The sequence below is a fragment of the Delphinus delphis genome, chromosome 19, assembly GCF_949987515.2.
Source record: "Delphinus delphis chromosome 19, mDelDel1.2, whole genome shotgun sequence".
NCBI classification, from domain to species: Eukaryota; Metazoa; Chordata; class Mammalia; order Artiodactyla; family Delphinidae; genus Delphinus; species Delphinus delphis.
The window spans coordinates 39635436-39705668 of record NC_082701.1 but is presented as its reverse complement, the minus strand read 5'-3'; the positions used below and the strand labels follow the sequence as shown (position 1 = coordinate 39705668).

At 55.1% G+C, this 70233-nt stretch overlaps 1 protein-coding gene across 1 annotated transcript; it reads left to right on the top strand.

Moving 5' to 3' along the window:
• Nucleotides 1-15050: 15050 nt before the first annotated feature.
• TMEM132E (transmembrane protein 132E) lies at nucleotides 15051-66697 on the top strand. The gene is made up of 9 exons (XM_059998027.1): nucleotides 15051-15116; nucleotides 54011-54941; nucleotides 56427-56573; nucleotides 56835-57027; nucleotides 57686-57829; nucleotides 60297-60502; nucleotides 62322-62607; nucleotides 63556-63747; nucleotides 64622-66697. Exons 1-9 carry the CDS (start codon nucleotides 15062-15064, stop codon nucleotides 65675-65677), a joined length of 3210 nt encoding a protein of 1069 aa, XP_059854010.1. The 5' UTR covers nucleotides 15051-15061; the 3' UTR covers nucleotides 65678-66697.
• The last annotated feature ends 3536 nt before the right edge of the window (nucleotides 66698-70233 follow it).

Here is a 70233-nt window from a genome sequence, read left to right as displayed (position 1 = left end):
GGGAAGCAGGCCATTCCACCAGGCTGGCAGGTAAATATTTAGAGGGCTGTTTTCATGAGTATAAAAACTCAGCCCGTCTGCTAGGCTGTGCTTGCAGAGGCTGGGAGGGGAGAGCTGGATCTAGGCCAGCCAGGAAGCCTGTTTAAACCCTCAGACACACAGCTCCCCCAGCCCACGCTGCACCAGCCTTCTGGCTCTCAGAGACACACACAGGGCACTCAGCCCACTGGCACACACGCCTGCGCTCACCAGCACCCTGTGCACGGGTACACGATTACACACACGCACACAAACACACGCCAGCCACACTGTATCACATACACAACCAGACCACACAGCTCACATATCATTACAAATGCATCCACAGTGGCCCATACAACTCACACAATAACACATGCACACACTCAGTTCACGAGGCTTCACACCCACAAATGTACCTACGACTTAAACACACAGAGACCAGTCACCATAGATGAAACAATATCACAGGTGGACCAGCCACACACACAAAACGTATACATGAGCCCTCCCAGGGACCAAAGTAGACTTTAAAGAGCACACAAGTACAGGCGCACACACACAGACACTGAACACTTACAGACTCACATACTTTTGACAACATCACAAACGCAGTTTATTTATCAAAGGCCCTAGATACGTCCTGCAAAGTCACATGCTGTCTTACCCAGGCAACTCACCATCCTCTGGGAGGCTTTATATGGTAAGAGTAATGTTTATAAGGTAGTGGTTAAAAGACTTACTCTGGAATCAGACGGTGTGGGTTAGAATCCCACTTCTGCCATTTATGAGCTGCTCTTGGAGGGGGGCATGTAATAATTCAATGAATTCATGAACTTAGAATGGTACGAAACACATGGCGAACACTCAGCAAACTCCATCTATAATTATCACAGAGTTTACATATATAATTACTGTCCCTATTTCATAAGGAAGATGAGGCCCAGAGAGTGGAAATGACTTGTCCAAAGTCATAAGACTGATGACAAATATGGCGGTGGATATGACGGTGATGATGACGACATAACAGCAGATACTTATTTTGCACTTATGAGAGCCAGGTACTGTTCTAAGTACTTTCAACCTATATTATCCCAGTCAGTGCTCACAACAAGCATAGGAGAGAGGCCCTGTTATTATCTCCACTTTGCAGTTGCAGAAACTGAGGCACAAAATTGTTGAGTAACTTGCCCCAAGTTGCACAGTAAGGGTAAAGCAGGAGGTCGTTGCAGAGTTAAGTAAGCCCTGCCCTGCCATCTTGCCCACTTACTTCCCAGCCACCCTCCCATGAACTGCAGCACCTTTGAGTGGTACTGCGGTTTCTCTCTGTGACTCCTACTCTCTCCATCTGCAAGGGCCTTTCTTACCGACTGGCAAGACCTCTTCTCCGGTTTGCATTCTTTCCTAAGAATCTCAGCCTTACCCTTGGTCCAAGGTGTGGGAAACCCAAGGGGACTGGAGCCAAGGGCCTTGATTCCACTCCCTGGTCTGGGATTCAAATAACCCATGGCCTGGCCAAGTTCCTTAACCTCTCTGGCACCCAGTTTGCCATCTGTGAGATGGGAATGCTGTATCTCCCTCGGAGAGATTGATCACATTCGTGAGCATGAATAGTCTTTGCAAACTATAGAACCATCTATAGACATTGATGGCAGCGGCAGGGAGCTAGGAAGCTCCCAGAAATCTTGGCTCTCAGATTCAGACTCTCAATTTAACTTTGGTGGGAATGTCCACATATCCTGAGGTCTTTCTAAGAAGTGCTTAGGGAGCGACATCCCAGGACCAACAGGTGTCTTGGAAGCAAATTGGCCTACATGCCTTTTTACAGCCACGAGGAAAAGGTATGTCTCAGGCAGGATGGGTCACGTTACACCGTAGTAACAAATAGCCTTCAAACCTCACTGGTTGAAACCACATTATTTCTTGCTCACATTAATATCCATCACCAGTCAGCAGGGGGCTCTGCTCTTGGTCATCACTGGACAAGACTGATAGAGCAGCTACCATCTCTCCTGTTGCCAGTCACTCTACTTGAAGGAATAGAGAGCTCTAGGTCTCACTCTGGCAATTAAGTGCTTGGCCTGGAAGTGACAGGTGTCAATTCTGCTCACAAGTCAGGAGTCAGAACAAACACAGAGCCCCATGCAAGGGGACCAGGCAGTGCAATCCTACCATGTAGATGGGGACGCTGGAAATAACTGGATAGCAGTTCTGATGGTGATGACAGGAGGAAGGAGGCAGCAGCTGTGACAACGACAGGGTGGGCTGCGCCCTGCACCCACTGCTCCTGGGGGAGATCCAGCCTCTGTGGTAAGCAGGCCCAGTCCTGTGACTCATTCCCTCCCAGTGACTTTCCAGAAGGCCATGGACTATGGAGTCCCAGAGGCCTGGATTTGAATGCTGGCTCTGTGTGACTGCAGGACTGTTATATCAGTGATGCTCTGTGAGTATCAGTTTCCTCATCTGAAAAGCAGGGTAAACTCCCTGCCAGAAAGAATGGCATGAAGATAGTACCTATATCGTGCCTGCCACCCTGCCTGGAACATAGAGGGCACTTGACAAATGGTGGCTGATTCTCCCAAGGACTAAGGTTCTGGAAAGACCCATCCTCCACCCTGGCTCCAGCCTCTGAGCCTGGCTTTGCACCATCCCCCCACCCACGTATTCCTCCTGCTGTCATGGGTTTCCACAGCCCCATCATGCTTTGCAGTGAGGCTGACCCATTCCCCGCCAGTGGTACCAGACCCCATGCAAGGAGAAAGGGCGATGCCAGCTACCCGGCAGAGGGTGATCCAAAGGAAACCTCAGTGACTGGTCTGCTTGCTCATTAATGAGGAACAGTCATCACTGAAACCTGGGGACTGGAGAGGGAGAAAGACGTTCCAAGCAGCACAGATATCCGATCTTGAGCATTTTGACCTCCACAGAAGGACCTCCACAGAAGCTGGGAAACCCCCAGCTCAGGTAGCCAGAGAAGGAGGGAGTCTGTCCTCTGAAAGACCATCCCTGCTTAGCTTCCTTATCTTCTCTCTCTATGCTTTCTCCTGAGCTCCAGGCTCATATGCCCTTTTTGTCCTGGGCACCCCCATGTCTGAGTCCCCAGACAGCCCCAGTGAAACCTGCCAACCTCACTCACTGTCTGTTCCCAGCCCACCCCAACCTGGTCTTCCTCCCACATTCCCGCTGTCCATGCAGGAACTTTTGAAGCTATTCATTCGGTCAACACGGCTCTAATGCTGCCTGCATGCCAGGCCCCGTGCCAGGAGCTGGGGATGCTGAGATGAAAGACATGGTCTCCGCCCCTGGCAAGTTCTCAGTCTAAAGGGGAAGACAGACGGGGACCAAGCACCACAGGGCAATTGTAGGGTCACGCTGGGCAGGCAAAGGCGTGACCGACTTTGCGGGCAAGGCAGGGGATGGCCAGTAAAACTTCCCAGCAGAGACAGGCTGAGGGATGAGTGTCCTGGGAATATCTGGGAGGGGGTGCTCCAGGCAAAGGGGGTAGCGCAGCGTTAAACAGCATATGATGCATTCAAAGAACACAGTCGTCTGTGGCTACAGCATTAGGTGCAAAACTGGAGGCAAGGAGTGAGTGGGGGAAACGGGGGTGCAGACAAGCAGGGTCACTCACGTGTTGCCATGCTGGGTCCCTCCCTCCACCAACGGGGGCGTTGTTAGTAGGAAACACGTGAGACAGGTGGTCTCGCCTGGTAGCTGGAGTTCTCTGGGGATCCCCTAGCAGAGCCCAGGGCCACCCAAGCCTCCCACCTGCACTGCTGCTTCCTCCTAGCCTGTGCTTGCCGTGACCCCTTCACGCTCTGCTTCTGCCTCATGTTTCTGGCCCCTTTCACGCTCTCCAGTCCCCTGCAGCCTTGGGTGGCCTGCCCTTGAGTTAGGTCCACCCCAGCTACAGCTAGCTGAAACCTAGGGGGTCCTGTGGCTGCTCCTTCAGTGGGGCTTTGCAGAGACGAGACTGACATGTGCGGAGGCAGGAATAAGCAGCCCAGACACCTCCAAGTCTACTGCTGCAGCAAGTCCAAGCACTTGGACTCTGCGGGCCATGGGAAGCCGTAGAGAGATTCCGAAGAGGGAAGTGACAATGCTGGATTTGTGAATGAAACAGATGATGGGAAGATGTGAGTCATGGCCCCAGTGAGTACTTGGCTGTGTAGAGGCTGGGGGACCCTCAGCAGCATGTACACAAGCTGAGCTTGAGCCCAGCCTCCAGTCTAGGGTAGCAGAACCTCTGTGGCCGAGAACTGACATGGGAGCCTTACGGGAAGGAAGAAGCCATCCCCAACCCTCTGAGAGGACATGGGGAGCCCCTACAAGTCCCACCCCAGCTCCCTTATGAACGCAGCCTGAACCTGCCACCCCACTTCCGCTGCATCCCATTTTTCCGGACTTAATGTGACAAGGGCAGTGGTAGCCAAATCAGCATCCTTGGTGCTGCAAGGGCCGGGCTATAAAGAGGTACCAAGCCATGGTGGGAGTTCCGGCATCCTTCCTGGTATCCAAACAGAAGAATTCCACGACCTGAAACTCCACACGCAGGGACGTGCACACAGACACAGAAACACCCAGGAGCTGCCCTCACAGCCACAGCCTTTCAGAAGCACCTCGAGGTGGCACTGGCTGTCCCTTCTTTAGGCAGTTCTCACGCTGAAACAGGGCAGGGGCAGGCGGAGAGACCACCAGGCAGAGAAGTAGCCGTTCCATCCCGCTTTTCCTCCTGAGCTGTGGCCTCTTACATCTCCTCTGACATGTTCTTGGTTGCTTTCCTGCTTTCTGTCTCTGTCTCTATTTCCGTATATCCCTGGATCTTAATGAGTCTTTCAGCTAGGTCTTCCTTGGCCTCTCTGGGTCTCTGTCTTGGTCTATATGTGTCTATGTCTCCATTTCACTGTCTTTTTCTATCTCTTCCTCTGTTTTGATGACTTTTTTCTGCAGCACCATCACAGACTAGCAGGGTAGAAAGAGCCCATAGATTTCATCAGGCCCAAAAAGTACTTATGGAAATGAGGAAACTGGAGCCTGACAAGGGGAAGGGAGGTGCCCCTGGGCAGACACCTGGGCTTGTACTATTATGGCCAAAGCCTCTCTTGTTGTAACAAAGCTAGAGTCTTCCTCCCCAGTTCACGTGGATGGCAAGCAGCAAGAGGAAGCACAGGAGAGAGAGGACCACAATGATTCTACAGCAGCAAGGTGGGGGCAGGGAGACCCTGGGGCCAGTGGACAGAACCCAGTTCTAGGAATAGTCTGTCCATGAGCATGCTGTCACTTACCATCACTGAGCCTCAGTTTCCTCTGCTGTGAAATGGAGATAATCAGAGCAACCCTGTCTGCTTCACCAGCCTCTGATTAGTTTTTTATTAGAGGAAGGATATGGAAGTGCTTTGAAATAAACTGTAAAGCATCAGGCAGGAATGGAGGGCAGGACGAGGATAATGACTGATGATAATGATGGCCCTTGATGTGGATGGTGACAGTGGCGATGATGGTGATGGTGGTGGTGACAGTAATGCTGGTGAGAGTGGTGTTGGTGATGGTGCTGATTATATTGTGATGACGGTGACCGTAGTGATGGTGTTGATAATGGTGATGGTGAGAGTGGTGATGATAACGGTCATGAAAGTGGTGATGGTGGTAATGATGGTGACAATGGCGACGGTGGTGATGAGAGTGACTCTGGTGATCATGTTGACAGCAACCAAACGTAATGTCTTGGATTCAGCCTTCTGAGGCTGAGATGAAAAACAGCAGGTATTCTTTGGAGAGAGCAACGCCCTCCAATCCCACCTTCTCCTTTAAGTCACCCCAAACTGTAGATCCAGGCTCCTGCCTTCCCATCTCCTCCAGTCCCTCCCCGGCTGTTGCCACTCTAGCCCAAGCCTGTGTGTCACCTCTCTCTGCAGCGTTGGCTTCCCTTCCCCAGCCACCTCCCCAGACTGTTCTTTCCCTCGACTCACTCCTACGCACAGGCAAGGAGAGGGAGCACACTCACCGTAGCTCTTTATACCCGGGAACACCTCCCATTTCTCCTGCCTTGGCCTCCTTCCATTCCCCACCGGCCTGCAGTCAGCTTTCTAAGACGGGAGGTGAGATGGACAAGGCCCAGCCTGCTGCCCACCCCCAGCTCTCCCTCAACCCCTGGGACAGGACCATGTGGGGTAGAAAGGGATGTTCATGATTTGGCACCAAACCCAGCTCCCTGCCTCAGTTTCCCCACAAGGAAGTGACCTCAGTCTCTGGAAGCGATGAGATGAGTTCCCTGCCCAGCACAGGTGAGGGTCAATGGCTTCTAAACTCAGTCGCCACCCTGCCAGTCCTCAGCAGGCTGGAGCCAGTGGGGTGATGGGAGGCTGTAGGATGGACTGTGTCCTGTGTCCTGGGACAGCCATGCCCTCTCCCACGGCCCTCCTCTCAGCACAGGGAAGGGACCAGAAGGGATGGAGAGCAGGACGGAAACAGAGCTGTCAGCCAGAAATGAAGGCTGAGGTTTGAAGCTCCGGCATCTTCATCCCCATAATGCCTCCCACCATGTCACCCTCTCTCCTTGTGCCTCAGTTTCCCCTTTGCAGTAGGCAGAAGCCCATTGGGTGTCCTCCCTGAAGATATAGACAGGGGCTGGCAGCCTCCCACCACCCTGGCCTCCCCAGGGTCACTGGCAGACTCCCCCGCACCTCCTTCCCCGCCGTGGCTGCTCCTTTGACAAGCACCACCGGGAAATCAATCATCCCAGCAGAGCCAGGCCACGGCCCCTGACGTTCCAATTAAACACTTCACTCTGACCCTGGTTGCATCATCTCGGCTTGGAATAACGTCATCTATCTTCCCTAGATGGACAGAGCCTACAGGCCAGGCAGGGGGGGACCAGAAGTGCCCCACCCCCTGGAGACAGCCTCATCACGACAGGGACACATTTCAATCAAGAGGAACTGCGGCCCTTTCAGGAAGAAAAGGTGTCAGCCTTCCCAGGGACAAGCATTCATCTCCCCAGGAGGAGAAAAACAGCTTGGCCCCTGCCAAGGGGAGCCCCATGTTTATGCCTCTGCCCTTCCCATTTGTTGGGCTGTCACCAGCCAGCCGGCCAGCCGGGAACTCTGGAATCTCAGGGAAGTGGCAAGTGGGGGGATGGGAGACCAAGGACAGAGTCTGATGGGATTTAATTTGAGGAGGATGGGGTCCCTGGGTGGGGTGCTCTTGCCTCATGGGGCAGCTTCAGCCCTTCTATAAAGCAGCCCCCAATTCGAGAGGGGAAAGAGGGGTCCTGCCCCAGGGCCTCTCCCGGACTGATGACAGTCTTGTTGGGGCAAGTCCCAGACTAAGCAGGGAGGCCTGCCCTTGGGAACCTCCTTTCTGATGGGGGCGGGGGGACATACCCCTGCCTCGTGGAAAGCCCAGTCTGAGAGATACAGTCCCTGCCCAGGGGACCTGCCCTCCACCCCCCGACCCCTGCTCCCAGACTTAAAGGGCAGACACAGCACCTGCCTTGGGAAACTCATTCTAAAGGGCAAATGCAGTTTCTGTCACATGAACATCCCCCCGAGACCTCCACCTTGTGGGCCCTGGGGATGGAGAGCCCTCAATTCAGGGCTGCCCAAAGGATCTTTGGCATCAGGCAGACTTGATCTGAGTTCAAATTCTAACTCTATGCTTTCCTTCCTGTGCGTCCTTGAACCAGTGACTCAGCCTCTCTGAGCCTCCTTTCTTTACCTGGAAAACAGGACCTGCCTTGAGGAGGTGGGGAGGCTGTGTATGTAGAGCACCTAGCAGAGTGTCTGGCACACGGGGACCCACAGCGGAGGGCAGCGGCCTCCAGGGCAGGATAACTCACAGGACCAGGCAGAGAAGCAGCCCAGCGAGCTCAGGAAGCCTGGCCCTCGAGAGGGGAAAGGAGCCCAGGTCCCACAAGGTAGTAACCGAGCCAGCGGTGGGACCAGGACGGGGGCCCCAACCTACCGCAGCCCTCCTTAGGCACCAGCAGATGGCGCAAGGCCGGATGCCCAGGAAGTTTACTGAATATGACCTAGAGGCTTAGACTGCAGGGTCGGGGGCCAGGACCCACCACCCAAAGCAACTCCAGATTTAAAATTAGAATCTATTACCCCAGAAGCAACGGAAGAGTTTCCTTGGACGCCCCCATCTCCAAGGAACTGCTTCTGTGCTGGCACTGCTTCCTTTGGGGTTATTTTTAGCTTGTTTTCTCAGTAATGATTCTTTTGGGTGGATTTCAGGGTTGTAGCTGTGTGCTCTCTGGGAGACGGGGAGCGGTATTCGTACAAAAAAAAAAAGAGGGTTTTTATTCATAGTAATTCAACTGGATTTGTAAAGTTATTATTAAGCATTTGTCACCACAAAAGTCACTTTGATTTGGCTTTCCTTGGAGCTGTTCTCCCTGCCCAGTTTTGCTTGCTTATCTTACATAGGACCCCTAGGAAGTTTAGGGGGCCCATCAAGGACACACAGAAAAAACCAGAGACCACTCGTCACAGAAGGAGAAAGGAGAAGGCAAACCCTTTGGGGTTTGCCTCCCAGGGAGGAACATGATACTGATAATAATGATACAAAACACACACAGAGAACTCGCCAGTTACTGCTCCCAGGTACTTTGCAACACTGCCAGGTAGGTACTATCACTATCCTCATTTTAGAGCTGAGGAAGCGGACAGGAGACGTTAAGTAAGTTGCCCAAGTTCACATAGATAGTAGACAGCAGAGCTGGGATTTGAACTCAGGAAGTTTGGCTCCAGGAATTAGACTCCGAACCACCTATAGACAGCCCGTGGTACCTGTCCGTGAGATTCTGAGAGACAGATGGGGAGGTGGAAACAAAAATGCTTTCACTTAGCCTGAGGATGGGGTGGGGGGTGGAATCTCCAAGTGAGGAAAACACTGCGGTGGGCCCAGACTCTCTTTGAGTGTCCCCTGCTGTTGGATTCCAAGGTGGACTTAAGGAGTCCTCGGGATATCATCTTGAGAGGGCATTTTTAATCCTACGTGCTCTGAGCAGGTGAAACGAACACAGGCTTTACAGGCAGACAGAATCAAATCCCAGCTGTCTCACTTTCAAGCTGTGTGACTTTGAGCAAGTTGCTTTGCCTCTCTGAGCCTCAGCTTCCTCATCACTAAATGGAGATAATATTTACATACTGCTCAGGATTATAGTGAAGATTCAAAAAGGTAATGGATAGGGAGACACTGCAGGACACTGATGTCCAAACTATTGCCTTTTCTGCCCTTCATTCATTCATTCGTTCGTTCGTTTGTTCATTTGTTCGTTCATTCAGTAAACATTTATTAAACACTTAAGGTATGTATGGGACTGTGTTCAATGTTGTGGGAGACTGAAAGATGAATAAGACATAATCTTTGTCCTTAAGGATTTTATAAGGAGAAGCTAAGAGAGCGGGTGAATTCCAACTACAAGGCAGACAGTGATTAATTCCCTCTGGAGTGATGAATAAGGCTTTGCAGAAAAGGCTCCATAAGGAAGTGAGGAAGGAGGAACAGGTATTCCAAGTAGAGACAACCACAGGCAAAAGGCACCAAGGTAGAAAAATGTACAGCCTGTTTGGGGGAGAGTGGCCAAGGGGGGAAAAGGTATGCATCAAGCAATACATGCAAATCTGAAGAATTGGGGATTAATCCTATAGGCAGTGGGTAGCCATAGATGGTTTTATAGCAAGAGTGAGACAGGAGGAAACTGAGAATCAGATTTGGGAGGTGGGGTGGGAAATTAAAGCAAGGATTCCCATGTTAAGGGAGCAGGAAGGAGAACCTGGGTTTTGATCCCAGCTCTGAAATGAGTTCCCTCTGTGAAGTCAAGCAAATCACCCATTGCTCTGGTCTCATTCCCCCCTGTAACGCTCATGGATTTCCTGGATGGCCTCTGAAGATCATACAAATCTGTGGTGTAAGGGCTTCCTCCCCCTTCGTGGCTCCCCTCTCATCTTCCCCAGCAGCTTTGGGCAGTCTCTACCCAAAGCAAGAATCCTGGGCACTGCCAACCCCAGGAGCCAGGCGGAGCTGGCTCGAAGGCTCTGTGGCCTTGCAGGCGACAGCTGGGGAGGCTCTGGGGAGAAGTTGGGCCCCTGCTTCTTCCTCTTCCACCTGCACCTGGCAGCCAAGTTGGCTAATGAGAGAGGAGTTGAGTAAGTTGTAGGAACGTCATGAGTTGACTGCCATTTAGCTGCTGGGCTGTGGCAAAAAGCGCACGCTTGTTCACTTTGTATTTTTCTCTCTCTCTGGCTCTGGCTCTCTACTTCTCTGCTTCACATTTGATCAAAGCTCTGCCCTGGAATTAAGTGAAGCTCTGTTGGGGGTGGGGAGGAAAGGATGGGAGAGCACAGCACAGCCAGCATGGCCTGAGTCCAAATCCTCCCTTGGCTGCGTGCCCGGGGGTGGTCCTAGCTTACTGTCCCTGTGTGCCAGAGGGAGGAGGGATGGGGGACGCCTAGATCAGGGTTTGGCAGAGGGTGAGGGTTGGAGAGAACGTGCTGCCTGCCGAGGAACTCAAGGTGGAGTGCTCTAGGGAAATGAGAGTAGAAACCCTAAACAGTTCAGGGGCCAACTCATCTTGCAAAGAGTTTGTGTGCGTGTGTCTGTGCGCACGCATAAGCTGATAAGATGCTTTACAAGCATCTCCGAGTCTGCGACCATGTACTTGTGAAGTTGTGTGTAACTGAACATAATAGCCCTGGGAGTGCATGTCATCACAGGCATATACCTTTGTGGGCAGAGGCCATGTGCCCGCTTGCCTCTCCAGCATCCCTCCCCAGTGCCCCCCCTTCCCAGCTCTCCATGCTCCAGCCTTCCGTTTCCTGATCACACTGTATCCCCCCTGATGCCGCGCCCTTATAAAAGCTGCTCCCTCTTTCTGTAACAGCCTCCTCTCCTCTCTCTTCTCCCCTGGCCCACACCAACTGGTCTTTCCTTCAGCGCAGCTCAAAGCTCACCTCCTCCAGGAAGGCCTCCCTTTTCCTCTGCCAGGAACCTTAAGAATCTCTGAACCCCTCCCCAGCTGAGCCAGACTAGGATTCCAGGGGGATCCCAGGAGCACCCCACACACACACAAACAGTGAGCTCCCCTTAGTGAAGGCCCACATTGACCTGTCCTATCTTCTTCTGTGGGCAGGGGTCCTGAAAAACAGGGGCAGATGTCACCAGGTCCACCGTCGTGGCAGGTCAGGCAGTTTCTGTGTGGGTCCCTGATGGACATCCATGCAGGGAACAGGGCCCAACTTCTGCCCGGCTGCCTGGCAGAAGGCTGGGGTTGTTCTAGGGTCCATGAAGGTGGGTCCACATAGAAGGTACCGGAAGAATCTGAGGCTGAAATTACATATTCCCTAATGATAGCAGGCTGCCCCCACCCCCAACCCTTCCTGACTCTGGGTCTCAGTCTTCTCCATAAGATGAGCAAAAATGCATGCATTTTTATGCCACATACTTATCACAGCTTGTAATCAATCACAAGCTTAGTGTCTGTCTTCCCCTCTAGAATGGAAGTTCCACGAGGACAGGCTACGTCGGTCTTGTTCACGGTTGTGAGCAGTGGCTGTGATATCAGAAATATTCACCATATTGTGAAAGGGAGGGAGGGGGAAGAGAGGGAGGGAGGGAGGAGGGGAAACTGAGTGGGCAGAGGGAGATTGGATTCCTATTATCTAAGGGCTCTGGGTTACGGGGTAGGGCTAGAGAGAAGAACCGGAACACTGTGCCCAGTCTGCGGAGGAAGCTGGGAGAGTGGACTGAAATCTCTGACCCACATCACCGGAGCAGTGGGTCCTCAGCTCAGAAAAGCAAACTTGTGTCTGTCCTCTGGACTTACTCTTTACAAGCCCCGTGCCCCTTCCTGTGGGGAGGTGGGCAGAGGTAGGAGACCTCCCTGCTTCCGTCCTCCTCCTCCTGGACCCCCACCCCCACCCCAGGCCAGTCTCAGGAGGTGGTTTCTTTCCCCCTTTCTCCCACACAGAGGCTGGCTCGCCTCTCAGTGGGATGGTGAATAAGCCCTTGGGTGACGCTAGTTGCCATCAGGCATTAGGGGCCTAATGAGAATCATCTTCCTTGACGACTCCAGCACCTTCCATCCCCAGGGCCGCCAACAGCCCGGCCAGCCCTCCCCACACTGCACCTCCGAGCTCCAGACAGACGTGGGATATGGGGAGGGGCGAGAGCCGCTCTCCGCAGGCCCCTGTGCCAAGCTGAGGCGGCAACAGCCAGCAGCCCGGGAGGAGGGAGGCTTCCGGGAAGGCTCCAAGCCCATTTTCCAAAAAGAAAATGTCACTTTTCTAGATGAAAAGGAAACTCACAGTGTCGAGAGTTCTAGGACTGAGACAGGCAGATGAGGGACAGAGACGAAGCGCCCCAGCTGGCCTTGCTCTGACCTACCTCTTCCCACACTCTGTCTGGCTGAGTGAAGAGATATGGGGGGTGGGGGGGGTGACCCTGAAGATACACACACACCCCCGGCATACGAGCTATGTCCATAGGATTGAAGACCCTCTTCCTCCAGAGTAGAGTGGGATTGAGAGCCGGTCCTTGGGGGTTGGGGCATGATACCCAACGATGCTATAAAATCATTTCTATTGATCCAATGCCTGGCTGACAGTGGACGGTTGACTCGTCTGGTCTGATCTGGGTTGCGCTCGAATGGAACGGGCCTGACGGTGGGAAAGAACGCCACCCCCACCCCTCCCCCTCGGCAGCAGGTGCCTGGGTGAGTGTGCAAGAGGACAGTTCCCCACCCCCATCCCCATGTCCCTTTAAAGGCTGGCAAAACAACTTGTAGGAAGGCATGTCCCCTCCTCTTCGTGTCCCTCCACCCCCAGCAGCGGACAGGTTTTGCAGGAGCTGCGTCCCGGACCCATCCCCAAACGGAGCTGAGCCGGCGAGCTCCGGCGCGGCCCGAGAGGGGCTGGGCGCGACAGCGCGGCTGATTCCCACCCAGGGCTCCGAATAGCCACACGCAGACTCTGGGGGTGGGGATAGGGTACCCTCTATGCGCGCCTCTGTCCGAGAGGCCGTAAAACACCTCTGGCCACCAGCGAGGAGAGAGCATCCTTTGAAAAGGGACAACAGTGGCTGCGGTGGCGTCTTCCCCGGGGGAAATGTGGCCGCCGCAGCCGGCCGGCCCCACTGGGGCCCCAGCGCTAGCCTGCTCTGGGGAGGAAAAATAAAACATGAAACAGGGGTTAGCGGAATCGTGAGGTCGGCCCTTGCCCAAGTCTCATTAAGGAGACGCGCGCGCTCCCAGGCTGGGAATGCGGAATGGACACGTGGACAGGGGAGGGGAAGCTGGGGCGCGAGGCAGAGGTGGGGGGGGCGTCTCCGTGGTGCGCGAGTCGTGGGCCGCGCGCTCCGGGGCCACGTGACCACGGGGAATCGGGGAGGGGGGGGGAAGGGAGCGAGCGCGCCAGGCTCCGCACCCGCTACTGCCGGGGTGGGCGCTGAATCCCGGACGAGGGAGGAGGGAGGGCGAGCGCGAGTGTGTGTGTTTCTCTCGAGTCATTTACGGCGGAGCAGCCGGCGCGATCGCCGAGGAGGCGGCGGCAGGGGCGGCGGCGGCGGCGGCGGCTTCGTGCAACTGTGGCTCCCCCCACCTCCTCTTCCTTTTTGCTCCTTGATTCTTCTTCTCCCCTCACACTCGTCCATGGGGAGCCGGCCCCCCTGCTGGCACCTCCTCTCCACTCGGCCCCGTAGGCACCAGCTGCCGCCTCCCTGGCCACGGGCTGCGCGGGCGCCCGGTGCCCCGGCCCCTGGCGTGGCGCCGGGGTCTCGCCGCCCGCAGCACAGGCAGGCGCGGCGCTCCGCTCACCCAAAGTGACTCCGAGAGAAAGAGAGAGAGAGAGAGAGAGAGAGAGAGAGAGAGAGCAGATGCCCGGCTGCACCGAGACATCGGGCATCCGGGGGCAGGGCGGGGGCGGCGGGGAGGAGGAGACATCGGAGACTCTGAACCCCGGAAAAGTTCAAGGTTTGTGCAGGTTCCCCCGGGGAAGGCGGAGCAGCGTGGCCCTCTCCTGAGACAGCGAGACCAGGGAGGAGAGGGGGGCGACCCGGGGCTGCCGCGGGCTGGCCGAGCCCTCTCCATCCTACGACGCTCACGGCCAGGAGGCTGGAGTCGGCGCACGGGGCAGGAAGGTCTGGGGTCAGGCGCAATAGCCGGGTTTCCCGCTCACTCGCTTCTCCAAACCCCATCTCCATGGGGCAGCCCGTTCCAGCCGCGCCACCCTCGCGCCAGCCGCGGTGCCGCTGCCCAGGCAGGCGGCGCTGAGCCTGCCTGTGTGGAGCCCGGGCCCTGATCGAGACTGGAGATAGCGCGCTGGAGCCAAGCAGGGAGCTCGGCGAGGGGACAAGCCGCGGGCTGCCCATCTCGGGCATTCGGTCCGGGCGTTGCCTCGGGTCGTGGCGACCCGCGTCGCCGGTCTCATCACTGCACGGAAACTTTTCCTTCTCCAGATGGATTAAAGTTGCCTGGATTTTCTCTTTCTCTGCGAAAGAAATCATTCATTTGCACCTAACCTGGGATTTTTATGCTGGAGGTGCTGCTGCAGGGCGTTCAGAGGAAGGAAGCCGCGATATCCATGTGGGGTTACTACCGAAACCGAAGAAACTGAGGTTTGCATCGGAAATCTGCACCCTCGAACGAGTTCGGATTCGAGCGGGACCGCGGGGCTGTGGAAACCGACACTTGGCCCTAGGCAACCCGCGAGACGCCAGTGGCCACCCGGCCCCAGGAGCGCAAGTGCGGCTCCCCCCTAGCCGCACAGATCCTGCAGGGGGCACCAGCCGGGAGGTGGAGGCTCCTCCCGCCTGGTGCTGCGACCCCACCAGTTCCGAGGGTGTAGCCGGCGGCGCCCGGGACGCCCCCTCCCCTCAAAGTGTCCCCGAATTTCACTCCCTGGCCCCCAGAGCCTCAGCAGAGACAGCCGGGCGCCACGGCCACCAGAAGTTGGATGTGACCAAGCCCAGCCTGGGGCCAAGTCGTCGTCGACCGTTGCCCCCTCGGCCCCTTCCCGCTCCTTCCTCGGCCATGGCCCCAGGGATGCCGGGCCGCGGCGGCGCCGCCCTGCTCTGCCTCTCGGCGCTGCTCGCCCACGGTGAGTATCGCGGCGCGGACTCGGGAGTGAAGATGCGGCGGGAGCCGCTGGAGGGGGCAGAGAGGAGCCTGGAGAAGGAGAACCTCCACCCCCGGGCTCGCAGCCGCCGTTGCCAGCTTAGCATCTCGGGCGGCAGCTCGAGTTACCTCCAGCCCCCAAACCCTTTGGCGGGAGCGGAGGCTGCGAGGCCCGCCCTGTGGACCGAATCCGGCCCCGGAAAAGGACGAGAGGGGGTATCACTGCAACCTCCTCCTGGTTAGAGAGCAGAGTCCAAACCCGGGAGTCTGGGGGCGTGTCCGCCCACGGAAATCTAAAGGGACCCGAGGGATCCGCTGGATCGCGTCCGGGCCGCCCCTCCTGCCACTCCCAGCCCGGCAGCCGGCGGGGCTGAGGGCTGCTGGGACCGCGGTGATCGTGTCTACCCCCGCCCCTGGCGCGCAGGCCGGTGCGGGGTCGCGCCGCCCGCTGCCTCGCTTCCTGCGGCGGTCCTGGAGAAGGGAAGTGGACAGGGGCCCGGGGATCGCCTGCCCGCCGTCCTGTGAGCTGCATCTAAATGGCCGGCTTAGACGAGCCAGAGGGCGGGGGTCTGGGCGGCGGGCGGAGGGAACGGGCTCTACGCTCTTGCGTTCTGCAATCTGTTGCGTCTGCTCCCCAGGCTCGCCCCGGGCTCCGCGGTAAAGGGGGTGGGAGCCGGGGTTGGCGCTCTTTGGCAGTGGGACAGCAGAGGTATGGGTGGGGGACCTAGGGTCGCGGAACAGCCCCCCAGAGTGGGAACTCCGATCCGACGGGAGGAGGCTGCAGCGGGCCTTCCGCAAGCTGGAGGCTTTCCAGGAGGCGAGGGGCGCTGACCGACGGGGGAGAGAGAGAGCTGGGGGGGAGGGAGGGGAGAATGGAGAAAGAGAGGCTCTCTGCCCCCTCCCAACAGGAAACGAGCGGAGCGGGCACATAGTTCCCCAGCCAGCAAGGGATGGGGGACTTGGCTGCCCCACGCCGAGGGGTGAGCCTGGACAGCCTGGAGAGGGGCTAGGATGGAGGGGGCAGTGGGCTCTCCGCGTTGGCGGAGGACCTTCCATGTACGCTGCTCAGCTTTTGCCCACGTCTGCCTGGTCCCTAGGAGCCTGCCCAGGCGGGCCGTGAGCGCGCCCAAGGTCTCTAACCAGCGGCTTCTCTCACCCAGACCAAGGCTCCTTCTCAAGGTTGAAAGAATAAGGAGAAGAATGGGCTCTGGGAAGCTAGGGTCCTGAGGCTAGGATGGGGTGGGGAACAGGCTGACCTCCCTCTACGAGTAGATTGGTTCTCCCCGGCTTCAGCGAGGGGGTGGCTCGGGGTTGGGGGGCTGTTTTGCGTTCATTTCACCAGGCACAGTCAACCTCAGTTCTTTATCAGAAGAATGGGCAGGGGGAATGCTGCTGGGACCCAGAAATCTCGGCTCCGTGTGCAAGACTGAGGGTGGGGAGGAGGTGGGGAGAGGGGACTCTGGATGTCTGCACGCTGGAACTGCAGGGGCTAGGCTTGTGACCTGGACCCAGTGAGCAGGGAGTTTGGGGGCGCAGCAGGAGGAAACCCAGGTCAGGCCTGGGTCTAGGTGTGGTTCTGCCCCCATCCCCTGCGTCTTGCTCCCAGAGTTCCCTTCCAAAAGCCCAGCCATGGCCTCACCTCCAGGCAGCTCAGACACTCTTATTGGATTCCGACGGCCCACCTTTCTGACCCCTCAGCCTCCGATTAAGGATCCTTTCCCCTCCCTCACCTCCCAGAATCTTGTCGACGTCCTAAAACCCAGCCCCAGTAGGGCCTTGCTGTCCTTGCATTGCTTCTCTTGGAATAAATCTGCCTCCTCTTCTCCTTAGATATCGGTGTCTTCTCTGTACCCATTTAGTCCTGGAGTGGTGGAGGCAGGTGGTGGGCTTATTCTGCTCTGTCCCCCACACAGCCAGTGCTTAGCACAGTGCGCGGGACACCCAGGGCCCAGGATTGGCTGGCGATTAGAAGGAAGCTATTTGAGGAGGTGGAGCCTGGGTCCCCCACTGGGCAGGCATTTCCCCCCGCTGATTATCTGTCTCCCTTTCCAAGTTTCTTCCCTGAATCCCCAGCCCATGCCTCAGACTCCCCTTCCTTAGGGAAGGGTACCAGCAGATGCTCAAAGCTTGGGGACCCCCCCCCCAGATGGATAAGGCCAAAGAAGTTCCTCCCACAAAAATACATCTCGCCTGGGTTTCCCCTTCAGGAATACCAACACCCACCCACCCAAACGATGCCTTTATCAGGAAAAGGGTACATGGATTTAGTCTCATTTCAAGCTAACTCTTGGTAGGGTTTTCTGGGCTCTTCAGAGATGCTGGAGCGGGGGTACAGTTGCACTTTTTCATGCCTGGCAGGCTACCGAGGCCACAGGGCTCTGACCACACAGCCAGACGGGGAGCCAAATAGCCTGGGTTTCTGACTCTGGCGCCATCGGGCAGGGTGACCTCGGGCTGCCTCCCTCATGTTCCCCATCTTCCCCAACAGTGTGGCCCCTGGCCCATCCCTCCCCTTCTCACTCTCTGCCAGGACAACTGGGCAGATACCATGTGTGAACGGAGCCCCACTACCTTTCAGGGTCCAGCTCAGCCTCTGGGGTGGCAGCCCCTACACTGCTGTCAGTCTCAAGGCTTCTGTCAGAAACCATCTGAGAAGGCTACTTTCCTGCATCTGGTCTCTGGGGAGGTGTTCTGCTCCATTTTTAGTTTGGATAGGAGTTTAGCAAGGCATGGTGGTTGTTTAACCTGTTAGAGGACTGATTGTGTCAGCTTCCTACTCAGTATCCTTCACTGGCTCCCCACTGCCTGTAGGATCAAGGATATACTCTTTGCCCCCTCAACATACAAGGCCCTCTGTGATCTTGTCTCAATCTACATCTTCACTTCTGCGGTACTGCCCCCTCTCTATCCTCCGTGCATCTTATGAGATATCACTCTTTTCAACTTCCTGCCTTTCTGCTTTTGCACCCACCAACCCCTTCATCTGGATTACCTTGCCTCCGGAAATCCTTACCTTGCCTTCAAAGCGCAACTGAAACATCACCTCCTCCAGGGAGTCTGCCTAGATTACCCTTTGGCTGCTCATCAGCAGCTCCTAACCCCCAACAGAAGTAATTGGTCTTTTTCCTGTGCTGCCTTGGCCCTTCATGCTGCCTTCCCAGCACTCCTCAGGGACGGCAGTGTGTGTGTGAAGGGTATGTGTGGGCATATTTATGGGCATATCTATACATGTACCCCTCCTGATCCCCACACACTTGCATTTAGGGCAAGAGCCATGTCTTCTTCGGTTTTGCCCCACTCTCCAGTGCTTGGCACATAGTAGGCACTCAAAAGAAATGAATGGGGTGTGAAGATAACTCTGTTGGGGGCCCTCGCAGTGTCAGTTGAAAAGGGAGCTCTGGGGTGTGAGGCAGAAGAGGGGAGTGGGAGGAGACAGACAGAGACACCAGGAAGAGAGCATGGGGATGGGGCAGAGTTGTGCCATACCCCTTGAGTGGCCCGTATAGGATATACGTGTCTAGGGTGACGTGTTGTAACACGGATGTGAATGTAGTGTCCCATGATGCTCCGAATACGTGATCTCAAATGCACGTGTCCTCACCGTTGTGGTCACCAGCCTGACTTCTCTTCCGGGTTGTGTCCATGCTGTCCCCACCCCACCAATTACCCAAGTTCTGGGCTCCTTTGGAGATGGAGGGAGGACACAGCAGGAGGACAGGGTGAGTGCTGGCCTTGGGAGGCTCCCTCACTACTGGGAGTGAGGAATGCTGCTTCCCGCTCCCCCCTCTACACACACCCATTTTCCTGGCCACATGGAGCCTTATGCCACAACACAGCCTTGTTAATGTTTAAGACCAGTAGGTGGGGATGTGTTATAAACTTGGTGGCAGAAAATGAGCTGTATTGGAATCCATTCTGAGGATAGTGCTTGGCTGAAGGAGGGAAGGCCACTTTGCAACACCAGGACGGGACCCGGGCATCTCCTGGCCCTCCCTCGGGGCTTGTCTGAAAGTGATAGACCCCAGGCCTGAGATCGGTAGCGAGTGCTTGTGATGCTGCAGAATCTGAGAACCAGAGAGGCACCAACTCCAACCTGGGGCAGAGGGGATAGGGGGCGGGGTGGTCTCTCTTTGTTGCCCTACCCACAGTGATGGCCATTCACAACACCGAAACTAAAAGAGATCACAGAACCTCCAAATCCAACCTTTGTGCGGATGTGGAAATGGACACTCGGAGAAGGAAAGGGACAGGCCAAGGTCATCCTGCTAGTTCATTCTGGAACCAGGACCAGCACCAGAGCCCAAAGGGGTTTGCTAGATTGGCAGTCTGCCCCAGGCCCCTCAGCAGAGATTCCACCACCTCTGTCATCCCCTCTGTCTGAGGCTTCGGCTTCATACAAAGATCTCTGGCCTCAAACTAGCCTCGGGTCCCAAGCAGTCAAGGTAATCAATCACCAGTAGTGTTAATAAACCTTGCCAAGCACTACAGAGGGCACATGGAGGGGCTCAAGACCTGATCTTCGACTCCTTTTCATGAGCTTGAAGTCCAGTTGGGGAGATGAGAAAAAGGCCCGCATTCTGAAATTCCAGGCGGTCTGGATCCCTGGGATCCATCATTTAGAGGTTCAAATCCTGACTTTGTCATCAGCTTGCTGCGTAGCCACAGGATGGTCGCCTCCCTCTCCAAGTCTTGTTTTCCTCCTCTGCAGAGTGAGAGGAGGCGATGCCCGCCGAGCCCCCTTCCAGCTCACTTGTTCTGCCACAGAGAAGCCTCTTGTCGCCTCCCTTGTCTCTCCGCCCCACACCCATGCTCCTTCCACAGAGGCCAGCCACAGACGCTAGCAAATGGATATGATTCTTCCTCCCCGTTCCCTCCCCGGGGTCTTCCTTACTTCTTCCTTGACAGTGCTCAGCGCAGAATTTTAATAAGAGATTAATGAACCAGTTGTGGGGTGGCTTTTTTGTTTTTTTGAAAATAAATTAATTTTTCTATTTTCCTGCTCTGTCTTTTTAAATGAAAAGTGGACCTCCTTATCATCAATTCAGCTGGCGGTGCCATAATCCAGCAGTCCCCAAGGATGGGGCAGTGTATCCGGGAGCACCGACTCTCTGCCAACTACGGCATCAGTCTCTGGAGGACCAATGGGCTGCCGGGGAGGGGGCGGGGCACGCACTAAGACAGGTGAGGCCGGTGTGGTAACAGAGGGGACAAGCCACTCTTGGGAGATAGGCTGAGCGTCCAGAAGTCATTATCTCCTTTCCTCTGCCAAGTTTGCCCCTCTCTCCTCCCCCACCGCCTCCCCCCCAGGTCCCCCCCTCCACTCCACTGCCCCAGGCCCTGCTGGCTGCCAGACAACCCAGCAGGATGAAGTGGAAAATGGAAGCAATTACCTGGATTATTCAATGCTTGTTGCACAAATGAATGAACGCAAGAATGAATAATTCAGTGCAGAAGAAAAAAAGGGTAGAAAAGGTAATTGAATAAAACCCTTTTTGGTCCAAATTATCTAGATAATTATCTGCCTTTGGAAAGTTCTGCTTTTTATCAGACTTGAATCCTTCCTGCTGCATTCTCACCCACACCTTTTTTGGCCTATGAGAATGGGCAACTGGTTACTCTCTTCTCTTGTGTGACTTCCTGTTCAACTCAAACTGAAGGGCAGTGGGCAGGTCGTGTGCTAGAGGAATTTCTCAGCTTCTGTTTCCTGAGCCCATCTCTCAGGATCCTTAGAGCTGGGAGAGTGATGTGCCCGGGATCACCTGGATAAATGGATGACACTCAAACTGGTCCGGGTTCTCAGAGGCATCCCCATCCAAGGATCCAGGTCTGGACAGCATCAGACCTTACAGGGCTAGCCCTTAACCCTGGGAGAGAACAGGCAACCAGGACACCCTCAAGCCCAAACCCCTCCCCAGGAACACAGCCCCAGAGGTGGTCAGCCCTTAAACAGAATCAGCCAGAGTCACGTTGAGTGATAATCTCTCTGCTTTTCTGTGGGACAGAAAGGGTGGAGGGGAAATGGTTCCTGCCCTTGGGGATCATTATGACAAGGGAGACATTCCCATCTTCAGAGAGGCCCTAATCTGATGAGGGAGGCGCAGCCCCAGCCCTCCGAGGTGGCCTTTGTCCTCTTGCACATTGAGGGTCCGATGGTGAGAGACAAGATGACTGCCTTTGCCCAGAGGTTGTAGGACCCCACCTTGCAGGCCTCACCCACCCTCCCCCAGCCCCCAAGACTGACGGGGAGCCTGGCTCAGGGCCAGGAGCAAGTCTATTTTTGGTGGCTTGGTACAGATGATGCAGCAGACTTGTCACAGCAGGAGAAAGGTGTCGGTGGGAGCTGGTAGTGCAGCGCACTCAAATGCACACCCACACGGCCATGTGTACTCACCCGTACACCTGAGGGTCCCAGCAGTTCTTTGGAGTTTAGATCCATGATCTCATGTGGTCACTGGGAGACCAGTGACCGCCAGGTAAAGGCAGCAACTAGGATCCCATTTTACAGAGGGTAAAGCTGAGGCTCAGTGGAGACCTGGCCACACCAGCTCTTGAGGTCAGGTTTTCTGACCACAAATACAGAGGTCTTCTTGCCGTACCCCTCTGTCTCATGCACACAGGGAATAAGCACAGATGGGGACTGACAGCCACACGCCCACATACCTAAGCAAGGCCCACCCATCTGGCCGCACTCACCTCTCCAGTCCTTTACATGGGTCACGTGCTTTTCCATGTCAGAGCCTCTGTACATACTGTTCCCTCTGACCAGAACACTCTTCTGCCCCATCTCCTACTCAGCCTTTAGGCCCAAGTGGATCCACACTTCCTCCTGGAAGCCTGCCTTGATTCTGAGTTAAACAAAGACCCACCAACCCCTGCCACTCATTTCCAATTTGCCCTTTGTAAACTGCACTGCCTGGCCCCTTCACTGGCATTAAACTTGAATGGACCTGGAAGTTTTGTGCCCTCTTCCCGGTGCTGTATCCCCCGGTGTCTATTGGGATCTCTGGAATAAAGTAGGCATTTGACAATTTGTCAGACGAGTCGCTGAATGTACACTTGTGCACATACATGTACACATAGACTGCTTCCCGGTCTCTCAGTAAGTATTCAGTTGTTGCCTACTGTGGGCCAGGCACTGTTCCAGGCACTTGGTCTTAATCCATGAATACAGCAAAAAGCCCTGCACTCATGGAGCCTTTATTCTTGCGGGGGTGCAGAGAGGAGGCCACAGTAAATAATAAATACATACAATAAGTAAATTATATGTCAGAAGGCAACAAGAGCTGAGGAAAATAAAAGAAAGGTAGGGTATGGGAATTGGGAATTCCAGCGTGTGTGTGTGTGTGTGTGTGTGTTGGGAGGGGTTGTGCAGTATTAAAATGAATGTTCACTTGATTAAATGTCATTAAGCAGACTTGAAGGAGGCAAGGGAGCATACTAAGCGAATATCTGAATATCACATTGGGACCAGTCCTAGGGCAGGGGTGAGCTTGACCATTCAAGACAGCAAGGAGGCCAGAGGGGCTGGAGCACAGTGCAGGCTGGGAAGGGTGCAGAGAGATTAAGTAGGGAAGGGAGGCCCTAGAAGATTACCTGGTAAACTGAGTGAAATGGGCAGACATAGCAGGGTTTAGAGTGAGAGTGACCTGAGCTGCTGGCAGCTGCAGGCTTACAGAGCTCCAGACCTGTGGGGATAGGGACCCCAGCCCCCGTGCCACAGAGGGGATCTCTGTCTGCTCTCTAGCTCCTTGCCCCGCACAATCTTGCCTGTGGCTGTCTTTCCTGCCACCGCGCGGCCACCCCATCGGAGGCAGGACCAGGGTGTGCAGGGGACAGATTGCTGCAGAGACCACCCAAGGATTTGCAAGCCTGGCTTCCAGACCCGACCAGCCAAATTAGCTATGTGGCCACCCAGGCCTCTTCCATGGACTCGAGCTTCCTGTACGTAAAATGGGGCTGCAGCAAAAACCAAGTCTGCCTGGATCTCTGAGAAGTCCCACAGCGACTCCAGATTACCTGTTGCTTTGACCTCTCTGCCTGTCCCTGTTTTATGTCTGCAAGTGCTCAGCCGGTGGCCCCTTCCTCCCACGATTGGCCCCCTGCCACCGCAAGACCACTGCAGCCCATGCCTCTTAGCCAACGAGATGACCTGCCCCGAGCTGACCCACTGCCCTGTCCTGAGTCTCCCCGGGTCACCCCAGTCTCCCCTGCCCTGTCTCTTCTGGGGAGAGACAGGCATGTGGGGCCTTTGTCCAATAGGAAGGATCTCTTGGATTGGAAATACGAAAAATTGCCATTTTCTCAGCTGCCAACACAGCAGAGAAATGATCTCAGTTTTCTGTGGCTGCTCCCGACAGGAGAAAAACTGCCAACCGCCAGCCCCCGTGCATGAGAGGTCTGAGATGCTGAGGAAAGGGGGCTGCAGCTGGGGGAGGTGGCAGGGTAAGAAGCCGGGGTGGGAGTGGGGCTGGCTTGGTGCAGAGGGCTGAGCTCCCCACTTGGCTGCAGCGCTCCTGCCTGGGAAGCCCTTCTCCACCCAGCACCCGCCGACCACCCACCTGGGTCTGAGCGGCTGTTGAACTATCTAGTTATCTTTTTTTTTTTTAATTTATTTATTTTATTTATTTTTGGCTGTGTTGGGTCTTCATTGCTGTGAGCGGGCTTTCTCCAGTTGTGGCGAGCAGGGGCTACTCCTTGCTGCGGTGCATGGGCTTCTCACTGCTGTGGCCTCTCCTGCTGCGGAGCACGGACTCCAGGCACGTGGGCTTCAGTAGTTGCGGCACGCGGGCTCAGTAGTTGTGGCACACGGGCTTAGTTGCTCCGCGGCACGTGGGATTCCCCTGGACCAGCGCTCGAACCCATGTCCCCTGCATTGGCAGGCGGATTCTTAACCACTCTGCCACCAGGGAAGCCCTCTAGTTATCTTAATAATCACTTCTACTAACTGAGCACCTAATATGCCCTGTGCTGGGCACCTTTGGAGCCAGCAGACTGTTCGGTCTCTCCTGACGTTCATAGTTCTCCTCCACCCTCACCTTTTCCCTGCACTCGGCTCTAACACCAACCTGCCTGGCTTTGTCCATCCCCTTGTGATTTCTGGGCAAGTTACTTAACCACTGTGCATGTTTCCTCATCTGCAAATGATTATAAAAATACTCAACTTAGAGGGCTGTTGTGATGAGTTGAGTCGTTATTCCAAGTCAGATATTGAGAATAGTGCCTGGCACAGAGTGTCTGAAAATGATAGTTCTCAGTATTACTGTTATTAATATTATCAGCACATGCCAGGCACTGTGTTAAGTGTGAAAATGAAGAAGATACAGGGCCTGTCCCACGAGGAGCTTCTAAGGCATTGTCCTGGGGAGATGAGCTGTTTCTCCACAGATTGTGATAAAATTATGCCACAGACATGTTGGAAGGGATACAGAGTTGTGAAGGGAGAAATCTCGTATCTGCTAGAGAAATCAGGGGAGACTTCATGGAAGAAATACCACTGCAGAAGGCCTTAACCCAGGTTCAAGAATTCTGCCTCTTAAGACTAATCAGTCAGCATCCACTCTGTGTCCAAGACCCTGAGGAAGACAGAAACATAGGGCAAAAATTGTCCCTGGCCTACCAGCTCTGAGTCCAGCATGGGAAGAGCCACAGCTGCCTGTGAGGGAATAGCAGGCAAGGGGGCTAAATGCAGGGTTACCTGGATGATCTCTTAAGACCTCTCAGAACTTTGACCCTGTGCTCCCTGGAGCACTGGGGAGCTGTGGCGTATTGTGGAGCGAGGGAGTGGCTTGATCAAAGCAGGGATCTAGCAACAATGACTTGGCTGGGGGCAATTTGCAGATTGGAGCAATATTGAAGGAAGCTGTTCCAGCAGCTGATCTGGGAGTGAGGGCTCTTGGGATGGGGAATGACCATTAGAAATCGTCAGAGGTACCACCACATGGCAGACAACCAGGAAGACGAATCTGAACGCCAGCTCTGCCACTTAGCAGCAGCCTGACCTCTCATTTCTACTCCTTGGTTTATGCCTCTGTAAGATAGGATGGCAACTGAGGAGCCTGTAGCATATGGCTCAGTATTTGGAGCTTTTTTATTAATTTAGCAGCTAAAGCCCAGAGAGCAGAGGGACTTGCCTGTAGCTCACAGCCAGTTCTGACCCCCTTGGGTGGGGACAGGAATGTCTTTATTGTCTGGTCAGGAGTACTGGGGAAGGTGGCCCAGTGAGAACACTGAGACAGACAGGATCTCTCTCGCAATTTTTAATAGAGGTCCAAGGCCCAGCCTCCCTCCTCTTCCCTCACCCTGGCAGCCAGAAGCTCAGGGGTCCGATCCATCCAGGGTCACTGTCAGTGACTGAGGCTCCAGGAAAGCCTCAGAAGAAGCCAGTCACGTCAGACTGTGGTTTTCGAGTCGCCCAAAACCAAACATAGGTTGGAATCGTAGCCCTGCTGCTGTGTCTCTAGGTTACCCGGGAGCACTCGCCTGCCTCGTCTCCCTGAGCCTCAGCTTCCCCATCTGCAGAATGGGCATAATAGCATCACCTATCTCTGCTATGCTGCCACAAGGATAATAAACCAGTGTACATGGACGTGCCCAGAACAGAAGCTGTGTGCCTGCCCGAGGGGCTCAGGAAACAATCAGCAGGTTTGTTTCCTTCCTTTCTTGCCCGGTGCCAGGCCTCACTGCCAGGAAGCATGTTTAAGACAGTGCCAAAGAGTTCCCGGAGAGCTGTTTTCTGGTGGTTGGGTTTTTTGGTTTTGTTTTCTTTGGGGTCTTATTTTTTTTTTACCCTTGATGCCTCCTAGCAACATGCTGCTTGTTTTAAAAACAGCAGTGGCCAGCTGCTGGCCCCTCTTCCTCCCTCCCTGCCTCCCTCCTTCCCTTCCCAGGAAAACAGCTTCAAGCATCTCCCCCACTTTCCAGGGTCTCTCCACCCCAAGGTAGAGGAGGCCTTCCTGTGAATGCAGCTGGACCCAGAGCACACAATGCCAGGGTGGGTACCTGGCCCTTGAGTCCACGGCTTCCCAATATTTGCATCTCCTCTGTGGCAGCCCCCAAGGTGGGCATAAAGGCTACCTGTACACCATCAGGGCAGGCAGCCTGTGCCATTGCCAGAAATCAGGTCTAAGGATACAGGGAGATTCTGACGGAGCCCAGGCATCTCTGAAGCACTTCTGCTGCTGCAACCTGCAACCTGAAAGCTCGTGGACACCCTGGTCCCAGAGCTGATCCCTCCAGCTGCCCATCCTGTAGGGTTGTGGGGGCTGGGTAAGGAGAACAGGCAGAACTCAGTGTGTGGTCTCTGTAACCATTTATAATTCATCATGAGCCCTTAGGAGTCGCTCAGGTGTCCCATTCCACCCAGAGGGCCCTCATCTCCCCAGCCTCCCACCGGGTTCCTCTGTCCCGGGTGTTCTTTCAGCCAACTGCTTGCCTTCAGACAAATCTTTTCCTCCTGCTGCAGTTTAGTTTCCCTGCCCGTGAGAGCAGGGTTGCCGTGCTGGATCAGTGCTGTCCAACAGAAACGTACCACGAGCCACATGTGTAATTCCAATTTTTCTAGTTACCACGTGAGGAAAGTAAAAAGAAACAGGCGAAATGAATTTTACTACTATATTTCAACCAATATATTCAAAAGATGAACATTTCAACATGTAATCAGTGTAAAAACAGTTAATGAGATTTTTACATTCTTTTTTTTCCCTTTTGTGTTACATCTTCGAAATACCCCATGCAATTTACACTGTCAGCAGCACATCACAACTCTGTCACAACTCCATCACAACTGGCCCCATTTCAGCGGCTCAATAGCCACATGTGGCAAATGGCTGCCATCCTGGAAGGTGCAGGGCTAGGAGCTCCCCAAGGGCCCTACCACATTCTCCCCTTGGAGGTATTTTCGGGGCCCTGGAGTTAGTGCTCTGGGGACCGGTGAGCCTTGGGGACTCTCTGGGGTCCTTCTCGGAGATTCCCTGCCCAGCCTAGAGCCGGCTCAGCTCCTCCCCAGCCCTGGCATGGTTCATGCTGGCCTTGGGGACTCCCATTCATGCAGGCAGCAGCTCCCAGATGCCTCCCAGAGGCCACGCTCCTTCCCCTTCTTCCAGGAGATGCTACAGACCATAGGCCTGATCAAGTCACCTTGAACTCACTGAGAGTGAAAGCCAGAGTCCTTCAGGGGCTGACAGGCCACACGAGTGTCCTTTTTCCTGACAATACCTCTCTGACCATATCTTTCCTCTCACCCACTCAGCTCCGACCACACCGTCCCTTTTGCTGTCCTCACCCATGCCAGGTGCCGAGCCTCAGGTCCTTCCTACCCCTCTGCCTGGTCTTTTCCTCCAAATAAGCATGACTCATCGCCCCCCTGCCTCCTTCAGGTCCGCGCTCAAATGCATCTTACCCGGGTGGCCCTCCCAGCCACGCCCTACTTAAAACAGCCCTGCCTGCCCCTCACTCTGCCCCGACCCTGCTCCATTTTTCTCCCCCTGACATACTGTATAGTTATGTTTCTTCTTGTTCATAGACTGACACCTCCCCCCCCCTTGGAATGGAAGCCCCACGAGCAGGGCCACATCTCTTCTGTTCACAGCTGTATTCCCAACACCTGAACCGGTGCCTCGCCAGAGAAGATGCTCAGTACCTATTGTGTGAAATGAATGAATAGAAACGTTGCTCCTTCCCCTCCCCTCACCCTTTCCACCTGGGGCACCACCCAGAAGAAACATCTGGGCACTCAATGAGTGACAGAGACCAGAGAGGGGGATGTTTATTCCTTCCCACCTGCCTGCCTTCAGTCACAATCAGCTGCCATAACCTTGCTTTGCAGTCTTGGAAAAATTACATCACTGCCCTGTGGCTCAGTTTCCACATCTATAAAATGGGATAATAAGAGTACCCTCCTCACAGGATTGTGGTAGTGAATAAATAATAAAGGCATGGAGTGTGCTTGGAGCAGAGCCTGGCTTGTAGTAAGTGCTCAGTAAAGAGTAGCTACAGGTTGATTCGGCTCGTGTTTTTGAACCCCTGCTCCACACCAAGCACTGTGGCAAACACTGATCATGCGGCAGGAAGACACGGTTGCCAGCCAGTGTGGGTCAAGGATGCAAACGATTTCAGTGCAGGGGGCAGAGGGGAAGGCAAACAGAGGCTGGCTCACCTGGATTTCGGAAAGCGGCAACCACTGCCAAAATCTCTGTGACCTGGTGTGTTGAGCTCCACATGGGGTGACCTTTGTCCATCCGCTACAGCAGTGGAAAGACTACAGCACTGCAGCCAGGGAACCTCTACTCTGTCACCGACCTGGAGGGAGTCACTTCTGTTCCCTAAGCCTCAGGCTTCTTATCTGTAAAGTGGGATAATAACAAACAGCACCTGCATCTCAGATCATGGGGATTCAATGAGCTGATGTGTAAAGTACTCAGCACTGCCCAGAGGCTGGATGGACAGGAGATGCTATCAGTACCCTCCCTGCTAAAGAACTGGCCAAAGGGAAGAGAGAAAGTGTGAACCTCCTTGAGTGGTGCCCTGTGTGCAGCTAGCCCTCCATCAGCGCCTGTTGGTTTGCACTCTGAAATTCTCCCTGGACTGTGGTGCAGAGGGGCCGCTCAGTGGGGGGAGATACTTAAAGTTAGGGGAGGTAGATGGGAACTTCAGGCCCCTCTCATCCTGGAACCATCCTTATCTGAAAGATGGGGAGATTAAAGTCCAGACAGGGGAACAATCTTAGCCCAGCACACAGCAGTCAGGTGTGGCAGAGCCGGACCTGAGACTCAGGTCCCTGTTCCCAGGCCAGTGGGCTTGCTGTTGTGTCTGCAGAGGTTTCTCGTGAGGGTGTTGGAGGTTGGGGGAAGCGTGGCCAACTATTGCTGGAGGAAGCTGGTTGGTCACAGATTGGGGCTCCCCCCAACACCTAGTTAGCTTCCCCAGGGGCGTATCCAGGGGAAGAGCCCAGCAGGCATGATCTTTACATGGAGTAACCAGATTCCATCTCCAATAATCACATCACAAACAGCATGAAATGTGACATGTGGGGAAGACTTTGCTAAATGTATGACTGTTTTTCTCATTTTCCCTCCGTTCCCCTCCCTAGGACCCCCTCTCCTCTTCCACATCATGCACACATGTACACATACACCCCTGCATTCCCCATGCATCCCATTCGGGCCTCTGATACCAGCCCAATGAAGGCCACTTTTGTCCTTGTCCAGCCCTACAAGTGTGACTTCTCTGTCTGGGTGGTAGGCAGGAGATGTGAGTATTTGAAGGTCAGGTTCTCAACCTTGAAGTGTCCTACTGTTCCCCACCATGACCGAGGCAACTGGAGCCATTGGCAGTTGAAAAATGGCTACACTTTATGACTTTATTACAGGTAATCCTCACTGCGAAGTTGATAATCATGATGCCCATCATGTGGATGAGGAAACTGAGGCTTAGAGAGAAGTGATTGGCTCAGGTAACAGGAGAAGAAGAGGCAGAGAGACTATGTCCTCCACTCCTCCGGGGCCCTAATCTCCTGACTCTGGAGCTCTGGGTCCCAAAGCCCCTCCTCCAGGCCCCAATATCATAGAAGAAGTGACACACTCAATCAGCTTGGTCCCGGTATGGTCAACTCACCCATGCAGGTGCCCTGATCACAGAAGGGGAAACCAAGGCAGGGCGGCTGGCTCACCCCCCCGTGCCCCTTCCCTCTTCCTCATGTGTCTCAGCCGTCTCTGCCCAAGATACACCGCCCCCCCACTCCAGCCATCCCTTTTCCTCGGTCCCTGGCTGCTGCCTGGGGGGCTCCCAGGCAGATATGTCAGACCAGAACCCTCCCCCAACCCACAACCTTCAGAATCCAGAACCTCCTTCTTTCTCCGTAGCCCTGCAAAGCCGATCTGCATAAAACCATCCCTGGGCCCTGCCTTTAAAACTCTTCATCTTTTCTCTTCCCTAAACGGCCCCTAAATGATTTCTGTAAATTGCTCTAAGTAGCTCAAAAAAAAAGAAATAATAATAACTCAGCGACTGGCTGCCTGACCGGAATGTTGATGGCTCTCCTCCTGCCTGGCCGCAGCTCCCAGGTCCTTGCTGCTGGGCACCCAGACGCGTGCCCCTCTGCTCCACACCCAGGAAGGGGTGCATTGTCTCTGAGACCCAGCCTTGCCTCCTCCCTCAAGCAAGAGGCTGCCCAGGTCAAGTGCATCCCCCATGAGACAGGGAGCTCCCCCGGGTAGCAACATCCTTCCCTTCCTTTCCCTAGCCCCAAGACTGCAGACTCTCCCAGGAGAAGCTGGGCCTCCCTCATCGCTCTGGGGCTCCTCCAGAGAAGACTGTGCCTCTCTCATCAGACTATGGGCTTCCCCAGGAGAGACTGTGCCTGCCCCATCAGTCAGGGGATTCTCTCTGGGCAGGGCTGCGGGGGACACTCAGCAGCCCGCTCTGATTCTAACTTTCCTTGTTCTGCAACCAGTTCCCTTACAGGCCTCATCTCATTCACCCCGGATTAGAAATCTTGGTCCTGATTCCTAAACTGAGATCTGTTTTATTGATTGATTGATTGATTCATTCATTCTACACAGCTTTCCTCAATACCTACTGTGTTCCAGATGCTGACCAGACATGTGTGTCCTTCTATAGATTTGGCCCCTTTGAGGCACTCATCCCGTGACCAGAGCCCCAGACATGGCCTGGTTCTCCATGGGATAGGGCATCCAACCAAAGGGCCCTGTGGACATGAACCCAGCCTCAGCCCCTGGTCACCATCATGACCTCCTGGCCTCTTTTCAGTGTGGACCAGAGAGGGGTCCCTCTTGGGGAGCAGAGGCCAGAGGTGGGAGGGAGGTGCTTCCTACGAGACCCCAGCCTGGCTCACCCTTCCATCCAGCCCCCTCCTCACTTCCTGCCCATGGAGCTCCACCATCTCCCTGGCCACTGGGGGCTGGGATCAGGGCCAGGAGACCTTGATCCAAGCAACTTAGTCCCCAAAATGGTGGTGTGGCCTTGAGCAAGTCCCTTACCCCTTCTGGGTCTCAGTTTCCCTTTCTGAGATGTGATAAGATTGGACTCAATCACTGATTTTCTGGGTTTTTTCTTTTTTGGCCAGAGAAATACATAATATATATGTAATATATAATATATTACAGCATACAAAATGTTATATAGAATCCAGATGATATATAATGCAGATCAAAGCAGAGCTGCTGCTGATTGAATGGAGAGCAGCGGTGTCTCACTGAGTTATCTGTCCCACCCTCTCACCCCATGGCAGCCCTGGAGACCCCCAGTGAGCCTAGCTGGCAAGCTCTGGGTTCACTTAGCCCATCCCTGAGGCCCTGCCACTCTGCCATTGGGGGAATCTGGGTGGTGCTGTTGATGGGGGGTGGTCCCTTCACTTCTGCCACCGATTCCCTGGGATCCCACTCTGTTTCCCAGTTGCGGGGGAATACCGTGAAAAGAACTGGCTCTTGCCAGCACCCCCTAGGACCTTTGAATGAGTCCAGCCCCCAAGTAGAAAGGCAGGCATGGGAGCTGCTGGCAGCAGGTGAGGCCCAGCCCAGTACAGGAGGCGGGATTGTTGCAGATCCACAAAGCCCTTTGTCATCCTCCCTGCACTCTCTTTGATGTGCAGAAGAAGGAAGGAGGGGAACAAACACAGACACCGCCCTCCACTTCATCCCGATTTAATTGGAACCCAGTTAAGTGAATAATTGTTACAAATGTGAAATCACCTTCCACCAACTTGGGGATGGGAGCCTGCACTCAGCGGTGAGCCTATGAGACCCAGGGTGAGACCTGGCCCTGGCCCAGCAGTTTAGGGTTTCCTTGGGGTGGGGAAGTGGTGACCTGCAGAGCTCCTAACCCCACAGTGGGAAGAGCTGCAGGGCGGTCCAGTCCAGCCCCTTTTGCAGGAGCACAGCCTCGGGCCCCCAGCCTCCGATATTCATGTTCAGCCAAACTGTATTGACCCAAGATGTGGACTCGCCATCCCAGGTCCCACAGACCCTTGCAGATGGAAATGAGTGTCACCGTGGAGGCATGAGCGTGGGTCCCAAGGAGAAACAGAGACGGGGAGGGGAGTGGGGAGAGAGGGCAGGTATGAGTTTGGTCATCTGTGGGTGCAGGGGCAGGGAAGGAAAAACTTTGTGAGAAATAGAACAACCCAGGCAGTGGTTCTCAATCTTGGCTACACATTCAGGATCTTTTCTTGAATAAATGCTGATGCCTTGGGTCCCAGCCTCAGAGATTCTGGATTCACTAGCCTGGGGTGTGGTCTGGGCTCCCAGGTGATTCTAAAGGGAAACCATGATTGAGGCTCACTGCTAGAGCAAGACTCCCTAAAAATGGTAGAGGGTATGGGAATAGAGTAAGATTCACCTCTCAGGACACATCCAGAACTTCTGGATTAGTTTGGCTGGGGAAGGGCCTGGGAACCTGCATTCTATAAAGCTTCCTGGAATTAGGATGATCCTAGAGGGGTCGCCCCAATGCTGGGAGTCCCGGTGGGGAGGGGAGACTTGGAAGCCCTAGAGGAGAGGGGCCCTGGGAAGGAGGAGGAGTGTGGAAAAGGTTTTGATGATTGGACTTAGCCTATTTTTAAATGATTTGCACAGAGACGTCTTTTCACTTTCTCTCTCATTCCCTTGCTCACCCTCACTTAGTCCTCTGTCCCAGGACCCAGAATTCAAGGTAACACACTTAGAACCACTATTCAGTCTCATTATACACATAGTAGGTGCTCCATAAATATTTATGGAATTAATTATGGGTAACGTCTCTTTGGTGGGCTGGGCTGAAATGTAACTGCTATTGATATTATTGTCACTATAGAGAAAGGTGTGGAAATGTGTTTCCCAGTTCTAACAGCCAATTTTCAATGAACTTTTGATAAGTGGCCCATTTATAAGTTGGAGCGAGAGAGAGAATGTTCTGCTCTCAATGAACCTAGCATGGACTCCACCCTTGGGGGTCTGTACTGTGTAATATCAGCATCCAGATCGAAGCCAGTGGAGCATTTATGGAGACAAAGAGAGGAACGTGGTCAGAGGGAGGGGGACCTGAGTGGTGGATGAGGAGAGAAGCAGGAGGGAAGAGCCCAGAGAAGGGCTGATGCATAAGGGCAGGCAGAGCCATGGGTGGGAGGGGCAGGGGCTAGAGTGTGGCCAGGGCCAGGACGGATCAGTGAAGTACACAGAGCGCGAGGGTACTTTTCGAATGGCCTCAGGTCTTGGTCAGGGATGCAAAGAGAGGTCTGGCAGATCAAAGATTCCAAGCAGGAAAAATAGAGATGCAACTGGAGAGGGGGTGAGGTCACAGGAGGCCCTGAGGTCACAGAACCGCTGACCTGGAGCTCCTGGGCCCAGGCCCCGCTGCCAGTGGGTATTGTGGGATGGTCCCCACCAAGGAGCAGGCAGACACCAGGAGGGGATTCGTGGCAGGGGAAAGAGTGTCCTTCCTGCCTTCTCACGGCACAGGATTTTTTGGCAGTAACAGCCAACAGTAATCTTGGTTAACGGTGTCACCAGAGACCAAGGAGGGCTCTGGCTCTAAACCTTCTAAGGGTTTGTAGGAGACCCCGATTTGATCACCACCCTAGCATCATCCCAGTCATCAGGGTGGAAAGCAGAAAGAGAGGAGAGAAGCCGGTCCAGAGCCTGGGGGCACCTTCCCTTCCGTGGGCCTCTGTAAAGTGCAGGAATTGGGCAGCATTTCCGAGAAGGCTTGCTGGTCATTTGGCCCCAGTGGATCCCTCCCTCTCCAAGGGGTGGCCATTGAGCTCAGAATGAGGGGCTTGGGAAGAACCCCCAGCTCCCAGGGCTGCCCCCCTCCCAGATCAGGCTGTCTCTCCTGAAGCCAGGCTCAGCTCTGCAGGGTGCTCTGACCTCTGGCCTAAGGCTGTCTTTGTCCCCAAAGTCCCAGCCTTACTTCCTGCTGATGGAGGACTCCAGAGAGGCGGCATTCACAGGGGAGATGACCCTAACGGCCTTGGGGGAGGGGGGCTGTCCCTGATCACACAGGGGTGACAGTGATTAAATGTACCAGCAGCTGGGCCATTGGGGCCCTCCCTGCTGCTAATTTGGGTCAATTAAGCCAATTTGTCTTTGTTGACTTGAAGTCCCTTCTCTGTAATGGCTCTGGCCCCTCTGGGGCCTCGGAGGAAGGAAGGAAGGAAGGAAGGAAGGAGGGGGCAGTGCCCTGGCTACACGGCTGCCTCTCTCCCACCCTGTCCCAAAGCCCTGGGTTCAGGGACATTCCTGAACCTGTGGCACCTGCCGTGGCACTGCCCGAGGGCCTCCACAGCTGTCCTCCCTGCAGCTGCCCCATAAGGCAGATCTGGCAGGGTTAAACCTCCTTCCACAGATGAGCAATTGAGGGTCCTCCAGAGAGGAGGAAGCACCAGGTTAGCAGAAGGGAAGTGATCTGAGCCCAGCACTGGGTGCCTTGGGCCAGTGCCCCTCTTGCTGCATCCTTTGGACTCTACAATCTCCTCCAGGCGCTCAGTCTGTGCTCTGGCCCCAGGGGAACCCTGCTGCCACGGCCCCCAAGGGGTTCCAAGGAACACAGTTTGGAAAGCACTCCCTTACCCCATCAGCCTCCACTTTCCACAAGAAAAGGGAGACAGGACCAAATTGGTGTCTCCGGAAAAAAGCCAGCTGCCTCTGCTGGGCCTCCCAGCCAAGGAGAGGTCAGTCTTCTAGCAGGGGTAGGAGTGCTGCCTGGAAGCTGGGCCCTGTGAGTCAAGGGCCTGTCTGTCTCTGGAGCAGAGGTAGTGAGGCTATGCCCCGGCCTGGCCTCACCCATAAAAGGGGCGGCAGCAGCAACGTTTTAGGTGAGAACTGAATCAGAAGCCCCATCCCCAGACTGACACGCAGCTCTGTTCACCCTGAGTTGTGTGAGCTGGGACAGGCCCCTTCACTCCTGTGGGCCTCAATTTCCCATCTCTAGTATTGCAGGGCCTGAAGAAGTTAGGCTAGGACCCTACACCTCGCCTCTGACAGCCCTCCTGGAGGCGATGGGGGAGGAGGGGGAAGGGGCTGGGAAACGGAGTACTCCCTCTCTATCTCCGTTCCCAACGGGTGACACTTGTCACATTGGGAGACTGGCAGGGAAGAGGAAGATCCAGAGCTCCCTAGTGTCCCCTGAAGCTCAGGTTTCATCCCCATGGAGCCAATCTGGGCCTAACACTCAGGGCAGAGGGAGGGCACGGCCCGGGCAGTGGTTTCTGGAGAGGTCCGTGGGGGAAGAGAGTCTGGGAGCCGTGCACGAGCAGGGCCAGCACCCACCACGCAATTAGCTGAGCTTCCCTTTCAGACCCTACCAGTTGGCTGCCTTATCCTGTCTTGTGACTGGAATCATGTACGCCAAGGGCAGAAGATGGGGAAGCAGGTCCAAGTGGGAGGGAATAAGTGAACTATCTGCAGAGAAATGAGAGCCAGCTCTCAGGAGATCTTTCCGGATGTGCTGGTGCAAAACAGCGAAGCAGCTGCAGGGGGCTGGATGGTGGTGCTGTCTCTGCACACCCTCAGCATCTGAGTCAGCTGCCTGTGGATCCGTACCCCTCAGAGACTACCTGTGACCTCTCTGTGCCCCGCCTGGCACATGCAAAGCCTTTGAAGGATCGAGTAAAGGAATGAATGCATCTCGAGGAAGATAAAGTCCTGAGTCTAATGAGAATGAGTTATTATTAATAGCCCTGCTCACTTGTATCACCAAGCACTTCTGTGCCAGGCACCACGCATAGGACTTGCATTCATCCTCATGGCAACCCCGTGGAATGTCTACTACTGTTGTGGGCCCTTTAGAGGAGAGGTGGCAGAGGTTCAGTGAGGGTGAGCAACTTGCTCAAGGTCACACAGCTGGAAAGAAGCAGGCCTGGGATTCAAAGCCAGGTTTATGTGAGTCTGGACGCTAAGCCACAGATTTCTAATGCCCACAGCCCAGCTACCCAGAATCCCAGGGCAAGCCTGGAGGGCCAGCAGATGCCGAGGCAGCACTGAGAGGGACGTGCTTATCCCCCGCTGCCTAAAGAGCTGCTTGTATTTCCTTATGTAATCAGCCATGAAGTCTTAAGTGAGCCGACTCTGGTCCCTCATCCCTGACTCTCACATGGGCAATTGCGGCCCTCAGAACGTGAACCGTATGATGAGTGAGGCTCAGCAGAGCTCCAGAATCACGTGGCTCTTCAAAGCTCAGCCCAGCAAAGGTGTCTCCTTTTGGAATAAGGCCAGGTGTACTCAGCACCCTGACCTTGGTGGTGGGGTCAGCAGCGCCGATGGAAGCCCTTCCCTCGTTTTCCAGAGCAGGCCCCATTGAGCCAGCCTCCCCGAAAGACACTCCCAACCTCAAAGCAGCCAGACTCCATCCTGCTGTCCCCCTTGGGCTGCAGGGAACTGCCCTGTCCCTCCAATAAGCTATGGCCTTATCTCCAAGCAGAAGAGGGCTGAGACAACCCCTCAAAGCACAGGATTCCATGCATCCAGGAAAGATTTATTAGTCAGCTACTACCATGATAATGCCGCATAACATACTGCTGCAAAATTCAGTGGTGTAAAACACGGCACATTTATTTCTTGTAAGTCTGCAGGTGTCTGGGGTTTGGCTGTTCAGGACTGGGCTTGGCTGGCAAGACTCCAAGCTGCTGGTTGATTCCTTCTGTCCATGTTTCTTGTATCTTCTTTGGACCGGGCACTACTTGAGGCTTATTCTTCTCCTGGCGAAAAGACCCAATTCTGCAAGTACATTTCAAGCATCTATGTGTGTTTCATTTGCTAAAATTTCATTGGCTCAAGAAAGTCCCCATGACCAAGCCCCGAATCAGGAAGTAGGGAAGTAGACCTCACCCACCACAGGCCAGGGCAGGGGTGTGGCTGCATCATACTACTGCAGGGCCCAGAAGAATGGAGATGCTAATTCTGTCTACCACGCAGGAAAAGAGTGGTCCACAGTAAGAAGTGGAAAGGGCCAGAGCGGTCACAGGCATAGAAGCTGAGGCCCAGGGAAGAGACAGGACATGCCCAAGTCACACAGCAGAGGCCGGGCAGAGCTGGATACTCAGGGCTCTAGATTGGTTCTGCCTCTCGGCCCTGCTTCCCCATCCTCAGGAACTTCTATGAGGCCCGGTCCCTGGGAGGGGGTGCCCGGGGAGCCATGGGACCCAGCCTCATACCCTTAGTTTGTGCTTGTGTCCCCTGGCAAGAGGGGGGGACTGGGCCACCCCAATCCCAAGACCTCTCCAAATAAGCAGAGATGTGGCTATTTTTCTCTAGCTGTAGTCCCATCTGCCATCCCTGGCTTCACCTGCCCTGCCCAAAGGACAGCACAGGGGCCCTCTTCTCCCCAGCTCAGCATCTCCCACTCACCCCTCCCTCTCTCCTCCTTTTCTTGCCTCCTTCTTTCTTCCCATGCCTTCCACACAGCAGACGGCAATTCCTAAGGACGGCAGCCTCACAGAATCTCACAGTTGAAAGGTCATCCAGGCCAACCCTCTGCTTGTACAGAAGCCCCTGCGCAGCATCCTCGATGGAGATCATCAGTCTCAGGTGGCTGGGATCCTCTCAGGGACGGGGATACCTCACAAGGCAGCCCCTTCTATTGCTGGGCAGCTCTGATCCCAAGAAATTACCAACTCATTCTTAGTTCCAAGTCTATCTCCACCATAATTCTGTTCACTGATCTTAATTCAATCAATATTTAGGGAAACCTTACTGTGTGGCAGCTGGGGACTAGAGATACAGAGATGAGAGTCACTGACCACATGCTTAAGGGGCCGCAGACCACAAGGGGAGGCAGACAAGGGTGCAAGGTGACAGGTAGGGGATCCATGGTTGTCCTGGGAAGAACACCTAACCTTTCAGAGGCAATAGACAGCTCTTCCCCAGGATGCCTTGGTGCTAGTCAGACGTGGGTTTGAATTCTAGATTTGTCATCTGTTATCTGTGACCTTGGACATGGCTAGGCTGTAGCATCCTTCTGCATAAAATTGGGATAATGGATACATGCTCTCATGGAAGAATGGAAAGTAGAGGACAGAAAGCACTTGGCACATGGAAGAGCTCCATGAATGGTATTGTCACTGTTATTGTTGTTAATTGCACACCCCAAGATGGAATGAGCATTTGGCATGTCTGCACTCGTGAAGTTAAAACTTTGACATTCAAAGTGGAACTTTACACTGCCCCCAAGTTGGAGTGAGCAAAGAACTGTTGGGAAGGCGACTCTTGTTTTCTGTCTTCTCGTTGCTTCCTCCCAGAAATGAGGACCAGCAGCGAGACCCCAGCTATGGGTGCTCAGACCACAGAAGAGTTAATGCAGATCTTTTTAGCAGAGATGGGGGAGGAGGTGGCCTCAGCATTGAAGAGGATATCCTCTGTTTTTGTGCAGCCTCTTCCAGAATCTGAGGGCGGTAGCGACCTCAAAAATGTCTCGTTGTATACCCCCCCATCTGATGCTGGGAATCAAGAGGGTAAAGACGATAAAGATGTGACACAGAAGCCACAGTTCCTATCTGCCACTCACAGCAGACATCATTCATCGATTATGGATCTCTTCTTCCCCTGAGTGAGGATTCAGAATCATTCTCAGCTCAGATTTTTTTATAACAGTCCAGATAGACTTCCTGGAAGAGGTGGGATTTCAGGACCTTTTTAAATGGTGTGTGAATCACAGTGAGAAGTGGGGAAAGCGTGATCTAGGTGTGGAGTTTGGGGGATGTCTGGGGAGAATCCTGTGTTCAGTTTTGCACATGGGCTGGAGGAGAAGCCTTACGGCTGCTCTGCTGTCTCAGCACCCTCACAACAGGTGCTGGGCAAGGCCAGAGGAAGGGGTGGATTAAAGCGGAGTGGGATGGGGATGGGAGAAGGAGGAAGAGGAAGGCGACTGGGAGCAGAAAGCGCTGTCAGGTGGGGAGCGGGGCTTAGCTGGGGGAGGTGCCTGACAGGGGTTTCTGCCCCTTCACCGTAGGATGCCAGGAGCTGAGCCCGGGGCAGAGAGCCCAGGCCGACCTGCCAGGTTGTTGAGGTAACTTAAGCTCAGGGAAATTAATTACAGCACTTGCTTCTCACGCTATGTATCAGCCCCTCAGAGCGGCAGCTTCATCCATCTCCCCTGCTTTTGCCCCACTGTCTTGAGTGTATGTAGTGTGTGTGTATGGGTGGGAGCGGGCAGGGAGACAAGGCCAGGTACCACTTCCTGGCATCACTCCCCTGCTCAAGAACCCTAGTGGCTCCCCATCGCCCATGGCATGATGGGCAGGCTTTTAAAGGCATAGGAGCTATTATTCGTGTAAAAGCCTAGGTGACTACAAAAGCTGATCAGAATGGCTGTGAACCCTCCTCCTGTTGGGCCTGAGACACTTCCATGGAGCCCCAGGGCTCCACAGAAAACAGTTTGAAAACCCCTGGGACAAAATCCACAGATGCCTTCGCCTGGCATTCTAAGCCCTTTGCCCCCTGATGCCCATCCAGTCTCAGCTCTCCCTGTGACATGCCACTCAGTCCAAAGCTGCCTTTAACCCCTGGCCCCTTTGCCACCCTGTTCTCTCTACCTGAAAGGTCCCCGACCCCCACCTAGGCCCCATCACACCCAGGCAGCCGTTGAATTTCCACCCATTCTTCAACACCCTATACTCAAATCACTCCACCTTCTTCAAGCATTTCTTGTGTAGGTATCTGGCTTTTCTTCAAACACCCAGGGAGCTCTGCTCTTCTCCAAAGCCTTACAGCACTTCCTACCTTTTATTTATGTGGTTATTTATGTACTTGTCTGGTTTCCCTGTTAGCCAGCAAATTCCTTAAGGGCAGAAACCATCTTCTCTATCTCTGTCTCCCTGGCAGTTCCCAGCAGGGTCTTGAGCAGAGAAAGGGCTGAATAAATATTTATTTGTTGAATATCTTTATTGAGTATTAGTTACAAGCCCTACTATTGTACTAGGCAGTCAGGCTGCATAGTGAAAGGCCCGCTCCCTGCCCTCAGCCAAGGCTTCTGTCTAAGAGAAAGCAAACTCTGTAAACCAATGGTGGCAGCACAGAGAAAAAAAGTACAGAATGATGCATGTGAGCAGCTCAGAAGTCAGGTCCTAACCCAGCATTGGGGGAGGGTCAAGGAAGTCTTCATGGAGGAGGTGACACCTGGGAGAAGTCAAAGGACAAGTGACACCTACCAGGTGGAGTGTGAGGGGAACAGCACAGCAGGCAGAGGGAACAGCATGTGTGAAGGCACGGAAGGCAGGGAGAGCGTGGCTGGAGTTGCCCAGACCCAGGTGTGTGGTCTGGGGAGTGGGAAGAGGTAGAACAGGTAACACAGAGTACTGTGGGAAGAAGGAAACATTCATGGGAATGCTGGACTGGGAAGCAGGAAGGGAAGCATCCCACAGGCAAGAGGAATGGGCTGCAATGGGGCAGTAGGGAGATGTGAGACCTGGGCAGGGCTTTTCTCCTCTCTGAATCTCAGTCTTCTCATCTGTAAAGTGGGTGGTTTGAACCAGAGTCTCGAAGACCTCTGTCCAGCAGTGAGTTAGAAATACCAACGGAGCAGCAGCTAGACAATCAATGTGATGCCAAGAGAAACCAGGTACAACAGGGCCTAGGCTTTGAGAGGTGGGCAGGGCAGGACAGGGCTGATCAAGGAGGGCTCCATGGGGGACATGGGGGCACCTGTGAGCCAGGGTCTGTGTGAAGCACTCTGCATGGATCCCCACGTTTACTCTTCACGACACCTGTGTTCATTAGCCCCATTTTGTGGATGAGGAAGTCAAGGCTCAAAGATTAAGCAACTTGAATCCAGGGCTGTGATTTTGATCCTCTGAGTCTCTCCCCAATGGGCAGGCAGAGCTCATCTTCCAGCGGCTCCCATCCTGCCTGGGAAACTGGCCCAGGCCTCAGAGTTACCCCTGCACACACTCAGTTCTTCCTTTCAGGGCCCGTCAGTACCCTGTGGGCAGAGAGAGGGATGGTTGGCCTCCTTCTTAGGGTGAACAACTGTGCCAGTTTGCCCAGGACTGAGGGACCCCCCCACACCCCACCCCAAGGATCAGGAGTCACTTCCAAACCTCAAACTGCCACTACACCTCCAAGACCTCGAACAAATATCTGCCTGTCTCTAAGCCTCAGTTAAAATGGGCATCGGAAGAAGGCTCCTGTCTCTGGACTGTTGTCAAAACATCAGAGATGGTTCACATAAAACTCACTGTGGACCAGCAAGAAAATCTTACCTTCATGCCCACCTCCAGTGCTGATCTTGGAGCATAGTTTAGTTGATTGCCTAGTCAGTCCCCAGCTTCCAGGCTCCTTATAGATGAGCTCAGGGAACTCAGGAGGGCTGACACAGAGCTGTGTGTCCTTGGGCAAGCCCCTTAGCCTCTCTGAGCTTTGGTTCCTTCATTGGCAAAAACAGGGATGCTAGGGCTTCCCTGGTGGCACAGTGGTTGAGAGTCTGCCTGCCGATGCAGGGGACATGGGTTCGTGCCCCGGTCCGGCAAGATCCCACATGCCACGGAGCGGCAGGGCCCGTGAGCCATGGCCGCTGAGCCTGCGCATGCGGAGCCTGTGCTCCGCAATGGGAGAGGCCACAACAGTGAGAGGCCCGCGTACCGCAAAAAAAAAAAAAAAACCACAGGGATGCTAGTTCTGGGGGTTATTGTGAGGAAGGTGGGAAGGTGGGATCCAGCCCAGTGCCTGCACTCCATAAGCAGCCTCTAAATATGAGCTGGCCCACCCTATACCTCTGGGGCCCTGCTGTTTGCTGCAACCCTGACCCCTGACCTGGTGGAATGAGCTGAAAGAGTGATGTGGTTCCCCAGCTCCCCCCCACTCAAGGCCCAGCTCCAAACCCACCCCCACCCGTCGTTCTGTCTCTCTCACACACACACTTTCTTTTCCTGTTGTTTGCAGCTAATTGTTTATTAGGAGATGCAGGCGGCTGTGCCAGTGGGAAGGCTCAGCTTGCTCCGCTATAATTAGGATAATGCACATTAGTCATTTAGTGTAACTCAGAGAGCAGCCCCCTCCCCCGCGCTCCCCTCCCCCGCTGCTCCCGCTGTAGCTCGCTCAGCTCCCAGGCTGGGCTGTACAGGTTTACAGGGGTTCCTGGGGGGCCTGGCCCCCAGCAGCCTCCCACTGGCCACCCACCAGGCTGGGGTTACCTCCTCTCTCTCTCTCCCCACCCCGACTCTTCCCTCCTGTTGCCTTTCCCTCTGTACCTCTCAGTTCCCACCCCCATCCTTGCCTATTTCTGCTCTTTCTCTCTCCCTCCCCAAGGCCTCCCTGGCAGCCTGACCAGCGGTCTGGTTAGGTAGGTCAGCCGAGTAGGTCAAGCCCGGTTTCCAGGTCCTTGGGGGAGGGGCCCATTCTCCTATACAGGGTGACCTCCCTCAGACCCGCTCCCTTGGAGGGTGCCCGCCCCCTGCTGCTGTCCACCCCTCTTTCCTGCCCGAGGTCCCTGGCCCTTGTTTGCCTGAGGACTGGACTGGCAGAGGCAGGCCTTTGTCCCAAAAAGGCCTTTCTCCAAAAGACCACATCAGGTGGCTTCGCACCAGGCCCCATGAGAGGCGAGTGTGGGGGGTGAAGGTGGGGTTCAAGAGGGCTGTGGGAGCAGAGGGCCATCTGTCCACCAGGGACAAGGAGCTGTTCCCACAGCTGCCTTCTGTCCCTGGTCCCATAGCCACCGGCACACCTGGCAGCAGATGAATCAGACCCTCTCCCTCCCCCGCTGAGCCCCACCGAGCCTTCTGCATAACAGAAGGGACCTCACATCTGGCCCATTAGGCTGGGGGACTGAGGTCTGGGGCCAAGGGTGTGCCCTGGCCTTGCCGGTTGTTGCTGCGGGCAGGGGTGAGGATGGGGCCCCTCCAGATTTTCAGAAATAAATTATAAAAGAGATGTTCCCGGGGTGAGGGATGCTTGCCTGGAAATACAAGGCCTCCTTGTCTTCAGGAGCCTGTTTGAGCCTCTGGTCCTGATCCTGAGATCACAAATGTAGAAGGACTAACAGACAGACACATGTTCACAACTTACAAGGGCAGGGTTGCTGTGCACTTGGAAGGGGTAGAGCTTCTGTCCCCGGAGCTGATGCCCCTCCTTCCTGCCCCCCTACCATTCCCGCCCCCTCCAGGAGCCCTACCTCTGAGCTCAGGCTCCTCCAGCCCAGGGACACCATCTGAGTTGTCCATCTCAAGGTCCTCGCCCCCAAGAGGTCCATATCACCGCCTCCCGGGTTACCCTTATCTCACCCTCTGTCACGGGCCCCGAGGCTCTGCACCCCAGTGTCACATGTAGCTTACAGGATCCCATGAGAGCAGAAGCTGGAGGAGGAGGGAGTGATCCCCGGCCCAAACAGTCTCTCGGGACCAGGAGACCTTTCTTCGGGCTCCCCTTGGGATTGCTTTTGTCTGGCAGCAAGGCTCCGGAACGGTAAGAAGGTGCCCCTGGGATGACCAGGGAAATGAGAGCCCTGTTCCCGTGGCTGTGATCTACCTTGCTGGGTACCCAGCAGGCCTTCCCCCAACCCGCGCCCCCCCCGGGGGCCTCAGGTGCCCTCCAGGTGCTCTGGAGCAAGACTAGATGGTCATTTCCAGCACATAGGGGCTGTCCCAGCAGTAACTTCTCGGGGACCTGTGGCTGCCTGATCTTCCAGTGCCCTGGTCCTCCTTTGAACCCCGGGAAGCATCCCTAGCTCCCAAGTCAGCTGAGCTCGGTTCCTTCCTGCATCCGCCAGTATCTGCTCCTTCCCTCCTCTCTTCCTCCACCTACATCTCTCTGATTTCCTCCTTTGTTCTCCAAGACAAGAAGAGACAAGGGGGCATAGCTGAGCGGTAGCATCCGGTCCGGTGGAGGGAAGGATTTTAGGCTGAGGAAGCAAAAGAAACGGCCAGGAGAGCCCTGACTCAGGAGGTTGTGTGGGGATCTGTTTCATGATGGTGGTAATCACACCCAAACAACAGCTGACCTTTAAAGAGGGCTAACTGGGTGTCAGGCATGGTTGAAGTGCCCGCAGGTAATCTTATAACATGAGCATTTCATTCTTAAAGCAACCTGCTCAAAGAGGGGCCACTATCACCTCATTTTACAGTTTAGGAAACCCAGTAGAAAGATGCTAAGTCACTTGCCTAAGGTCACACAGCTAATAACTGGCAGAGCCAGTCTGACGGGAGCCTTCCAGACCCTCAGTTTCTTTATCGGTAAAATGTGGGAGTAGGGACCCTGCCATCCCTTTAGCTAAGACATGGGGAGTTCCGAGGTAGATAGGAGGAAATGACCTGGCCAATCACCAGTGCTGCTGGCAGTGAGCAGGCAGGAGGGAATTTAGGGCCCAGTGGGGGAAGGGGACCCCTCCGCTGGCCCCTCCCCCAGCTTACTTATTCCAATGTTGTGCTCCAGCCGGGTGGGGCATGGGGACAGTATGGGGAAGCTGGCTCCCCAGGATTTACAGCCCACTAGGAGACAGCAGGAGCCACTGGGGGCTGTGGATGGCTGAAGCCTTCAGTGGCCAGCCCTGACCCCGCCCCCACGCTGCAGGGAGTTCTCACATATTCACTGGCTGGATGTCCTCCCCTCTGCAGTTCCTGCTGCCCGCAGCCCAGCCCAGGCTTCAGGCACACCGTGGCCCTCAGTGTTGGGGACACAGGGGCCAGAGGACTGGGTTGATGGGTGACATGCAGCCCTGCCCGGAGCTGCTCTGGGAAGGGGCAGAGCCAGGTGGAGGAGGGAGATGCAGTGGCGCTCAGGAAGGGGGTGGATGTCAGGGAGTCACCCACTCCTCGGCTGGACTCCTCCTCCAAGGGGTGGATTACCGCAGTCCCGCCTTGCGTGGGAACACGCCGGTATGGACCAGCCTATACGGCATCTCTGTCAGCTTGGAAAAAGACAGAAGCAGCCCCACACTAGGTGCCGGGCTTGGTGAGCAGATCTGGGGCTGGGTTTTAGCATTTTTGTGCAAGATCCAAACTGCTCAACAGTACGTAGAGGCCCTGTCCTAGTGGGGCAAGGGGAGGGCCATGTTTGGGACCACTTGGCCCAGCTGTCACCTCCCCTTTATCCAGCCGCCCCTGCCTGCTTCAGAACCCACCAGGCTTCCCTGCACACATGGCCCCTGCCCAGCCCTAAGTCATATATGGCAGGCTGAGCAGGGACCAGCCTCTTCTCCTAGATGAGGAAACCGAGGCCCAGAGAGAGGAGGAAACTGCTCAAGGTCACACAGAGTTTCCTGGTCTGGGTTCTTCACAGCCCCCAAAAACTAGCCCTCCTTCCAGCCTCAGCGCTGCTTTCGAGGTCCCTGGGACATTCTGCTTCATGTGCCTGTCACCTCTGTACTTGTCCTATTTAACTTAACAGACTTTGACAGGGGACCTACCATGAGTTAAGCAATGCACCAAGTGCTGGAGAAAAGCAGGTCAGCGCTTCCCTCCTCTCAGAACTAAATAACCAATAAGTGATGAATGAATGAATGAATGAATGAACCCTCATCACTGACTCTGTTCCAGGAACTACACCAAGCAATTTGCTCATTTAGTCATGACAACTCTATGAAATAGAGTCTATTATTCTCATTTTACAAGTGTGGAAGTAGAGGCTCAGATGGGGTTATGTAACTGGCCCAAGGTCACACAGCTAAGAAGTGTCAGATCCGAGATTTCTATATGAATTTGTGTGGCTCCCAAACCACACAGGTTCTTTCTTCCTTTCTTTCTTTTTTTTTAATTTCCTTTTTTAAAAAAAATTCTTGCAATAGCTTCAAACACTTTCCTTCATTTTTAATGACATTTATTGTTTTCTTTCTAATTTTACAAGCAATACATGTTCTTTCCAGACAACTAGAAATACATAAAAGCACAAAGTAAACAATAGCAAATCATGCATAAGCCTCAGCCCCCAGAGATGACCACCAATAGCATTTTGATGTATTTCCTCCCAGTGTCTACATAAAAACTGATATCATGCCATATAGCCAGTTGCTCACCATCCTTTGTTTAGTTCAAACTATTTTGGGAGCATTTTCCAACCTGAGTAAAAAAATTTTGGAAACCTGCATGCTTAGCCATTTGCTTTTATTTAACCATACCCTGCCTTTGGACATTTAGGTTGTTTCTAATTTTTTAGTAATAAACAGAACATTGTGGTGAATATCTTTCCACATAAATTTTTGAGCCGATTTCTGCTTAGTAGATTCCCAAAGGCAGAGTTACTGGGGCAAGGAGCATGAACGGTTTCAAGGCCTTCAAAACATATTTTGAAATTGCTTTCTAGAAAGCTTGCCCAGTTTACCCTCCGACAGCAGGTCATGTGATCGCCCCATATCTTAAAGCCCTTACTCACACCGGGTATCACTAATTGTAAAAATAAAACCTTTCTCAAGACATAGTGTTTTTCTACTTCAGCACCCCACTCTGGAGTAACTGGTATATCGGTTGCTAATTCCCCATTTTGCTGATGGAGAAATAGGGCCTTGGGCTGCAGAAATGACATGCTTGCCCTGGGTCAGATCCACCCAGCAGCCAAGGAAGAGCAGTGCTGGAACGCAAGCATCCCTCCTACCGGTGAGAGCCCTATTCTAGCTCTTCAGGGTCCTCAGTGGAGAGTTTCCTCCACTGCCACTGTCCTGGGCCAGGGGAGTGTACCCCCCTAGGTCACACCCCTCCTGTGGGCCTGGAGGTCTGGGTTGGGAGGGGTCACTGTGCATAGCCCATCCTTGGTTTCTTGATCCTGGACCACATGGCCCCTAGTGCTGTCAAACCCAAGTCCATGTGCCCGATGCCAAGTGAGGCCAAACAAATTGAAATGTTGGAGTTTGGAGCAGAAAAGGTTTACTGCAAGGTCCAAGCAAAGAGAACGGGCGGCTTGTACTCAAAAGACCTGAACTCCCCGGTGGCTTTCAGGCGAGCGTTTTTTAAGATGGTGCTAGGGGAGAGGGTCAGAGGATGCCTGATCAGCTTGTGCACCTTCTTCTGATTGGTTGGTGGTGAGGTAACGGGGTGATGTTTCCAGAATCTCAACCTTCTGGTTCCAGCCATTCTGAGGTCTACACGCTTGTGGTCAGCATGTAGTCACCATCCTCCACCTGGGTGGGGGTCTTAGTTTCAGTAGAACAACTCAAAGGTAGGCATCAGATTGTTGTTTACATCCCTGCAGGAGGAGTTAGGAGCGCTGTGACTCTATTGTCCAAATCACTAACTGCTTGTGCCTGCTCTTGTGGAACTCTGGGAAGGCCTAGGAGACCGAAGCCTTTTTCCTACAGACAAGAAATGGGGGACAGGGAAAGGCTTTTGTACCCCGGAGGGCCCTCCAGGGTCCTGCTCGATTTCACTAGGATTCTCACCACCTGCATCCACCCTGGCTCTCACCTCCTCTCACCCGTTCATTCATCCCTTTGTAGAATTGGCACCAGTGCGTGCCCAGCACTGTTCTGGGCTCTGGGTGCTTCATCTTGCACCATCAACATCACCACGTTATGCCATGCAGGTCATGACCGCTTCAGCATCTCCCAGCCCTTCCTGCTTAGCGCTGTGTGGTCCAAACTCCTATGATAATATCAACGCCTGGCATCCTTAATAAACACAGATTACCAGGTCTCTCCCCTGGACATTGTGACTGTGTCTGCCTGGATCCAGCCCGAGAATCTGTTTGCTATTGCTGTTTTGTTTTCTCTGGCTGATTCTTAGATTCAGGCAAGTTCAGGAGTAAGAGTAGAAGGATCCCCAAGCACCAGACCTGAGGTGTGGCTCTTACACACACACACACACACACACACACACACACACACACACACGTAAGCAGGCCAATCCCTCTCCCAGCACAGCCTCGTGTCCTCTGGCCCTGCTGTGCCCCTCAGCCTCAAACTCACCAAAGCTGATGACAATCTTTTTTTTTTTTCCGATTTACAAGCGATTAGTTTTAATTTGGGGACAATTAGAGATAGAAGCAGGAGGCATCTGATCTTGATTAGAAGCAGGGAGATGGCCAGAGGTGCCCCCTCCCCCAGACTGCCTGGCCCTAGCCTCCACGCAGATTCATTTATCTATTCTATAGGTTGGGGAGAGGGACTGGCCTCTGTGCCTGGGGAGAAGGTGTGAAGCTTATCTGGGGCTGGGCAAAGGCCCCTGCTGCATTCCCAGACACCTAGGGCCAGCCTGAGATGAAAAGGGAGGGCCTCTATCCAGCCAATGGCCCTGAGCAGGTGCCCCCAGCCTTATAAGAGGGTAGAACTGACATCTGTTAAGCACCGACCGTGTGCCACGCCAGGCACTATGCAAAGCTGGTCTAGACCCAGTGTCTGCCCAGATCCCAATCCAGCTGGAAAAACAAAAGCATAAACAAGTACCTGCCTTCTGGTGTTGGACTGGAGATGGCTTGAGAGACGAAGGGGTCCATGGACCAGCATCCTGCCCCCCAGGAAAAATTCACAGAAGTGGCTGAGACAGATCATTGATTACTTGCATCTCACACTTATACCAGGGCCAAGCTCCTGATCAGCCAGAGCCAGAGCTGGACAGAACAAAGCAGTGGTGGCAGTGGAGGTATCTGGGAAGGCTTCAGGGAGGAGGTGATGCCTAAGCTGGGCATGGAAGGATGAGGGGACCCCCACACCCCACCTCCTGGGCAAATGTTCTCTTGGGTGCTGGTGGGTCCAGTGCCTTTCTTTAGGTCCAGTGAAGCCTCTCTTCATGCCTTAGTCTCGTTCTGGAACAAGAAGGGAAGGATGGCTTCTGGCTCTCAGCTGAGCATAGTCTTGAAGTGGCCCCAGGATGGTGCTCCTAAGGGTCCCTGAGGTGGGCAGGTTCAGGGCCCAGGGGAGCTGGTGGGAGAGGGGATGGTTGGAGGTGGGGGGAGATGGGAGTTCAGACCTCTTACATCCACAGACACCTCATCCTTAGTTACCAAGCTGTTAAGAGCTGGATGTGCCCTCCAGGGCTGAGGGAGGAAGGAGCTGGCTCAGCTCAGCTAGGAAGGGTCACATGCCAGGCACAGTCAGGGGAGGCGCTGGGAACGCCTCAGCCTCCATCATTATCCCTGTCTGCAAAAGCTGCCTGATCCCAGCCTGTCTTCCTCCTCCACCCCTATACAGTGTCTCCACATCTTACTGGGGAAACTGAGGCCGTGAGGGACAGAAATAGCTCATCCCCATCTATTATTAACCTGCTCGGGCTGCCATAACAAAGTCCCAGAGACTTTTACAAAAACAACAGAAATGTCTTTTCTCACAGTTCTGGAGGCTGGGAGTCTGAGATCAAGGTGACAGCAGGGTGGGTTCCTTCTGAGGCTTCTCTCCTTGGCTTGTAGACGGCCGCCTTCTCCCTGTGTCTTCACATGGTCTTCCCTCTTGTGTGTGTCTGTGTCCCAATCTCCTCATTTAAGGACACCAGTCATATTGGATTAGGACCCACCCGTATGACCTCATTTTAACTTAATTACCTCTTTAAAGACCCCCATCTCGAAACACAGTCACATTAGGAGGTGCTGGGGGTTAGGACTTCGACGTATGAATTTGGAAGGGGGGCATGTAATGCTAACCATGAGACATGATGAGACAGGGAGAGCCCCTTCCCTAGGGAGACAGAAGCAGGGAAGCCAGACCCATATGATTCCTTAGGCCCAAGGCCACCTAGACGGAGGGAGAATCCGACTGCTGCTCCCAGGAGAGGGGAGGCTGCTGACAGGAAGGCAGTACTAAGTCTGGTCCACAGGGCGAGCTGGGCTGAAACAGAAGTCAGCAGGTGGAGCCTGGGGTCCGGGGAGCCAAGTGGGGCAGGTGAGAGGCCCGGGGGCGGCCGGGGTTCAGAACTACCTGTCACGGGCTTCCTGGTGGGGGGCCTGACGAGCAGGTGTGTGCCAGGCTGTGTATGAGCATGGGTGTGTGAGTGTGTGTGCGTGCGTGCTCCCCTCTCAGACTGGAGGGAGTTGTGTTGGGTGTTTCCAAGGCGGGGCAGGTCCAGGCCAGCAAGTCCACCCAAGTGGCACCCCTGGAGCACTCCTCCTTCACCTCTGGAACTGGCTGAGCTCGGCTCCGGGTTGACCCTCCCTTACCCCATCCGTCTTCCTTCAGGGAAACTTCTAGAAGCTTTTCCTTCCCAAGCCCATTCCACGCTCCGTGATGCCCGGAGCTTAGAGCTCCTTGTGAGATGCCGGCCAGCGTGCAGCTCAGCACACGCATGTGTGCACACACATTCACACATCGTGTCTCCAAAAACTTGATCTGCTGGCAACTCCCCCAGTCTCCCCTTCCTCCTGGCAGCCCCACCACACCAGACAGCTTCCAGGGCCTCCCCTACCTCCCTGGGAAAACTGGGGCCCAGAGACATCAAGCAACTTCCTTTAGGCTCCAGAGTAATTGAGCCATAGAGCTGAGATTAGTGCTGGGGTCTCAGGAACACCCCCGCCCCTACTCAGCCCACAGAGGGGTCTCAGGGCCCCAGAGGATAGAATGATTCATCGGTGGTGATGGGGGGCGGTGCTGTGTGTCATGATGACATCAGTACAAAATGGTAGTACCCTAATACCATCTTTTCTGGCTCCCTTTTCTAAATGCTAGTTGCCTTCTTAATATAAGTTGCTCCCTGTTTCAGAAACTCAGTCTCCTTATCTGCAAGGTTGCTGAGAGAGATCAAGAACCCCCAGCCCAGCAACCCTGCCCTGACTGGCCATCCAGTCTCCTCTGGGATGCCCCATGGAGGGCGCTTTCATTAGCCCATGGCATCCCAGTCAGTGCTGGGCAGCTCATTCAGAGAATTGCATTCATTCAACAAAAATCTGAGGGCGGAGGGGTGCACGCAAGCACATTTCTCCAATCCCTTTCTCCACGCCCCTCTGAGTCTGCTGCCTATCTGGTGGCCCCACCCCACTGTGCCTCCAAGGGGTCCAGGTGGCTGGCCCTGCCTGAGGTTGGGACGGTGAGAGGGCCAAAGGGGACTAAGTGCCTTAGTCTTAGTAGCCTCTGGGGTCTCCTGGGGATGGTAAACGAGACAGGGCCAGTGGTTCTGACATCCACATCCCTACCCTGTCCACCCGGCCTGAGCCCTTACAGCTCAGGGACAACCGGTGCCCTTCTGCAACCCCAGCAGGACAAGCACGGTGGCCTCTCCCCATCTCAGCTCAGTACCTGAAGGTCCTGGACATCCCACCACCTGTAGCAGTGCCCCCTCCTCCCCTTGGTCTTTCAGCTACTCTCAACATCCCTGTGAGGGGGCTGATGTCACCTCCTCAATTTTAGAGATGGAAACCGAGGCTCAAAATGGGAAGCAAGTTGCCTCGTGAGCGTGGCAGGGAGAAGCCTTAAACTTGAGTCCTGAAGCCTCCGTTTGCCTACTTCCTGCTGCTTAGAAAGCAGTTGGTTGGCTGCTGTGCCTGGCCCAGGTCATTACCCCAGATCCCACATGTGTGCCTGGGCCAGCTTCGCCCCAGGCATCAGGGACACCTTCTCAGAAACTCCAGTGGTAACCGTGGGGCAGGGATTCTATGCAGCAGCAGGGAAGGCTCCCGTCTCTCCAAACGCCTTCCTATTCTCATCTGGGACCAGGCTGCGCATCTCTACCCCATCATCGGCAGCTGGCTTACCTTGCAGGGCTGCAGGACGTCTAGTGGAGAAGGGTGGCCTGAGAACAGAGTTCTCCTGGGAACAGAGGGAGCAGTCTGATGGTTAAAGCATGGGCTGCCTAGAGGACCAGGGACCAGCTGGTCCTAAGGACTGCTCAAGCAGGGCCCTAAGGAGTCACACAGACTAGGTGCCACTCCTCTTAGGACACTTGACCCAGGGCCTTTGTTGTGACCCAAGCCAATTGCCTCATTTGTTAAATGAGAAAATTAAACCACAAATTAAAAAACATCAGACATAGACACCAGAGCCTCAAGGGCAGGGAATTTTTAGTTCATCGCATTTATGAGGAATTGGGTGTGAACATTTGTGGAACCATCAAGGTTTCATTGATGGTGGTAACATGATAATATGCATAAGTGGCAAGTAACCACCATAGCACTGATTAGGAGTCTCCTTGGGACGGAGTCTCTGCGAATCACTCAGTGTAGATCAACAGTGATTTGTTAAAGACTTGTTCAGTGCAAGGCCTCGTAGATAACTCTCACGCAAGGCAGGATGAGAGGTTCCCTCAGAGAAGGGCAAAGCTCTGAGGAAATTCCCAGGAGTAGAGGTCATATCTTGAAGGGCTTCGTGGAGGAGGTGGCATTTGAGCAGGGCCTTAGAGGAAGATTCGGATTTGGATGTGTGCAGATAGGATAGGAGAGAATCCAATGCAGAGGGCACAGCATGAGCATAGGAGGGACGGTAAGGCAGCATCGGCCAGCGCTAAAGCCAGAAGTTGTCCAGTTATGCTGGCAGCAGGAGCCTGGGAAGAGGAATACTGGGGAAAGGGGAGCCTGGAGCTCATTGTAGAGGGCCCTGAATGCCACACTCAGGCGCAAGGTGAGTTCTGTAAGCAGAAGGGACAGTCTTTAATAATACACTTTTGCATTGTGTTACGTAAATTATAGAGCAATTTCTTGATTCTCGAAAACAAATGACAACACAACATCAAAGGTGAGAAACATGGCTCAGGGGTCCACTGGAGTCTCTGAGAGCATGTCCCTGCCCCCTAAAGGGAGGCTGGCTGCAGGCACACATGTGGGATCAGGGGTAATGACCTGGGCCAGGGCACAGCAGCCAACCCAACTGCTTTCTAAGCAGCAGATCCAGAACTGGTTCTCAAACCTCAGACCTCCCCATCTTGGTCCTTCCTGTTCCTTAACAGTGTCCAACAGGTGTTGAGCTGGGAGTAAGGAGCCAACAAGGTCCCATCTGTGTCTGGGAGAAACAAATCCCTCTGGCTGCTATAGGGGGGAAGGGTATGCCAGGGAAGGGAAGAGCTGGGGAGAGGTGAGACCCACTTAGACAACTTATGTTGTCATAGCAACAGGAATGAAGCCAAAGCTGGAGCAGGGGCCTGGGGATGGAGATCAGGGGCAGCCGGGGACAGACCAGAGAGCCAAGAGGTAGAATTGCTACAGCTTGGCGGGATCCTGCGAGGATGGGGTGAGTGGCCGAGAGAAGGGAGAAGTCAAGCCCGAGATCCCAAGGCCCACGTTTGGGTTTGGTGGACGAGGATCAACTTCCCAGTGTGTATTTGTGGGGTGGTACATATAGGGGGTAGGGGGTGATGTGGGATCCCTGGGGACCCTGCACCATCTGAGGCAGCTGGAGCAGTAAAGGAGTAGAGGCTTGGGTTTGAAAGCCAGGTGGCCCCAGGTTCAACTCCAGCTGCTGGCCCCTTTCACTCATGTGACTTGGGTAAGTTATTTAAGCATCCGGCACCTTCATTTGTAAGAGGTAAGAATAGGCTCTCCAAAAAGAGAAGTTACTGATAGAAAACTGGGTGAATCAATGGAGATCATAATAATACCTGGTTCAAAGACTTGATGAGGATCAAATAAGCCACTGCCTGTCATAATAATGCATGAATAATAGTTTAATCTTAATAAACAATGTTAAATCGTTAAATACGTACTGTACTGTACCATTTAATGGTAAGAGTGAAAACTTACCACCTCGGCATCACACTTGCTCTTAGCCCTCTACGCACATGACTTCGCTAAGTCCCTACAATAGCTCTTTGAGGCAGAAACAATTTTTATACTCATTTTACAAACGAAGATGCCAGAGGATAAAACCTCTTTAAACCTTCACAATGCTTTGTACCGGCATTAGCTTTACCCCTGCATCGCAGATAAAGAAATGAATCATCAACAAGAGGGCAATTAACACACCAGCAAAGGTGGAGCCCGGCTTGGAGCCTTGAGGATGGAGAGCTGGGCTGAGCTCGGCTTGGCTGGGAGTGGATGGCCCTCTGTAAGGGTGGGAGGCTGGGGTGCCCTAGAGTCCCAGCACAGCCTCTCCTGACCACTGTGGGGTCTTTCTTCTGTCTGTCCCCAGCCTCTGGCCGCTCCCACCCAGCCAGCCCCAGTCCTCCGGGGCCGCAGGCCAGCCCGGTGCTGCCGGTCAGCTACCGCCTGTCACACACGCGGCTGGCCTTCTTCCTGCGGGAGGTGCGGCGCACGCCTCCCACGGTCACCAACGGCTCCCTGCAGCGCTCCGAGCCCTTCGTGGTGTTCCAGACCAAGGAGCTGCCCGTCCTCAATGTCTCCCTGGGACCGTTCAGCACCAGCCAGGTGGTGGCCCGGGAGCTCCTGCAGCCGTCCAGCACCCTGGACATCCCCGAGCGCCTGACGGTCAGCTGGAAGGTGCGAGCCTTCATCGTCCACCCCCGCGTGCCTGCCTCGCAGCCCGTGGCCCAGGTGCTGTTCTACGTGGCCGGCCGGGACTGGGATGACTTCGGCGTCACCGAGCGGCTGCCCTGCGTACGCCTGCACGCCTTCCGGGATGCCCGGGAGGTCAAGAGCTCCTGCCGCCTCAGCGGGGGTCTGGCCACCTGTCTCGTGCGCGCCGAGCTGCCCCTGGCTTGGTTCGAGCCGCCGGCCCCGGCTGCACCACCCACTGCCCGCCGCAAGTCTCCAGATGGGCTGGAGCCCGAGGCGACAGGGGAGAGTCAGCAAGCCGAGCTCTACTACACTCTCCACGCCCCGGATGCCTCGGGAGGCTGTGGAGGAACACGGCGGGGTGCCGGGCCCGGGGGCGGGGTCCGGGCCGAGAGCCCGACCCAGCACCCCCTGCTGCGCATCGGGAGCATCAGCCTGTTCCGCCCGCCCCCGAGAAGGACCCTGCAGGAGCACAGGCTGGACAGCAACCTGATGATCCGCCTGCCTGACCGGCCCCTCAAGCCCGGGGAACTGCTCAGCATCCTCCTCTACCTGGCCCCCAACTCCTCCTCTCCCTCCAGCCCCAGCCTGGAGCACTTCACTCTCAGGTACGGGGGTACGGGCGGGGGTCTGGCTTCCCTTCCAAGGTCAGATGCACACCTGACCCCTTGTAGAGGGCTCGCCCAGACCTGCCCATCCAGCATCCTAATCCCAGTTCTTCCAGTTATCACCTGAGCAGCTTCAGGAAGACAGCTCACTTATCTGAGCCTCGGTGTTCTCATCCGCTTGATGGCCACAAAAATGTCTGCCCTGTCCTCCCTACCTCACAGAAGTGGTGTCATGGTGAAGAGGAAACATCCATTTCCACAAGCATGATATCCAGAATGATAGAATCGGGGCTGGAAGGGCCCTTAGACATTAGCGGGTGCAACTCTTCTATTTTACAGATGAGTAGGCTGAGGCCTAAGAGGAGAAATTGAGATCAGAGAGCAGCCCCTTGCCTGGGAGCCAAAAGATGAACAAGAGAGTGTCCGTGTGTCAGGACATTTGTCTAATCCTGGAGTGGGGAGAAATATTTTCAGGAGTCCTAGCTCTTTCTTTGTGAAGGATACAGTTCAGAAATTCAGAAATGCCTTCAGTCATAGCACATCCTCACAAAATATAATCATGTCTCACAGTAGGAATCCATGGTTTGAGCCATGTTGGGTGATTCTGAGGATATAAGAAAGGCCCCACCAAAATGCTCCCCACAAACCCAAGCACTATACATGGGACCTGAAACAGCACCATTAACCTCCGGCTTCTTTAAGTATTGCCTTCTGTCCTGAATGTACTACCTTAAAGTTCAAGTATTCCTGGAGAGAGTCATACCGAATTCAGTGATTAATACCTGAATGTGAATATGAGTTAAATCAGTCATCAGAGATCCTGGGCTGCATTAATAGGAGTAAAGTATGTAGAATTAGGGAGGTGATAATCATTCTGCTTTAGTTAGTGTTAATTAGAGCTGAAATGTTGTATTTAGTATAAGACACTACACCTTATGTATTCAGAATGTCCAGAGGAAGGTGACTAGGATATGGGCGACTTGAAGCTATGGCAAAAGAGCAACAATCGGAGGAACTGAAGAATTTAGGCCTGGAGAAAAGAAGACTCAGAGGACCCCTGCTCACCTCCCCAGATGTCTGTTCAGGTGGAAGAGAGCTGTCCTCCCTTCCCCCAACAGAACCCACGGCTGTTCTATTTCAGCTACATCCAGGGAAGAAGTTTCTCCTTTTAGGGACTTTCTAAAGATGTAATGGGATGTGTGCAGAAGTAGTGAGTCCCCTGTCACTAAGATATGCAAGTAGAGGTTAGGTAAAGACCTGGCAGAGATATAATAGAAGGGACTACAGCTTCCACTAGGGCCAGAGGTTGAAGCTACATGATACCAGATCCCCCAAATTAGTTTCAGGCTTTGAGTCTAGAACTCAGGGTAACTTACTCACCTGCTCGCCCTTCTCCCAGCCCCAGCCTAAGGATGGTAGGCAGGTGGGCAGCCCTTGGACCCCCAAGCTGACCCTCTCCCTCTTCTTCTTCTTGCTTTGTCCCAGGGTGAAGGCCAAGAAGGGCGTGACCCTTCTAGGAACCAAGTCACGGAGTGGCCAGTGGCACGTGACCTCCGAGCTGCTGACTGGGGCAAAGCATTCAACAGCCACCGTGGATGTGTCCTGGGCCCAGGGCACACCACTGCCCCTCTGGTGAGCCAAGGTGGCTCCTCTGCCCACCTCTTTGCAGGACAGCACCGGGGAGGGGTGGGGGAATTCTTGACGGAGGAGGCCAGGCTGGCGCAAGGGCCGGGGCATACTTTCTGGGGACCCTGGAGGCCAGGCTGGGGAAGGTTCAGAGGACCCCGGGGAAAGGCCACTGAGGAGGGCTAGGGTCCTCAGCGAGGGTTTCGGAGCTCCTGAGCTGCTCCCAGCCCTTCCTCCTGGGCTCTCCTTCCTTCCCCCACCGCGCAGGGAGGACCAGGGGCCCCTGGAGATCCTGCAGCTGGACTTTGAGATGGAGAACTTCACCAGCCAGTCAGTCAAGCGGAGGATAATGTGGCATATCGACTACCGTGGCCACGGTGCCCTGCCTGACCTGGAGCGGGCTGTCACCGAGCTGACGGGCATCCAGCGGGACGTGCAGGCCATCCTACCCCTGGCCATGGTGAGTGCACTCACAGGAGGCAGGCGAGCTCTGCGCCTGGCACTGGAGTGGGCCAGCGGCTGCTGAGGGGCACGGAGGTGGGAGAAGTCCCCGTGGAGGGGGCACTTGGTGGGGGGGCTTCCTGGATGAGGTGACCATGCAGTGGAGCCTTGAAGGTCCCGTGGAGGAGGGGATCATACAGTAGTCAGAGAAGATGAGGAAGGTGCTTTAGGCAGGGGATCTCCTGGGCAAAGGTGTGGTGATGGGAATGGGGAATAGTTTGTTCAAAGGAGCTATGGGTTTAGGAAGAGTGCCGTGGAACGATTGTCTGGTGCCCAGGGGCACGTGGAATAGCCAGGCAAATGTGCTGGACGTTACTCTGAGTCCGGAGAAAGATGGAAGATGTTGAGAGGAGATGGTGGAGGATTGGGGAAGCATCGTTTTCTGGCAGCAGAGTGGGGTAGACCCTGAAGGCTACCACGGGAGTCCAAGTGAGCAGAGCGTCTGAGAAGGCACATGAGACCAGGTAGATGCATCTGTCTGCCCACGTCCCCAAGGGAAGGATACGCATCTGAGGAGTAGGGACAGCTGGGAGCTGCCGGGGCTTGGCTGGTGGTCCTGGGAGAGCAGGGGACCTCAAGCAGCTCAGCAGAGCCCCGCCCTCCTCTCTTCCCTGCAGGACACAGAGATCATCAACACAGCCATCCTGACTGGCCGGACGGTGGCCATCCCTGTCAAGGTCATTGCCATCGAGGTGACCGGCCTTGTCCTAGATGTCTCTGCCCTGGTGGAATGCGAATCTGACAATGAGGACATCATCAAGGTGAGCTTCCTGGAGGTGGGGAAGCCTGGGAAGAAGGCCTCGGGCCTTCCGGGGGAGTGGAACCCCAAACCAGAGGGGAATTCACATCCCAGGCAGGTCCCCTTGGTAGGCAAGAGGAGGGGAAGTGGCAAGGGATGAGGGGAAGAGCATCCCATGTCCAGCCTGAGCAAGGGGAGGTCCTGGAGGGCTTCCTACAGGAATGTGGAAGAGACCTTTTGGCAGGCTGAAGGGAGAAAGCAGCACTGACAACTTGAATTCAATCCCCAAGTCATTATTGAGCCCTTGTTGTGTGGCAGACACCAGGTAAAGCAATAGGGGAGGGGGTCCTGGGGGGGATCTCAGAGACATGCCCTGAACCTGGGTGCTGGTGACCAGGTGGAGGAGATCCAGCCCAAGGAGGAAGCCTCCAGAAGCTCATGAGTTAGGCCAGGAGTGAAGGTTGTGTAAAAGGACCCACTCCAGGAACACCCACCCCAGCCCTCCACCTCCCAAAGGCCTTGCCCTGAGCTCCTCCCCAGATGCCCCCTCTGGGCAGTGGGTCCTCCACAGCCCAGCAAACAGGACATTGATCTGACTTGACTGGCCCAGTTTGCTACCTCCCCAGGAGGGCCTCCAGATTTCCTCTGGCTTTGGACAGTGGTCAGAGGTGAGATGTGGGGAGGAGGCAGTGGGGCAGGCAGTGATGCAGGAGGGCATCCAGCCCTGGTCCCTGTGGGATTGGTGAGCTGTTTGCCATGCCAGCCTCCAGCTGGTGCCAAAATCAAATGATTGGGCAACAGAATCTGTTTTCTGTTCCTGTAAATCCTTCAGCAGGGGGAGTGGGGATGTGGGTGTCCTCCCTCCCTGGGAGTGTGTGCTTTCTCTCTCTCTCTCTCTCTCTCTCTTTGCTCTGCTCTGCTCTGCCCTGGATCCCTCCTGGTCTCTGGAGCCCCGAGGCTCACCTCGTCCATCCCCCCCCATCCAGGAAGAATGTCCCCCGAGTGAGCCAGAGCAGACGGCTTGGTACCACACACCCACGGCCTCCTGAGGGCTGGAAGCCTTGTCAGGCCCATGGGGCTTGCCACTGCTGGCAGGCTGGGACGGGGAGAAATGGGCCTGCTCCCAAGAGCCCTCACGCAGCACCTTCCTCTACCACCCAGACTCCCACACCTCCGCCCCAGAGCAGACCAGAACAGTCACCGTGGCTTAGATACCAAAGGGAATTAGCAAAGATTCGAAATGGAATTTGTTTCTGTTCTCACTGAAATACACTCAGGTTCTTTCGGGAGTTTGCCAACATTCTAAATGGGATTTGCCAGCCTTCAGCTGGAATTCCCTGCCTTCCGAAGTGGGAAATGAGCATTTCTAGCAGAACCACTGTCCCACTCCTCTCCACCCACCCCCTGAGATGATTAAGAGAGCTCGAAGGAGTTTGGGACCGTCAGGGGCTCATCTGCACGGATGAACCACAGTCCCAGCCCCTCCCCACCCCCCCGAGAGCATTCAGGTTGTCATCAGCCCATAGGCTGCCTGATAGACCCTCCTCCAAACTCAAGGATGTGCACCCTGGGGCGTGTCCCAGTAGGAGCACCTAAATGCATTGCACACAGGATTCACTCCAGGTATGCCAGGTGTGTGCGTGGGCACTTACACAGATACCCGTTGCATCTGCCCTGAAGTACTAGCAGGGACACCTCTGTGAGTGGGCACAGCTACCCACCAAGATGTGTTCAGTGAGCATATGCTCATCTGGGGAACCGTGAAGAATGCAAGGTGGTGTCCAGGTGGGCATGCATTTGCAAAAGCTGCACCCGTGGGTAGCAGTTGTCCACCTGTCTGTGCTTGGGGTTCTCTGGTCCTGAAATTTCCTCTCCCTTTCCCTCAGTTCCACCCCTGGCTGGAGCAGCCCCCTCCTGGAAATTAACCAGCTGCCCAGCTGCCTGGGACCACTGGGCCAGAGTCACCTTGGAGGAGCTGTGGGCCTGCCCCTTCTCCCCACCCCCTCCACCTCAACCTCCTCCCCGCCCAGTCGCACCCCAGTGTCCTGCTCAGGACAGGCTACTCCTGTGTACCGTGGAGGACTCTACCCATCAGACACCTGCTCCAGAGCCCAGGCGGTCATGCTGGGGAGGGGAGCCAGCGCTGGGGACCCTCAGCCTGAAGACTCCCCCAAGGTGTGGCCTGCCACATCAAAAACAGCCCCTTACAAAAATATTGGCACACTGGCTTCTTGCCAGGGAGCAAAATCCTCCCAAGGTAGCCACTAAGAGGTGATCTCTGGAGCAATGGAGTGGAAGCTGACACCTCCCAGAGGAATTAAATTAGGGGCCTTCTCCCACCCAGCCTCTCCCCTTCAGCCTCCTGTGACTGGCACTTTCTCTGTCCAATGGCCTTCTGGCCTTCCTTGTCAGAATGAAGTCCTCTGCACTGCCCCACAGGATGACCTGTAGGGCAAGACAGGCCAACCAACCTCTCTCCCCCTCCCCAGGTATCCAGCAGCTGTGACTACGTGTTTGTTAGCGGAAAGGAGTCTCGCGGTTCCATGAACGCCAGGGTCACCTTCCGCTACGACGTCCTCAATGCCCCCCTGGAAATGACAGTCTGGGTGCCCAAGCTGCCCCTGCACATTGAGCTCTCGGATGCCCGCCTCAGCCAAGTGAAGGGCTGGAGGGTACCTATCCTTCCTGACCGGAGGTATGGCCCGTCCAAACACAGCAGATGCTGGGGATACTCACGGGTGACACAGCCCTGGCACAACGTCTGATCTGCATGTGTGTGTAAGGCCCTAGGTGTACACAGTCTGCAGGTCGGTTTTGCAATCAACAAACTTATTGAGCAGCTACTGTGTGCCAGGCACGGATGGGGGCAGGGATGGGAGCAGGTAAGTGTGGCCAGAGCCTGACCCAGTTGAGCTCTGGGTCCATCAGGAAGCGGTCTTATATATATCATGGAGCGTGGTGGATGAAGGAAGCCCTGAGTACAGGGAAGCAAGTGGCACAAAGGAAAGAACCACCTCTTCCTCCAGAAGAAGTCAAAGCAGGCTTCCTGGAAGAGGTGACTCGGGAGCTAAGTCTTAAAGGATGAGTGGAAAGGATTTGGCTAGGGAGACAGGGTAAGAGCAGTCAAGCAGCAGACAAAATGGAGCAGAAACACCAACACAGGTGCTCACACACCTGTACACGAGTGCCCCAGCCTGGGCACACCAGGGGCACACTTGTGAGTACATCAGCCAGGCACATGGTGACCCCCACTGGGCTCCCTCACTGGGATACAGGCTCACACACCTGGGTGCCCATCTGTGGGGCAGGTCCAGGTGTACTCAGCACACTCCACTCACCCACTCATCGCTGCTGGAGAGAGAAGCCAGCAGGGAAGAGAAGAAAGGCAGAGTGACAGGCAGCTAAGAGCGGGAAGGGTGGAGCTGGAGAGAGAAGCAGGCGGCCTAGTGAGAGTTGGGATCAGTTCAGTTCTGCGGAGATTTGGAAAAGCAAGGCAGCATAGACCAGGGCCTCTTGAACTTGCACGCGACTTGCCCAAGGATGCTGTTGAAATGCAGATTCTGATTCCGTGAAACTGGGATGGGGCCCATGAGTCTGCATTTCAGGCCAGCTCCCAGTGAGGTTGATGCTCCTTTGAGTAGTGAAGGACATAGTGAACTCTGAAGCTAGATGGCTTGGGGTGAAATCCTGACTGCTATTTGCTAGCTGGGTAACCTTAGGCTACTGTGCCTCAGTTTCCTCATCTCTAAAATGGGCACGTTTACACTTAGCGGATTGCTGTGAGGATTAAATTAGTTAACACAGGTAAAAGAGCCCTCTATGTGAATGAATATTCTGGTGGTTTAATCCTTCTGAAGCACTAGTCAAGCACTGGCCACACCCTTCTCTCTCTCCACAGCCTGCTTTCCTGGGTGAATCTCCTGATTTTCGTATTTTTGGCAATCTGGACAGGCTGAGAATTCCCCAAATTGTCAAGTCCTGGTTCCATTCTGCCTGCCAGTTCCTCCCTCCATTTATCTGTCTCCTCTTGCATTTTACTCTGAGCAGCCAGAGGAAGCCAGGACACACCTCCCACACTCTGCTTGGCAATCTCATCAGCTGAATATCCAAGTTCTGTCTGCCACACAGCTGTAGGACACGACGACGCAGCTAAGCCTCCTGGCACTTGAGCAGGGATCACCTTTGATCCAAGTTAGAGCTGAGCCCAGGGCCCAGCAAGTGCTTAGTGCTGAGAAAGAGCCAGTATTTGCTAAGATTTGATGCCAGCTATTCACAGGTGTAGGCGCAGCCAGGCAGGGGACACGGGGTGGGGTGGGGAGTCAAGAAGGTACCTTTCTAGGAGAGGAAAGCCTGGGACTTCGGGCTCCAAGCTTGTCAGAGACAGAAGGGGTGGACCAGGGAAAGCCTTCCACCCACGGGAGCCAGGGAAGGGCTGGTGGGGCAAGAGGGAGGGAGGGACTCATGCAGGTCAGAGCCGGGGTGGGGAGCCCTGACTCCAGGCCTCCCCCACCCAGATCAGCCCGGGAGAGCGAGGACGAGGACGAGGACGAGGGACGACGGCAGAGCGCGAGCCGTGGCTGCACTCTGCAGTACCAGCACGCCACCCTGCAGGTTTTCACCCAGTTCCACACGACGTCGGCGGAGGGCACCGACCAGGTGGTCACCATGCTGGGCCCAGACTGGCTGGTGGAGGTCACCGACCTGGTCAGCGACTTCATGCGGGTGGGTGACCCCCGAGTGGCACGCATGGTAGACAGCAGCACGCTGGCCGGGCTGGAGCCAGGCACCACCCCCTTCAAGGTAAGCACAGTGGGGCGTGCCGGGTGCCGGGAGCCTTCACACAGACGTTCCTAAGACAGGATTTCCAGCGCCTCGGCCTTGGGGAGCAACCCCAGACGGGCCCTGCAAACACACTTCCCCACCTGCCCTTCTGCTTGAAATTCTACCATCGAAGGTCAAGAACCTTGGAGAAGCTTCTCTCTCTGAGCCTCATCAGCCTCTGTGAACCTTTCATGGCTCAGTGTGGTCGCTGAGAGATGTGGCTGCGGAGCGGAGGAGGTGGGAGGGCCCAGCCAGCGTAGAGGCCAGAAGAGGGAATTTTGGAGATCTAGGGACTCAACTTTGACCTTCCTCCTTGATAACTGGGTGCCTGGGTAGATATCATCCATCTCAGAGACTATACATAGTGACCCATGGGCTGAAATCTGCCTGCAGACATATTTTGTTTGTAAAACGATTGACCCAACCGTTTAAAAATTGGGAGTTTCTCATTTTTTAAAAAATGTAAATTTCTGGTTTTAGAAAATATGAATCTGGCAGCACAGGGTCTGCATTCCCGCCTGGCAATCATCAGCTGGAGTCAGTACTGCTGCCTTTTTTACATGAGCATGAGTTCTCCCATTTGCCCCAGTGCCCACCACTCCCTTTTGTCTCCCTGACACTGAGGCTGACCATCAACTGTGACTTATCACTCTACGGGAGGGCTGTTGTTTTCTTTAAAATCAACTCACCTCACTCATCTGTGTTCCTGCCTGGCTCCTGTGAGCCCTTGACCCTTGCTTGGCCTCTGGACCCTGGTTCCCGGTTGCAGACCTAAGGCAGAGCCCAGGAGTCCTGCCTCCCAATCTGCCCCACCCCCTGGGCTTCTCTTCCAGCAGCACTCAGATTCCTCCCTGGTTGGGAATTTGGAGAGGGGTGGGGTGTCCTTCTCTCCTGGCTCTCACCCATCCCCACCCCACCCTGCCTCAGGTGGTTTCCCCCCTGACGGAGTCCGTGCTTGGGGAGACACTGCTGACAGTGACAGAGGACAAGGTCAGCATCACACAGCTGCAGGCCCAGGTGGTGGCCAGCCTCGCCCTCTCCCTGCGGCCCAGTCCCGGTAGCAGCCACACCATCCTGGCCACCACAGCCGCCCAGCAGACCCTCAGCTTCCTCAAGCAGGTAACTGGATGCCCAGCTGGCCAGCCTGGGGGCTTGGGGTGTGGAAGGAGGACTTGCAGTTTCTGGCCACGAGCCCCCCAGATAAGGGATTTGATAATGGAAGATCTATCTACCCTTTGTGCCCTGTGCACCTGCCCTACTGGGCCCGTGCCCCACCATCTGCCTGGGAGTCTGGCCACGGTCTCACTTCCTGCACCTGCCATGGTGAGATGCTCCTGTTGAAGGTTCCCACTCCTGCATTTCTCAGAGGGCCCGTCACCTCTGCCTCTACCCCCCAGAATTACCCTCACCCATCTCTGGACCCCCAGCTATAGCCCCCCACTGATACGCCAGGGCACTGGCTATGGGACAAAGGTGGAAAAGTTACAGGTGGGGGTCACAGGGGGGGAGAAGGTGGGCACTGAACACCGAGCCAGAGGTCAGGACACAGGAGTCCTCTGCCCCAACTTGCTTCGTGACCTCAGGCCAGTTGCTTGTCTCTGAGCCCTGCTTCTTCATCTGCAAGGAGGTCAACTCTCAGAAGGTTTAACAAACAGAGGACAAGGCTGGGGTTGAGTATATGTGCGTTCTCAGTCTCCACATGTCTGCTGGGGGTGATCAGGCATGGAGATACGGTGTGACTCCTGCAGCAGAAGGGATCTGAGTTAGACCCAAGGCAGAATTTACCATCAACTCACCCAGGGGAGAAGGGCGAAGTGGGCAAGGATGTTCTCGGGGCAGTATGGAGCCATAACTCCCTGTACAGAGTTGAGTGGGAGAATTCCCCCTCAAATAACCATTCCCGAGCACCCACCACCTGCCAGGCACTGTTCCAGCACTGGGAAGTCAGCAGGAGTAGATCTCTGATTCCTGTCCTCTCCTCTTCCTCCTCCAGGAAGCCCTCCTGAGCCTCTGGCTCTCCTACAGCGACGGTACCACGGCCCCACTCTCCCTCTACAGCCCCCAGGACTATGGGCTGCTGGTGAGCAGTCTGGACAAGCGCGTGGCCACAGTGACCCAGGACCGGGCCTTCCCACTGGTGGTGGCTGAGGCCGAGGGGGCCGGGGAGCTGCTCCGCGTGGAGCTCACCATCGCCGAGAGCTGCCAGAAAACCAAGCGCAAGAGTGTGCTGGCCACGACCCCTGTAGGCCTGCGGGTGCACTTTGGGCGGGAAGAGGGGGACCCCACCTACGACTACCCCGGCCCCAGCCAGCCAGGGCCCGGCGGGGGCGAGGACGAGGCCCAGGGAGCTGGCCCACCGGGCACTGCCGGATCCCCACCCGAGGCCGTGGGCCCGGGCACGGCCAGCCCGGTGGTGCCACCCACAGAAGATTTCCTGCCACTGCCCACCGGCTTCCTGCAGATGCCGAGGGGGCTGACGGACCTGGAGATCGGCATGTACGCGCTGCTGGGAGTCTTCTGCCTCGCCATCCTGGTCTTCCTCATCAACTGCATCGTCTTCGTGCTGCGCTACCGGCACAAGCGCATCCCGCCCGAGGGCCAGACCAGCATGGACCACTCTCACCACTGGGTGTTCCTGGGCAACGGGCAGCCGCTGCGGGGGCAGGGGGAGCTGTCGCCACCCGCCAGCAACCCGCTAGAGGCCGTGCCCGCCTGCTGCCACGGCGACCACCACAGCAGCGGCAGCTCACAGAGCAGCGTCCAGAGCCAGGTGCACGGGCGGGGCGACGGCTCCTCGGGCGGCTCGGCCCGGGACCAGGCCGAAGACCCCGCCAGCTCTCCCACCTCCAAGCGCAAGCGGGTCAAGTTCACCACCTTCACGGCGCTGCCCTCGGAGGGGCTGGCCTACGACTCAGTGCCCGCCGGCGAGGAGGACGAGGAGGACGAAGAGGCCCTGGGATGGGGCTGCCCAGAGGCGGCGGGCACCGCGCGGCCCAATCCGCCCCCTGACCTGCACAATTACAGGCGCAGAGTCAAAGAGATGGCATAGAGGTGCGTCCCCTGCCCACCATGGTCTGGACTCCGTGTGGGACAGAGCCGGGACCCAGCTCACAATTGACACGGGCCGGCTGAAGTGGATCTTATGCTCCGGCCCCGGCAGCTTTGCTCCTCCCGGACGGCCACCTCCTTGCCTCGCACCCTACCATCCTCCACCCCCAGAGGTGGAGGGGCCTTCCCCCTGGAGCTTGCTAAGAGGAGAGCAATCCCAGCCTTCGTTCTACCCTTTCCAACCCTCCTCCTGTCTTAGACCCCTGCCCCAAGACAGGGGCAAGGAGGCCGAGCTTGCGCCAAGGGTCCACACAATGCCCCGCCCCATCCCCCCATGTCCCCTGCTTCCCCCTGTGTTGGGGGCTCTGGGGGGGTCTTGTGTCACAAGCTGCACAAAGACTTTTCTCAAACCGCTATTCAGGGATTTCTGGCCTGCAGGGTGGGGAGGCGGCGGCTGTCTGCCCTGCCAAGGATTTTGCTGTGGACAGAACATTTGGGGGGCAGGGGATATTTGTAGCATCTGCTGGCTTCTGGGTGCCCCCCACTCCCTTCCCAGGACCTGGGAGCTGACTCTCCAGAGGGGTCTGGGGCCAAGCCAGGCGCCTCTCTGAGATCTCAGGACTCCATCCTGTGCCCCCAAGGGCTGTGGGCAGGCCCTCAAGGGGGAGGAGTCCTCGGTCCACCCCAGAGCACTGTGGTCCAGGTGCCCGGGAGCCCTGGGTGCCCCGCGCCCACCCCTCAGCAAGGTCAGCACTACGCCTTAGCCATCCCTCCTGCTCTGCTGAGCACTCCTTCCTCTCTGCAGGGGCAGCCACCCGCCCCGCTGCTAGGCGGAATCTGGTGGGAAGGGGAGAGGGCACCAGGCAGTGCTGGGAAGGACCCTGGGACAAGCAAGGCAAAAGGGAGCCCACGGCTCCCCTACCCCATCCCACAGCCACCCCTCTCTCGGGTTCTACCCACCACTGTGTCAGATTTTTCTTAAGTAAATGGAGGCAACCAGACTGGGAATGGGGGCAGCAGCAGCTCCCGGAGAACAGGCAGTACATGGTGGCTGGCTCTGTGTCTCTTCCTTGCGTGCAGGCGCGTGCATGCACACACACACACACACACACACACACACACACACACACACACACACACATATGGAGGTCACGCTAAATGACATGAGACGGAAACACGGCTGAGCCACCTGCGGTCCTGCTCCTCCTCCAACATCCAGGTCTCTTTAAACCCTGTGGTGCTGGGGGGATGCTCACCTCTGGGGATAGAGGACTTGCTGACCCAGAAATGTGCCCTTCTAAAGAGATGTCTCCTCTAGGAGAAGGGTAGGAGGGTACAGAAAAAGAAGGAGAGAGGCGAGAGGGTTGTATGCACACCTGAGCTCACTCCAGTTTCCTCCTCTGCCTCAGTGCACCTCTCAGAGGGCATCCCTCCTCGTCACCATCACCACCTCCCAGGAGGCCTCTCTTCTCCAGGGATTGATGGAGACAGTCTGGGGGTCTCCAAGTCAGAAAGCCAGGCAGGAAAGAGCAATGGCTGTTGGGGGGCTCCTCCCTGCTCGGTGGGCCATGGGCTGGCCCCTCGCCCCTCATGGCCTCCCATGGCCCTGGGAGACCTCTCCCCAGCACAGGTAGCAGCCCCAGGGACCACAGGAGACCTGGGGTGGGGGAGGAAGAGCTCGGCCAAGGCTGCCTGGCCAGCCTCCAGTGCCCTGGACAGGTGGCTACAGCAACCAGCATCTGCCCCAGAAGGGACCAGGGGCAGGACTAGTGCTGTGTTGGCACCTGCCCCAAATAGCTGTTGCCCCCACACACAGAAGGAAGCCTGCCTGTCACGATCCTCTGCTCAACCAATCAGGGCAGCCCCGGGGCTGTCGTGAGAATTAGATGAGATCGTGTCTGTAAAGTGCTGTGTGCGGTGCCCAGAAGCAGACAAAGTTCCCGGCACAGACCCTGGCACACAGAGATGCTTAATAAATGGAGTTTGTTGCATCCAGGTCTTAATGTTCAGGTAAGATGTGGGCCTGAAAGAAAGACTTGAGATTGGCCAGCTCTGCCCAAGATGTGTTGGCAACAGAGAATAAGTGTAGCTCAGCGGCAAGGAAGCCGGGAGCTGCTGGAAAGCCATGCAGAGCAGAGCGTGAGGCCTCTCCTGGAGTGTCCAGGACATCAGGTACCTGCTGTTCAAATGTGCCCTGACGGTGCCCTCCTAGAGGGTCCTAGGGGGTGGGCAGGGGGGCCCTCAGTCACTTTTCATCACCTGTGGTGCCCAGAATTGGCAAATGCTCAACAAATATTTGCTAACTCAAGTTCAGACGCAAACTATCAATGGCTTCCCTGTTATCCCTCATTTGGGGATTTTCCATACTCTGCCACCTCACCACTTACCTGCACAGTGTTCCAGAGAGAGATGAGGAGGACATAGGTGTGTGTCAAGGAAGGATGAACATCCCAGCTTGGGTGTGTGTGCACAGGAGGGGTGCTGGTATGAAAGCTGGAAAGTGGATGCAATTCATTTATTCAGTGCATTAAGCTCCTACCATGTGCCAGCTCCTGCCAGGAAAAGAGGAGGCAAAACCGTGGGCTTGTCGCCAAGGAGCCCCAACCCCGAGGGGGAAGATGGACATAGCGGCTGGCCATGGTCGCCTGGGATGATTGATGATAGAGCTTTGCCCTGGGTTGGTGGGGCACAAAGAAGGGAGGGGGAGGCATACTCAAACTGAGTTTGCTGAGGACAAGGCCAAGGACATTCCAGGAAGGGAGAATAGTGGGTGAGGAGGCCCAGAAGCTGCATACTTGACACCATGGGGCTTGCTTTTGCTGCCTTGTCTCTGCACACGCTTTCCCCGTGCCTGGGCTTTGGGTCCCTGATGATAGAGAAACACATAAAATGTATACGCCGAAGAGTGGAGGCCGGAGGGAATATGGTGGGTTCAAAATGGATGGGGAATCAGGATTGACTTGAGGTTCAGATCATTTCCCTCTTGCTGGGTGAAGGAAAGAAGGGTGCGAGGGGCAAGGGGACCAGTTAGGAGGATGCTGCAGCAGAAGGACAGTGGCAACAGAGAGCTGGTGGACACAGTAGCATTCACTGCAGGATTTGCCAAGTGCATTATCCCACATGGGAGTGAGGGGAGGACATCAGATGCTGCTGACACCGAGATCTCCTTCCCAAATGAAACTCAGAGAACACGCTGCTCCAGGGGAGACCACAGAAGCCGGCCTCATGGTGGTTGTCAGCATCCATGCTTTCACAAATGGGGAAACGAGGACCCCGAGAAGGGGAGCGGTTGGTTGATAGTCACACAGCAAACCTAGCAGCAGGGCCAGAGCTCTGCCTGCCACCCTGGCTTGTAATTTGTGTCCCTTTCTCTTCATTCCTCACCCCCTGTCCGAAGGCAAGAACTCAGAAGCAATTGCTAGAAATGGCGAGACCTGACCCTCACGCGGTTCAAGAGGCAGGAAGCTTGGAGGCAACGAGGCGGGACATTAAGTTAACAGCCCCTGGAATGGCCCTGGCGCTGAACTCCTCTTTAAAAATTTGTATTCAACCCCAAAACCGAATCAAGGGACCTTGTAAAGAATAGTTACTGACAGAGAGCTGCGCAGGGAGCGCCAGGGAACCAGGCCCATGAATCAGCTTGCTGGCAAAATGAGATTTCTCCGACAGCTGGGGGGTGTGGAGAAGCCACACTGAGCCTGTCCCCTGCCCGAGGTCAGTGCTCGGCTCGGCTCCCCGCTTCACCCCCACGCCACCCAGGACATGCCTACAAACCTGTCTTCAACAAATATTGACAAGCACCTACTATGTGCCAGGCACTGTGCCCCCCTTAAGAGAAGGCTTCAGGGAGAAAGGGAGAGACTTGGAGCCAAGCTGAGAATCTGGGAAATACAGTATATGGGCCAGGAAAGGAAACTCTCATTTAAAGGGATAAAACTTCTTAAGACAGGTTGGCAGGGACCCCTGGGGTCTGATGGTGCATTTGCTGTGTGACCTTCAGCCAACACAAAACCAGCTCTGGGCTCTCATTTCTTCATTTGTATAAACATGGAAGTCACCGCTACTAGACAGTATTCACTGACCTCTCTGAAGGGGCTGTGCTGTTTTAGCACCTGTACTGCACAAAAGTCCAGGGAGATAGGAACTACTAACTCCTATTTTATAGACGAGGAGACAGGCACACAGAGAGTGATGGTAATCTGCCCAGGGTCTCCAGCTTAGAAGTAACCTCCGGGCAGCTACAAACCTACCCTCTGTCTGCTACATCCTGAAGCAACTGATGATGTTGGCAACGGAAGGGAAATGATGTTGGAGAGACCGGAAGGTGCGAGGGGCATACAGAGGGGCCTCTAAGGATTTGATGTGCTCAAGTGATGGGGGCAAGGCTGTGGGACCCCCATTTAAGGTATAGACCATGGATAGTGTTGGGGGGCAGATGGAACACAGTAAGCGCTACGGCCTCTCTCCCATTTTTAGAGGGAACACTCTTCCTCCCCTACTAGAAGCTCCACCCCCAGCTGACTGTCACAACAGACAACCATCCAACCCTCTCTTGGT

Excerpts from the sequence above, each read along its gene's own strand:
- TMEM132E (XM_059998027.1), top strand. The coding sequence starts at position 15,062 with ATGCCGGGCCGCGGCGGCGCCGCCCTGCTCTGCCTCTCGGCGCTGCTC. Across the intron at positions 60,503-62,321 it reads CCTATCCTTCCTGACCGGAG|ATCAGCCCGGGAGAGCGAGG; the intron begins GTATGGCCCGTC and ends TCCCCCACCCAG. Across the intron at positions 63,748-64,621 it reads CCCTCAGCTTCCTCAAGCAG|GAAGCCCTCCTGAGCCTCTG; the intron begins GTAACTGGATGC and ends TTCCTCCTCCAG.